The sequence below is a fragment of the Diorhabda sublineata genome, chromosome 6, assembly GCF_026230105.1.
Source record: "Diorhabda sublineata isolate icDioSubl1.1 chromosome 6, icDioSubl1.1, whole genome shotgun sequence".
Taxonomy (NCBI): domain Eukaryota; kingdom Metazoa; phylum Arthropoda; class Insecta; order Coleoptera; family Chrysomelidae; genus Diorhabda; species Diorhabda sublineata.
This window is the reverse complement of record NC_079479.1, coordinates 13,451,614-13,523,702: the sequence shown is the minus strand read 5'-3', so window position 1 is coordinate 13,523,702 and position 72,089 is coordinate 13,451,614. Positions and strand designations below refer to the sequence as shown.

The following is a 72,089-nucleotide window of genomic DNA, read 5'->3' as shown; positions in this document are numbered from 1 at the left end:
ACAATCTAGAACAGTCGAGGGTAGAACATTCTAAAATGATGTTTCATCTCTTGTTTCCTAATTTTACCAAGGTGGTGTACTTGTAAAGATATAAAGGCTGAAAATTTGGTTACTGCGCCCTCTAAGAATTTCTAGAGCGATATACCGATCTATAAACATATAAGATCTGTAAATTCTGTCATGCCACCATCTAGAACCTCATAGAACCAACCAGAGCATTAAAACTGCCATTCCAGATCATTTTGGATGTGATTTTGAAGATATAAGTTCTAGAAGTTTCCCCATATAGTAACTTCTAGAATAATATTGATCACTCGATATCAGAACATTTTAGAGTACTGCTCGATTTCCTGTTTCATCAAAAGTTTTCTGTGTTTACCATGACTGTGTACTGGTGAAGATATGAAGAGTGGATATTCAACCATTGCGTCCTCTAGGAATTTCTGGATTTTTCCACCAATCCATGAAGATATAAGATCTGGAAATTTTGCCATTCCACCATCTAGAAATTTATAGAACAATCCAGGGTAATTGAGAGTGTCTCAAAGGGCGTGCTTTTAAATATATAAGATCTAGAAGTGTCGCCATCTGAAATTTTCTACATTAAACTAGAATATTCGAGAGCAGAACATTCTGGAATACTGTTTCCCTTTACTATCCTGGGAAAAGTTCCCTGCTTTTACATGATGATGTACTTGTGATAGAGTATACTTTTGGAGATATAATCTCTAGAAGTTTCGCCGTCTAGAAATTTCTAGAACAATCTATTCCATTGGAAAACAGAACGACCTAGAATTTAGTCTTTTATATCATTAAAAGATTTTTGAACACTAGTTTTACATTCTAGAAATTCCAGATCATCCAGCCTAAAACATTTTGCAAAACTTTTTTATTTCCTTTTTAAGAAAAAGTCCTCTATCGATATACAGGTTGTGATTTTAAATTGTAGATTTCCGAAGCTGTTTTTGTATGGACAAAAGTTCCTATGAATCGACATTCTTCATGTGTTCAAACCTTCAAGAACATCCCAGAACAATCTGGTATATTATGAACATAAAGCAAAACTCTTCATGGATTCGAATTCTAGTGTTAAACGGAGATTCATTCAGATGCCACTTACTGTATGTATAATGTGCATTCGTTTGGAAAACATCACCGCAGTCTTACCGGAAATAGTGCGGGAATGGTAAGGGTAAGAGGTATTAATGTTGTCTACCGGATTTCCAGAATGGCGAGCCATCGCTGGCGGTTCAACACCGCCATATTTCACACGGCGCCAGTCCATCGGACCCAAAAGCCACTACTCGCAATGGGATAGGTGTGAGTTAGTACGAGAATCTCTTGTTTTATGGTCCACCACACCCACCGCGCTCTTAATTTTATGGAAACATGTCGCGTTTATTGAGCAAATAGCTGGGAAAAATTATATTTCTACAGGGGTTTTCAATGAAATCAAAGAAAGGTTGTAGAATCATTCAAAAATTGAAATTTGTAGTATATTTGTCTAAATATTGAAGGTGCGGGGCCCCAATCCGTGGGAATTTCTAACAAACCGTATTTTTTATCGTCTTAAATTGCACGTTTTTGATTGATCATAGTGTCAAGTAATCAATTTTCCGACAATTTTCTGTTTCAACAGTCAAAACTTGAAAAATTCTTATTTTACTCTAAGCATGTCGCGTTTATTGAGCAAATAGTTGAAAAAAATTATATTTCTACAGGGAGTTTGACTAAAATCAAAGAAAGGTATCCAAACTTAAGTTTTCATATATATAAGGATCAAAGATTAATGAAATTCCCTTGGAAGAAAAGACGTAGAGCTTTCGTCTTGTACAAACAAGTTGTTTTAACCACATCATCATCCTGAACCTACTCCTTAGACGATTTACCTCCCATTTCGCTCAGCCAACTTACAAAATTTGGCTGTAGAATTATCAAAAAATTGGAATTCGTAGTATCTACGAGTAAATATTGAGGGTACGGACCCGCCAATCCGTGAGAATTTCTAACAAAACGTGTTTTTTATCGTCTTAAATTACATGTTTTTGATTGATTATGGTTCATAAGTAATTAATTTTCCAACAATTTTCTGGTTCAACAGTTAAAACTTTATTGAGCAAATAGCTCCTGCTGTATTAATATTTTTCTTGAACTTCCGTAGGTTGTAGTTGAATAAATTGACGTTCTGGGTATCTGCAGGCAAACTAAGTGTTCATGAGTTATGTCTGCATATCGAGTGTATCTTGCTCTAGGTGGAAATCAGCGACTTTTCTCCTATACTCTAAGCCAAAACTCTGGATCACCTGTGACTTAACTTGGTCTCTTATGTATTAAGTTGAGTATCCTTTGCAGGACAAAATGCATCCCTGAGAACCACCAGCGTTGACCTCAAACCCTTCTAAATGGTTGGTGACCTGGATGTATGAATCTTCCAGAAAGCTACTGAGCGAGTAAATAAGAAAGAAACCAAAACCTGTCAAAAGCTTTAGTTATTCGTCATATTTATCTATAGCTTCTGACCATAATTTGATATTCTTGGGACCTTTTGAAAGATACATTTTCTGAGTTTGTGAGGTGGGGTTCGGTGATGGCAATAACTTCTTCATTCGTCTCAAATTTACTCCCGAGGAGTAGCTTTTATGGAAGAAAATATTGGTCGCTGTGAATTTTCACAGTTATCGCAAGGCCTTGATGAAGATAATCAGACATACGTTCAACATTTGATTTCCCTCATTATGATTTTATAATCAGATCTGAAGATATCCTGTCGATGGATGTACCACCATGGATCATAGATCCATTTGATGAAATGGTAGTGGAGAATGTGATATCACAAGAGGAGCTACTTAAGCCTATTACTGGAAATAACATTTAGAAGGGTATATCAAAAATCGTCCTCCTCGGTGAAGCTATACATCAAGTTGAGAAAGATAAAATGGATCCCTAGGAGCATCACCGCTGAGTCTTTCAGAAAGAAAGAAAAGGTATTCTGTCGATGGAGATACCATCATGGATCATAGATCCATTTGATGAAATGGAAATGGAGAATGTGACATGACACGTGAAGCTATTGAAGCCTAGTACTAATATGGAACTGGAAGTAACATTTAGAAGATGGTATCAAAAATTTTGTTCGAATTGATTAGTCTAAGAAATAAAAAAAAAATTGAGAACCAATGTTCTAAAGTTGAATTTTGTATAATAAAACATATACGGTGCATATACATTGCGGACAGGAAATAAGAAACGATATATTGCATCGCGAAAAGGAAATAAAAAATACCATCCTCTTAAGGGTTGAAACTTTAATTGAAATGCCCTTGGCGCTGCTATGTCTTTGACTGCGACTTCTGACTCGATGGCAGTTTACTAGGGTTGCAGCATCCCCTTTGTTTCCAAGTTACACACGTGCGAGTTTCAATTCCCTGTCGGGGAAGTTGCAAAAGGTAAGTTTTACAACACGGAAGGAGTTAGGAAGTTCGTAATTAGTCCGCCCTTTATAGTTGATGCGAGTGGGGCTTCCTTATTAAATCCAACGATTTTTGTCTAAGACTCCAACCGCAGACAATTAAATCTAATTAACAACAGGATTTAACTATTCAGTCGAAAGGAGCTTCGTCGACGAAAGTTGAATAAGTTCGGACATCTCACCAGAAGTATATAATTGAATTAAATGGATTGGATAGGGAATTATGATGATCAAAAGGATGATTTTCTTTATTTTATTGTATATTTTTCACAAAATCCATAATTTTCTTCGCGCGCGATCATAGACGAACGCACGCAAACCAGGAGAGTGCATTAGTTTTGTCGACGGATATTTTTCATCAAGAGCTTCGTTTATGATATTATCAACTTGCTATCACGTAAAATCTATTGGCTATTTCCTTTTATTAATGTTGATCGTGCTTTTTACCTTGGAGGACAGACTCTAAAAAGACGCTGCTTTATATTAAAAGCTAAGTTCGCTAGCTTAGACGAGCACGTGGAACTAGAATCCTAGAAACTAAATTTTTATGGAATAAATAGAAAAAGATGGTAATCAGTAATGCTCCAATAAGAATTGGATATGTAACCCAAAATACCTGCAGGAAATTTAAACAGTGATAGTGGAACTGATCTGCACGTACCAGTTATCCAGGAATAAATCTAAATTTGAGGTTGAGACAACTCTCTAGAGAAGCTTCTACTTTTTCTCAATCGTGGGTTGACTCACGACATAGACCGTAAAGCCGGTCCTGTACAGTTATGATAGAAAAGTCAAAAATTTGGCGAATGCGACCTTTTTTATCACAATGGCGATTTATTTATATAATCTTTCGAATCAGTTTCTAAAAAGACCTTTTCATTTATTTGCTTGTTCGTTCACTTTCTTAACTACCTTCTGGTATTAATTCGTGCTTGTTCAGCAGCTAAAGTCATTTTATAATTCTAAGTCATAGTGAATTTAAATTATAAAAATAGTGATTATTATATAAGTAGTGATTAATTATTTAAAGGCAGTTGAACAATTAAGACATGAATCAATAAGAGTGAATAAAGTATCTTTTTCATTGATAGAATTATTTATTCACCTTATATCTTTGTTATTTAGGCACGTAAGCTCTAAACGATTTTCGATTGAGATGAAATTTTAGTATCAATCTGGAAAAAATGTTGTAAGTGAAGGTAGCGAATCACGTATCGGTCATTTTGAACAAAAACGCAGTAGGCCTAGCTTATTGTGTTAACCGTATTTCCAACATTTATCGCATAGAGTTCCTTTTATATCACGTCCGACCTGCACATTATCATGAATGACTGCGAAATGTTTTTTTTTCCTATCAAGTATAATCAACGGGCTCAATTGATTACGGAACTAGATAAAGAGATATACAGAATGTTTTAAGACAACGTAACCCATCTACAGAATAGATAGAAAACTGGTATCTAATGTTTAACTAGTGCCCTCTATACCTATGGTAAAATTCGTATATTTTTCACCCTTTTTTGTAACACCCTGTAGATAGCTTTGATCACTATTACGGGGGATGTAACCAAACTAGAATTTATGAAATCGTTAGTAATATTCAAACGTCTGAAGGATGTAACTTGGTTATCGAAATGTGCGTAATTTCCTGTTCAATTCGTACCATCAAATCGCCTTTTCGGATGTCGTGACGGAAAAAATCAAAGGGGTAAGATCTGGTGATCAATTTGAGCTTGTCTGTCCACGATTTTCTATACACCTTCCTTCTAAATGGTTATTCAAAAACCTTCCAAAATCAAGACTATAATTTGGTGGTGCATCATGTTGTTGGAACTAAACGTTTTTTTGTAACACCCTGTAGATAGCTTTGATCACTAATATAGAGGGGTGTAGCCAAGCTGGAATGGAATAATTTGGTGTTGCATCATCTTGTTCAGAGGGGACATCATTTAAATCAAACCTCGTCTAAAAATACTGCACTAATCAGAAAATTTGGATTTTGATCCCAATGCCTCGTAAAGATGTCATAAAATTCGAAAAGTGTTCTCCTAAGATTCAGTTGAGCTTTGTCTAAATGCAATTTTTCTTTGTAACAAAACTTCATTAATTAACTTCACCACAAACCACTAATCACTAATTTATTATAAGGCAATTTCTATGGATGAGTTCTTGGTCTCGAGTATGAGAAAAAATTTTCAATTTCAATATAAATATGAGACATAACTTCATCCGTGTAAGTTTCTGTCTTTCGTTTATTCTCGTTCTTTTTCTTTCAGTAAAGATGATCTATATCGAAAGTTTTTTATATATTTCTCGAAAACTGCTGTTGGCGTCTGGCTCGCGATTCGGAAAGGTGCAGGAAGAATCTTTACGACATTTCTCAGACCATTTGGTCCATTTATTCAGCCAGTATTTCAGTCGAATTTCCATAACTACTGCTACGCACGACAAATAATTCAGAAGTTCTTTAATGTCTCAATGACTTCACAACGGCGGATATTGGGGACTTTTTAAAGAAAAATGCATTTCAGTTTTCAAATTATCGAAGGGGAAATATTCGAATTTAATATATACCACAGAATATGTATATTCAGCTCTGTTATTGATATTACCAAAGCTTTTAACACGCTATAGAATTATCAAAAAAAAATAGAGGAATTCCGTAAGGATCTAGCTTTTGTTGATTGCTAGCAATAATGTCTTAAACGATAACTTCCGGTAATAGCATAGCAAAGCTACAAGAGTAACTGCAGAATTCACCACAAGTGAACAAAGTATTTCCAGCAATTCATCGTAGAGGACAGGATAAAATCCTGCTACATTTGATCTACCTCAGTAGAAATTACCTGTAAAGCATAATTAATCAAGAACGTGTAATTTTGGTCAATTAAACAACAATTTCCGTTAGAAACGAGATTCAGCGAGTCGCCTACATATTGAAAGTAGTAAGTACTCACGACAGACAACACTAAACGTTGAACAATTATGTGAAAAAGTTATGAAACTTATGAAAATATTACACCCAGAATGATCATATAGTATTTCCATTAGTTCAGAATGAGGATACTCGATACTTTATACGTGGATTGTGCCAAAACGAGAAAGAACGGTGGCCTAAAATAAGCAAAAAAGTATGATTTGGGGTTCTTAGGATGTTTCTTCCTGGTTTAACACTAAATACCACCAGAGTATTTACTTTATCTGGTGATTTATCGCTCTAATCACCTTCTAATGTTAATCATCTCCTTGGTCGTGTCGTGGTTTGTATGAAACAGATCTCGATTACTCCTCAGTTGGAGTAAGTTTCAAGCGTGACTTCTAGGAGGTTCTCGCTCTTTTTTTTCTATAGCCGCTATCCAGAAAGGGTTTCGACCACAGTTTTTACCACACTATATATAAATTTTCGTTATTATCACGCACGGAATGTCTGAGGGTCAAATTTTCCCCTGAGGACTTTTTGTGGTGTCATCTAACCTTCTACAAGACAGACGTTTGTTCATTTTTCATGAGCTCAAAAACTTAAAAATAAATGATTCAGCACAGTAAAGTACAAACTTTCTCCGCTAGATGTATTTATGTGTAAGTAGGTAGTTTAGGCCCGTTGGGAATCGAACAAAACACTGCGTAACGCATCTCATGGTTTTGTATACTCTGTATAAAATAATTCCTTGGAGAATTTAACGACAGCGTCGTAGGGGAATCCAGAAATAAAGAGAAAAATATGAAAAAATAATTAATATTCCAGTCAGAATTTTATTTTTCGTGTTATATTGTAAGTTTTGGGAGTTAAGCTGATTTAACATTTCAAAAGAACAAACCAATTTTGTAGCGTTATTTCCATTGTATAGGCGTTGGTGGTAGTGAAATCTGAACTGGTTTCAACATATTATAGACTTCCACTTCAATGTAGTTACTATACAGGTTGGTTTAGAAAAAAGGTTACCACGTTTCTAAGATAGGTGCTAAGTTCAAAAATAATCGAAGAAAAAAATTCAGTAACTTATAGGGATCGTATTTTTAGACTTTAACCCTAACTAGTGGTATTCAAAGTATAAGTATTCAAAACAGTTGGGATCGTGTATTTAACGTAAAATATGTGATTCACTATTTAATAATTAAAATGAAAATATGTTGAATTTTTTTAAATAATGCAGGCTTTGAAATTTTTGGAAATTAACTGTATTTAAATTCGACGAATGTCAAAATTGATCATTTAGTTACGAAATTTCGTAGCATCTATCTTAAAATTATGACTTAACCTTTCAATTTATTATGTAAATAATCAAAAATCGAGAAATCCTTTACTTCCTTCGACTTTTCCTGAACGTGGAAATAAAAAGAGAAATGTTCAATCCAAAAACAAACTTAACGTCATAACTATCAATAAATGACAGTTTTCCATGGGCTTCCAAGCCTCATAGCTCAATACTCATACTTCTCTAACTTCAATAAACAAGATCCTATGCTGATTAGACCGGATTTCCGTGAAACATTACAAGAAACGAAAGATCACATCTCAACTGATTATTCGGCTCAACCTTTCCGACCAACTTTTAGTTCTTTCTTTTTTTATATGTTTCATTTGTCTTTCGATTGATCCTCGGTGTGGCAAAGTTATATTAAAAAAGTTTCGTCATAAATGGCTCTTAATTAAGTTGATTAAACGGAAAGGGAATCCTTTTTACGTAGCGTTGAAACCTATCCGAAGTTGTTAAGCTTTGGATACGATAACTACGGGTCGTAGAAATATTCTAATAAATATGTGTGTGAGATTTATTTTCAAAAATAATTCAATATATATACAAATAGCATTTTAAATTGAGAATAAAACGAGGAGGTATCGCGGGGGAAAATATTGTGCACAGCCAGACGGAAAATTACGAAACTACGACCTCGACTAGTAGGAATCAAGTATGATCCTCGAAGGATATACAAAGTATCCCTGGCGAGTTCCTCCATCAGTCAAAAGCTGTGTTATGTGTATACTATTTTATACGATGAAATTGGAAAATTAGTTGATAGACAGTATCCCTAATCAACCAAATATTAGACAAAAAATGCAGTAGCACCTTCTATGTTTCGGATTACGAACTAACCACCTAAAAAACGAGAACATTCATAAAATTAAACAATGTAAAAATATTTGGATAATAGAGATAATTAAGAAACTAGCAATAAATCAAAAAACTCCAATTTAATCTATTTTCTAATAAAAACAACCGCGCAATAAAAAAGAGAAATCTAATTTGGAAAATAGATGACTAACAAAGACAATTCCATCGGTGTAATGACTGTTTTTCTCATATGTGTGGCATTAATGTAGTTTCCTTCAAGAAAGAAAAATCTGTATCATTCTCCCCCGTGCTTTCTTCTAGTTTATTTACTTCACCTAAACGCCCTACGATTTTTCATCGGTGCATTCGTTATGACAGAAAGATTTAGGTTCGAGAATGAAAATTTATTATTCTCCTTCGGTTTACGAGAAGAATTGTTGTTCTCTTTTTTTGTTTTCAAAAAGGAGCCGAAATCCTTGTAAGGTGTTTATCGATCTCGGAAATAATATACGAGGATGATCTCAGAAGTAACTAGCTAATAGAGTGGCTAAGGTATATAGCAGATGTGTGAACTGGTACATTATCTTGATGAAACTTAGCTTAGTTCTTTCTTTTTCAAGGTAATCATTGGAAATTATCCCACGCGCATCTTAAAAAACCAACGCCATAACCTTGCCTGCAGATGAAACGCTCTTTCCCTTGATTGGAGACGGTTCTTGGAAAGCTTGGTCGACCCCTGCGATGATGGTTTTCGCATCACAATGATCAGCCTAATCTAGAGTAGAATCTAGTTCTTCCAGCTTCTTCATTGGTTGTAATAACGCCTTTCAAATAAAAATATTGAATCTTATAACGATGACTAAATTGTTTCCATGTCCACAAATTCACTATAAATGGCTGCTAAACAAATACCAAACAACTCGGGTCTCAAATTTGTGTATTTTCTAATACAGTGGTATTTTTGCAGCAAATACCACCATCTCTAGGCAAGCCAGGTATTTCTGGGATCATATGATACTTAGTTTGGTGAGATAATCGGAATATCGTCATCGTTATATAACTCCCAGTGGAGCAAATGACGTCTATCGATGTTGCAGCAGCTGTGGTAAAACGACGAAGTCGGTTTCATCCAATTGCTTCTGTTTTTGGCTATTGCTGTAGCCTCTTCACATGTTAACTCTATCTCGATAGTTCTTCTCCACGTTCCCACAAGTTTAGCTATTCTCTTTCTCCATCTTCATTTTCTTCTTTTTCCGTTATGTTCCAAAAGTCGTGTAGGTGTAGAAAAACGTTGACCTCGCAATTTATGATTGTTCTGCGGGGATAAAAAGAAATCATTGGGTGCCAAATAAGGAGTGTACGGTGGATGATGTATCAATTCGTTGTTTTAAACTGTTCAATAACGTTTTTGTATATTTTTCCACCATACTATTACGAACGATTCGAAGTTCCAATTTTCGTTTCAAATTAGACAACATAATTATATTCATGTATCTTGGGATAGCAAACAAAATTTCTTGTTGCATGATTTCTTAGAAGCCAATTTTGTTGGTAAATTGTTTCCATGTTAACTGCTCACGCATGTGATGGTTTTTCCACCATGTAAATGACTAGGGAATAATCATGAAACTGAGTGACACGACAAAGAATTTGTATCAAGAATATTCTAATATAGAAAATAAAATTGGGCTCCATAAACCATTTTTTCATCAATTTACGATGATTTCACTATATTTGATTTCAAGAACAACTTTTGTACCTACTACTAAAATCATTCCATACCCGTCTTGTCCAGAAGTTGATTCTTCATAACATAACAGATTTTCCAGGAAACTCTGTACTAATTTAACGAATTATCAATCTAATGATGAGGGAGGTTATTTAAAGTGAATCATCCTACAAATAAGAAAGTTTTTGTAGAAATGAGGAAAACGATTAAGGGATGATTGATTGATATAAAGATTGATTGTATGCTCTAGTTAGACGAGTCCTTTTTTTTGTTAAAAGAGGAAACATTTAATCTGAATATGTCCATCGAAGCGGACGATTTTTTTTAAATTTACTCAATTGAACGATTGTGTATATTGGAGCCAAAATCAGTCCATTAAAAATAAGGGTAAATGATGTTGGAAGATTTCCTAACCAACAAACTTGACTAATGGAAATGAAGATAAGACGTATTTTTAATTAATGTATTTTCTCTTCTCCTAATACTTTGTAAAAAACTTAATGTGTTACTAGGAGAGATAAGCACGAGGGTTTTCCATAAAATAAAATCCCCAACGAACTGTGGACGTTTGGGAAGCTGTTAGTTGACATTCAGCTAAACTGGTACATCCCTTGAGTCATTTGATTTTGAGTTTAGATTTTGAATCATTTGATTTTGAGGCGAGATTTTGAGTCATTTTATGTTGAGTGTAGATTTTGAGTCATTAGAATTTGAGATGAGATTTAGAGTCATTATATTTTGAGGCGAGATTTTGAATCATTTGATTCTGAAACTAGATTTTAAAGCGAGATTTTGAAACTAGATTTTAAGTCATTTGATTTTGAGTTTAGATTTTGAGTCATTTGATTTTGACTTTAATTCTTCATGTAGAACATCGAGACATAATTTCCTCATTTTTTCAATAGAGTAAGTCGAATAGTCAGACGTCGCTTTATCCGGTCTGTATGGTGGATTTTTATTTAAATAACACATCAGTGAATAAGTCGTATTGTAACTAATAAAAACACATTTTTTGCCAAAAATCAATTTTTTTCAGCAATGGAATCTCTTTCGAGAGAAATATAATCATTATAACGCTTCTCTAACTTCTAGATGCCGTGCTTGTAGAACGATTGCCATTGACTTGTGAATTGTCTTGGTGAAACAGTGGTTGTTGTTTGGCGTTACATTAACCAATTCATGTTGCTTCTTTTGAATTTCCTCCTATACTTGTTGACTTTATAATCCTTCTTATCACGTTCCGATACTATTCAACGTTCAACGCGCTTTTCGTTATTCTTGTTTTTTGTTTAGATTCGATGCTACAAAAAAAAATTTCCTCAGGCTAAAAAACCAATTGAGTCAAAAGAAAACGGCTTCTTATCTATCCATTTGAATAAGTTATTTGAATATTCACTTGGCCGATAGTCCAACGTTTACCTACCAATAAATATAAATGTAGTTTCCTTAGTTTCATCCAAGAAAAATCGTTCTCATTCTACCTCGAAGGCCGTTAACTAGCCACAGAACGGATATTGCACAATTCCGGGTGTCCCAAAGGATGATAGAATTTTAATAATTGATTTTTCAACCGCAAAAATTCAACCCAGTTTCCCGCTTAATCTCATTTCGGTCTCTCTAGCTCTGGCTGTGTCACGTAAAGGGTTATATTACAGATATTTATATGTAATGAGCTGAGTGGTACAGGGACGGAACCAGTATCGATGTATTTCATAAATTAATATCTCTCTTCGAACGAATTCCACGTTCATTATGCCAAAAAGGATCCAATGGACGGTAGATACGAGAATTAGACAAAGGGTATCCACTTTCCCAACAATACATCCAGGCACTGTGATCTCTGATGATGGAGAAGAGCAAAAGGAGGATGAATTCAAAAATACCAATAAAGATTGATTGGAGAACGAATTCCATGTTCATTTTGCCAAAAAGGATCCAATGAACAGTAGATATGTCAAAGAGACAAAGAGTATCAACTTTACCAACAACACATCCAGGTACTTTGGTCTCTGATGATGGAGAAGAGCAAAAAGAAGGAGGATAAGTTCAAAAATACCAATTACGATGATTGGAGAACGAATTGCACGTTCATTATGCCAAAAAGGATCAGATGTACTGTGAAAATTATCTAGAATCCCTAGTCCAGGGGGTTTTTCTATTCTACGTGAAAAACGCGGAGAAATCCTTGAAAGAAATAACTGCGCATCTACAAATCTTGCGCGCCATAAACCACGTTCCAAAAGTAGTGGCAAAAACCAAATTTTGTCTGATATGCCGAGCTAATCCAAAACCCAAAAGGCTACGTTTGATAAACAGAGTCCAAAACACAACCAGAAGTACAGACAACTTTTTATATTGATAATTTTTTATCTCTATCTGCTACAACGGCCAACAAGCTTGTGTGGGTCTCAAAATATGCTTGTAGCCAAAAAAATAAAGGGCAGTCTTTTAGCGAAAATTGTTCAAGAAACTAGACTATCGATCTTCCTATTATCATACTAAATGGTTAATCAAATGAAAGAGAAACGCTAGAAACACCTTTCCGATCAGAAAACTGGGAACCACAACCAAAACCCTCGTCATATTCAGAGTGGATCAATTTTAACAAACTCTAAGGTTGTTCTGTATCTGAAGATAGATAAATTTACGAATTTCGAATAGTTAGTCCGATTCCGCCCCTGTTAAGAAGCTGCGGGATGTAATTTCCAGTTATAATATGCACGTAGAGGGGCACCTTTTAATATAGCAGAAAATAACAGTGTCAAATATTATTAAACGCGCTCGCTTTTAGGAAGACACAAGTTTTTGGACAAAGATATATATATATATATATATATATATATATATATATATATATATATATATATATAAGGATATACTTTTCGCAAACAATGGAGAATATGCACAGGAAATTGTCGTCGAGCTCTTTTAGAAAAAGTCTTCCATTGCACATCATATACTGAATAAAGTTGAAATAACTTAATCAGACTTTGAAATATAAAAATAGAAGACAATATTTGCGTTACCTATAGAATATCCTAGCCCCTAACTTTAAATCGATTTAGATATATCAAAAAATAAAGCAGAGCTTGTAAATTCTTGCTTTGAACAATAAAACTTGCTTATTAATGTGAATCGGAGGACTAGGTATGAAATATTTCCAAAGTTTTGCACAAAAAATTAAAGTGAAAATATATATGTTAATAGCGAAGGATTTTTATCGCTTGACAAAAATCTTGTAAGCTGTTTTGGTTCAATATGACGATTGGAGGTAATTAACCTCCATAACTTCCATAGCAATTATAGAACCTCAAAGTAAGACTCAATAATATTGACTGTCAGACAGAGTGTTAAATAACAATTATCTGTACACCGATTATTTTCGTCAAGATATTCACTTCCAGAAAAAAATTCTTTTTACTGATGAGGTTTTTCTCACTCGTAAGGATATTAGAAATATGCATAAAGATTCCGTTCCTTCCCTACTTTTCGCTTTCGTTTTCCAGTACCGAACTCCCATCCCTATTAGATCTTCCATTACCTCTGCTTACCATCTTTTCCTTGGTCTTCGTTTTTACCTTTTTCTACGTCAAACATTTTTTCTGTTGCTCTAAAATCTGGCATTTCCTTCCTTTTTATTCCTGTCTTTCCGGAGATTTTTGGGGATCTTATAATCGCAGTCAATGCTTCCAACTGTTAACTCCCCCTCGTCATCCTCACAATTTAGTACACAAATAAATTACCCCCAATCGACATTTTTTAAGGCTCCCCTACACGCTTCTGTTGTGTGAAAATTTTTTGTTAACCAGTGTAATTTTTGTTCACACAACGTTTTAATTTCGTGGTATGATTTTTTAATAAGACTAACCCTCGTAACCATATTGACGCAGTCACAATGGCGGACGCGAGCAGGAAGTTCTGAAAAGGAGTCCCCTGGAGGATTTACCGGAGTAGAAGATATCGTCGTTAATGATGCCGGATCAAATATGTTTTGTTGAGTGAGAGAGTGAAGTACGAGGGAGTTATATCTGCCCGTTGTAGAGATGGAAATAGAACGAGTGTTGCAGAATAATTGGAGAGTGCTCGACTTTATTTTTCGAGTTAATTTTTTTCAGTCACGAATATGAATTCTGACCACGGAATCAGAATATGCAATTCTGAGATTTTTAAAATGATATTCGTCCGAATTTTTGAACGTTTCCAGCTCCACGGATAATACCTTGGTATGCAGCATTAATAAAATTATTAAAGAACAATTATTCTCCATGCAAAGTACGTTTTATACGATGTATTTTCAAAAATATAAATTATAGTAGAACTTTTGGATCCATTCCGATTGAGGTACCTCCAAAAACAAGGACTGTTTGGAGGATTTCCTTTTTTGTTTGATCTGATGAGTGAAAGCTCGCTTTGTGGTGGTGGAGAATGATTCATCTTCCACGATTGGTTTCCCTGATCTTTTCTGACAAACAAACCATTCAATATTGACCTTTCCACGTTCCTCTAGTGGATTGGTGACTACATGTCCAGTTATTCCAAAGAATCAGACTACCATTTGCTTCGAAGTGCTTTATGCTGTATTTGGTTCATCTTTTAGAGCGAAGCAAAGCGAGCAAATATTTGGACAAAGCCAAAGGTTCATGCAATATTGAATGTATGCAATATCAATTTACGTACAGCCAATTTTGGACAACCATAACGAAATTCATCTTGATCTTCATGATTAAATCGAAATCTCCTTTATTTTGGATACTACTGCACGAAAACGTTCTATTTTTGGACCAAGAGGAATGTTTCAAGTTTCTACAAACTAGCATTCGTATGACACCAAGCTCTAAGTACGTTTTGACGTATTCACATCGTTGCCATATCTCAAAACTTGTAGCAGCACTCGTACCTTTGCACAAAGGAGGAGATAAAGATCAAACACCTAATTCCTTTCCACGTTATCTAGAAAGATTGGTCAAAAAGAGTTGTTTATCATTTCTGTTCAAATTTAAAGTAACCACCTATTAAATTGGGTTTTTAAGCAACAAATGCAAAAATGATGCTCTATTCTTCTTCCTTAATAATTTCTACTCTAGCCTCAACATCCACCACTTCACTACAACAAATTTTAGTTTTATGGTTCCAGTGGAACACCTCTTGAATGGTTCAAGTCATACCTTACCAATAAAACGATGTCTTTTTGCAACCGAATAGAATGTGGAGCAAGTAGAATCCATACTACTAGTTCCAGCGCTTTGATGAACTTTGAAATACAATAATTCCACCTGGAGAAAGTGGAGCATACTACGGGACCTGAACGTCAATTGAAAGACATTTTATTAAATCCAATAAATCAAGCAACTATAGATTATCGATTAATTGCTATAAATCCACCACTCAGGTATCCATTAAACATCACTTAGACTTAGACTGAGATAGGAAAAATTTTCCTGTGCAGAATTAGAATTGCATTAGAATATTGGTGAGGTGAGGATTCAAATGAAAAAAACAAAATAAAAAGCGGCGCCTGTGATAATTTTTTTATTTAAATAACCGGGTATAGTTTCGGCTGTATTATTTCCAGTTGTCGGCCATTTTGTTGATGAATGGGTTCACCAGGTTACAGGAAACCCACGAAAAATGCGGGCAATCAACAATATGGGATTTGAGAGAGGTTTTTACCTAAAGGCAATGGGCAAAATGGTCAAGGAAAGCTAAGAGATCTTCGTAGACCGGAGCTAGCAGCCGAAGAGGGGATAGGTAAGTTTTCTCTTATGCTTCTAGGAAAGGTACCATCGAGAAGATTCTTTTGGCGTAGGAATTGTTTTATTCGACGTTTTGAATCACGTTTGGAGGCATTTAGAAGGCTCGGAATGGAGGTTACGTCAATGGTTGAGACTAGCAATTTTGACACTAATGGATCGATCCATAAGATATAAATACATCACTTTGATTATCAGATCTGGTAGTCGGATAGTCAGGAGCTTCTTAACGAGTCCAGCTTGCCAAACCTTCTGGATTAATTTACCAACGATCAATTAGCAATAGTCAACGACGTTTCAATAGCACAAGATCCAACGGACGGAATTTGTACCAAAATTTATTAGCGCTCTGTATATAAAATAGAAACAAAGTCTCTGCTTCAATATCTTGTCTCATTTCGTGGCTCACTAACTGTACTGTGTAGTTTCCATGAAAATTATTTGCATACATTAAAGCAATTAAACCAAGTGGAAGTGAAGAAAACAACGACACCCTCGAGATTCCATTATAAGTTTACTGAAGGAAACATTTGCATTACGATTTATTAAAGGTTGAAATTTAGTATCTTGGATAGCAAGATAAAAATATATGAAACAGAAAAAGATACGATTCTACGTAAAATATTCTTCTTTAAAATCATAGAGTTGATATTAAAAAAGCGGGATATAGACTGCTGAAAGCGTCAGAGTCGAATGGTGGTAGAGACAAAGATGAAGATCAACAAGTTTTGATTCTAAGGGCTACTAGAGAGAGATGAAAATGGTAAACCATTAACTTGTTGAAGCTTAAGGATAGGCCCAAACGATTTTAAAACGACGCCACCGCAGTCTTAAAGAGAAACACAAAATGAATGGAGCTAAAAAAAGCAAAACAATAAATTTATCATTTTTACAAGTAATTTATTTGATTTTGTCGTCGATATGTGAAAATAGATGAAACATGGATCCATCACTTCACTCTGGAATCAAAACGATCATCATCTGAGTGGACTACAGACGTTGAAGGCACAACAGTCAGCTGGCAAGGTTATGGCTTCAGTATTTCGGGATTTATATGGAATAATGTACATCGACTATCTCCAAAAGGAAGAGGCAATCAATAATGAATACTACTTGACAATGCACAAGTCGATGGAAACGATGGTTAAATTGAAATGACACTGAATTGCTTCCTCCCCGTAGTTCGGATTTAGTCGCCAGTGATCGCTGTCATCAAAAAAATGTTCCCCGATAAGAAATGAATCTCAAATGACAAAACTATTACCTATTTTGAGGCTAAAGACAAATTCTTCTACAACAACGACATCGAGAAGTTAAAGAAGCGTTTGAAGGAGATTAGATTGATGAATAAACTTGATTTTTGGTAAAAAAAATGTTTTTGTCTTAGTTAGTCACATGATTTATTCAGTGACGTTTTCTTGGAATTGAAATTCTCGAAAGAAAATACGATAAACAACAATGAGTTGTCTCGATACAATACTAAAAGACTTCGGTGGTAATATTCGAATGAAAACCAAAATAATGTTCGAATGAATGGAAAAACAAACCTCCTAATTGAATTTTCTCTTACCCTCACTTTCACTCCACTTTTCAGCAAATATTTATTCTACTTCAAGCCTTATTGATATTAAAAATTCATTTATACGATTCTGCTGTTCAATTTCTGTACTCCGTCCTCTCTTTTTTGAACTGCAGCCTCCAACATTTTCTCCTATTATTATTTTAGTCAGTTGGGATTCCACAAGTCGAACCATTGAAGTACAGTCGCGGTTTCTTTGAAGGATTTTTCAATTATGTAAGAATTCAAACATTCATAAACGGTTTTTATTATTTCATTGCCTTATTTAGATAAAACTAACAAAGAAACCAGTTTTCCAATAAACTCTTTGTAATTTCGGATATTTAAATTTAACTTTTACACTCAAAGATCAGCTCTGCGCATTCATATGTTGCAGAATATTATTCCACAAATAAAACATCGAGTCGATTCGCTTTGACCTTCTCCAATAATTGCTCTACATCCAACTTACAACCGCTCCATCTGTGACGATTTCCAGTATCTTTCCAGGAAAAAATTCGGCATCATAAATCTCCACATCTGCTTCAGAACAATGTAGAGAGCTGGAAGACTCAGGATCTTGTTGAGAAAAACTGGTTTTTCTGACGAAGAATCAGAGTCTGCCATTTCACTTCAAGTTGATTTTACGTCCAGGTGTTTTAGGGTTCAATTGACTCGAACAAACGTCCTTAAGATAGCTTCACCTAGGAAAACAAACGGCTCCTTCAGGATGATGGTTGAAGGATAGAGGCGAAGGGTTCTAATAACAAAAAATTTCAATTTCAAGTAATGAAGGGTCGACTTACATAGTTGAAGACCAGTTGAGGCACAAAAAGTAAAATTGTTAATAGTTACTTATGCCTCTAGGACCGTATCGGCAGATGTTGTCCAGGTGATAGCAGGATTTCCTTCCATAGATCTTCTGGTAGCCCAGAAATGCTTCGTATATAAAAGAGAAAGAACTCATAGAAAGTGGCAGGAGATGTATAGACCTAGTGGACTAAGCCATTAGAAGGTATGTAAACTATAAGCACAGAACCGCCTCTTACTACATTATACAGGTTCTTAAAGGACGTGGATCTTTTGGTACCGTAACAAAAAGGATCTAGTAAAAAACGGATGATCTATGGATCCATGTGTTGTACAAATGTGCACGGTGGAGTAGGGAGAAAACTGTTGTCCAGGTGATAGCAGGATTTCGTCCCATGTGATTTTTTTGAAAATTTCCAGTATCTTATCATGTTTTTCATTAATGAATAATTTTTTGAAAATATGAAGCATATATATAAACGTCCTGATCCATATCTCTACATCTTGGAACCAACTTTTTAACTCGATAAAATTTGTAATATACACCGGTCAAAGGTCTAAATTTGCAAAAAAAATACCCTGTATTAATAAGGAAATTCGATTCAGTTTGTTCGAGAAATTTTTTTGTTTCATTTCCCTTATTGTGACATTACAGAAAAGCAAACATCATAAAGTTTTCAAAGATAATTTTGTCGAATTCACATCTCCGGGGAAAACTTTTTTTTGTTATCGAACATAATAGAAAAGTTTTCCATATTTTTCCTAAGGGATAATTGTGTGAGTTTCTCCGGTTGAATATATCAAATATTTCTTTGTCTGACATAATATTTGTATATCTACAGGAAAAGTGAAAAAATAATAAGCTGTTCCATCGATTTTTCAGTCCAGTTCAGATTAGACAATCTGTACTGAGCAGGGCAATCAATATCCTCAAAAAATCACTATGGGAATGAAATTGGTTAAATATATGATAGATTGGAGCAAGAAGAATAAAATATAGGAAAAATAACAATTAATGTGGAGTAGAAAGGTAATGGATGACTAGGAAGACGATCCAAACTGGAACTGAAGAATGGGCTTTATCTCATCAGGTCTTATCCCCATCATTCTAGGAACGTGGGGAGACCCACAGACCCAGAAGACCCAGAAGACCCAGAGGCCCAGAGAGTTCCAGAGATCCAAGAGTTGGATCATGACTATCGGTGGAGGGATCTGATAATCGGGAAGATCTCTAGCAGTAACTGGATCCACACTAAGCCTTGGAATTGGTGACAGAAACAGAAAAAACTTACGATCCTATAAGAAGAGAAACGTTGGATGGATGGAAACTCGTTCTTTCAGGAGTTTGGCATAAGGACTAGACCTAAAACTCAGGAATACACTGTGATTAATCCTGAAGAGGCAATCAATAAACGACACATGGTAGTTAAGGACCCATCAAAGTTATACGAAAAAAAAAGAAGATTGAAGATATCTTGAGCAAATGGATCCTGTCGTTTTTGACTCTAATGAGTGAGTTAAGGATTCACCTCTTCTGGTTGTCGCGATAAACCCATACCCAACGCGAAGAATCGAAGAAATGGAATGAGTGAAATGCATGGAATCGCCCTAAAGAGAAAAATAGGCAGATATTTCCTAAACTCTTGGAAGTGAGAAAAAGAGCGAGTAGCGAAGAAACCTGATGATCTTCTTGAAAAAAATTGGTGTCATGGAGCATATCGTTCTAGTAGAGATATATTTTGGATCTTGGTCATTCCATTAACAAAGTTATCCATCTTAACAGCTCTATCTGATAACAACATTCCATTTCCTGTATAGATTCAACTGTAGCTCTTAAGGTTTCCTTCGTAGAATGTTCATAGTTATGGTTATTCTTCATTAAGCTGATTCGCATGTGGTAATGATGCCAAATCACGTGACGCGCTAAAAGAAAAGCACCTAAAGAAGCAAAGATCTCCTCTTGAATGTTAAACTAAAAAATTCTCTAATCCAAATTGTAGAATTGCATCTTCTACTTTGTTCTAATGATCCAAACTCTCACGAGGAGTCTCCTACGACTCTAGAGGCAAATATTCGAGAGCTGTGGTTGCAGGAGTGCTAGCCATACACACCTATTTTATATTGACGAAGCGGGGCAACAGACAAACGAGATTGGTGAAAGCGTTTCCTCAAGTAGCTTCGTGAAGATTTTAGATCCAGTTTGAGAATTCCGTAGGACACAAAAATATAATTTGCGCAGTCAGTAGGATTAAAAGTTTGTGAACGCAGCTTTTTTGGGGTGTACATGAGTTTGAAAAATGACTTATGATACAAAAATTATTCTAGAAGTAACCAAGTAATTAAATAGCTAAAAAAGTTATATTGGACAAGATGAAAGTCTCTCACGAAATGCACGCATTTGTAATTAACTCTTCACTAATTTTAGAAACTTTCTTGGTTACTATTTTCTCGGAAATTTGATAAATAACATTTTGCGACACTTTTATCGTGGTTTCCGCATTTTAAGCGCTCGCGAAATCATAAGCGGACGTGATTTTTCCGAATTCTATCAATTTACAATTAAAAACTATCCATAACACTATTAATCTTTATAATAAAACAATCAAAAAATGAAATTAACTAGCTACTTTTTTGAGAATAAAAGAAACAAGTAAGAAAACAACATTAATAGTATGCCATTAGATAGTTAAATTTTTGATCCAATATGGAAGCAATACAAACAACAAGACTAGTCAACAGTCTTGTTGTTACTTATATTGATGTTGTAGATCATGATAATAAAATTTCTTTTTCTTTTCTCCATCCCTAAAGTTATGCCGCTGATCATGTCTTTGTAGAAATGTTAAAGAAACCACGTAGCAAAGGTGTCTTAAAAGATAATGATTAATTTTCTGTCAAAAGTTGCGCGAGATATAAATCTCCGCAAAAGTTTGAGTGTGGTACGCTTTCTCTTTAGAATTATCTCTTCAAAATGGGCTGCTAGGTTGAATTTGTAAAAGGAAAATAGGAAAACTCTTGGTTTTGATCATTCATGTTTTAACAGGATAAAGTTAACTCTAATTAAAACATTTAATAACCTTAATATAACAAAATATTTGATAATGACGAAATTAGAGGCCGATTTGACTTTCCGTTTACCGTTACCGTTAACTTTTCCAAAAACAAAGACATTAAAACGCATAAGATCATTCATAGTTGCCGTTTGACATCGCCGTTTGCCGACATATAATAGAAAAGAGTCAATCACATCCGTTCGCGTTTGTCACGTGAGTTTGACGTATGACGCTAGAGCGTGATGTTGAGGTTATTTCTCTTTCTGTATACACACGTCAAAAAGATTTTTAGGTCAACGGCAGCCACGACAAACTTATAAATAGAGTGTAGAATTCGCTACAAACGTCGAACGGCAAACGTCACCCGCAAACGGCAACGGAAAATGGAAAGTTTATGATTTGGCCATTAGTACCGGGTGGGCTTGTTTGGTGGCCGAAATATGAACAAACAAGATTCAAAAGCCAATCTGTTTAGATATTAGAGGAGAAAGAGGCATTGAGCAACGCTTACAGGCTAATTCAGGCAGTAAAACTGAGGCTAGAAAATCTGATAGTTCTCCTAAGGATAACGACCGCCATTCATGGGTCAGCAAGCTCAAAATGAATCTCTCTGATACACAGACGTTTCGAAGCTAGCGCAAAGAACTGAACTGAGCAATTCTAAACCAAAATGCAAGCTCTCCATACCCTTAGGAATATTACACACCATTTTACAGGTAGAGTTGCTAGCAATAAACAAATGGGCTCAGACGTGTTTGGATAGAAACCTCTCAGATACCTAAGTAGCCTTGAAAGTCTTGCAAGCTATTGAGTGTACATCCAAACTAATGTGGGACTGTAAACAACCTCTAAAAGCACTAGCGAACAAAAACAAATTTCTGGAACCATTGGTGATATTTATAATGAACACACTGTTCTTCAATGGCGAAAGAATTAGATTGAGTGTTACTGGAGCATCTACTCTATGATAGTTCTGCCCATTTCGCTAAAAGGCTTGAGTATCTTGAAGGAGTTCCTAGGGAAGTAGGACAAGACCTTAATAATACATTTTCTACGCACTACTGCTTGAAGTATGTTTCTTCATGCACTCAGTGCGTAAAGTAAAGCTCGACGCACTCAAAAGTGGTGAAAAATATTATTTTCGAAGCAAAAATACTAGAAAATGTTTATTAATATTCAGATCTTCATGCTACGCCCAATCACACGAATTCTCAATCTCATTCCAAATTTATCCAAAGTATATCTATCCTACCCAACTTTTTCTTTAAAAAAAATCCTTCGACGTCATTTCCTCATTAAAACACAACAAACTTCAAGGAATAAATTCCTTGAATAGATTATGATTGAGGTTTTTAAACTCGGGTTATTTTCCAAATTGTGAGAAGTTTTCCAGATACGCCTTCTTGTTTATACAAGAACTGATCACTGATTAGGATTTTCATAAGGATAATTAAAAGTTTTCCTTTAGACGGTATCTTGGAAAGACAAAGATCTCATCAACCGACGGCGGTGAGGACCATAAGAACCAAAATAGCTGCTTAAACAAGGACGTAGATGAGATTTTTCGAAAAGTAATTTTTTCATTAGATATTAGATTCGACATCAAAGGAATTGATTAGAGAAGTGATTTTTGCCCTAGTGAAACTTGGTGTTTCAAAGCGAAGAGTTATATATAATAATTCTTAAAAGTTTCGCTTGATATATTTGAAAAAAAAAGAAACTACAAAAAAAGGTAAGAGCTAGGAATTTCGAAATAAGATCAAAAAATGGAAATTGCATGTATGTAGGAAAAGAATGCGTTTTGAAAAATGAGATCGAGATCAATGATTACGGTTATTATGACAGAAAAGGTCCATTAGGTACCTGGTGCTCAAGGTGGACAGCATCTACGTCGCCTATTGGAGTTCCGTGGAAATTCGTTGATTATATACATGATGGCCATGATGCTCAGTCGATTTATATAAACCTGATGTCCAGATACAATACAAAATATATAAATTCTAGCGTTTAAGCTAGAGGGCGTTGTTGTCATATATTTCAAATATAGTTAAATGGAAGCCTAAATGTTTTAGTAAGCCTGTTAAATTAAAATGAACGTCATATTTGAAATGTCAATATTTTTCATTCTTCATTTTTTGGTATTTCCCTCAGAAATAACATCTCCACATTCAATCTCTGAAGACTTGGTAATCGGAACGCGCGTCAAACAATGTAATTATGAGTGTTTTCATTGTTCTTTTTGACCATGATGAAAAATCAAAATTGGATCAACTTTTAATGATGTAATGACTACAAATTTTTTTTTGCTCAAGTTCATCTTGGGAATGAAGTTTGTACCATCCTCCTGGTTACGATTTCAGTTTAAATATCAGTTAAATAACGCAAAACGCGGTCTCTGCTCTTGAAACAATGCCCTTATTCCAGAAAGAGAGATAGTGAAACGTTATAAAGTGAAAATTACTTACTGAGTAATTTATTAAAACGTAATGACTTTCCTTAGAAGAGGGTCGTTAATCAAAAGAACAAGGACTCGAAAGACATCGCAGCCCTAGTGTCATATACAATGAATTAGATACAAGAAATATTTTAATGAATTGAACAAGAATAGAAAATGGTAAATTTAAATGGAATGTAAGGGAAAATAATCCAGTCAAGTTTGTCCCTAACACGATATAAGTTAAGCCACAATCTTCTCAAGATTTAGATTTCAGTGAATGCTTCAAGTGAACAAATACGAGGTTGTTTTGAAATAGATAAATACTTGAAATATTTTCTAGTGAAATCAATAAACTTTTACTTCAGAAACAAACATCGTAGCTTCCGTGAAAGCGATGATTAATTTACTTATCTGAGATATTATTTTAGGTGCTCACCCAGTATAATTGTGAGTTAAAAATTAGTTAACAGTAATTTTGAAGTCGAGGTACGTTTTTGAACATTTAATTGACTTGATTTGGTTTTGGTTTGATCTCACCATTTTTAAAAATAAATATTCGTTTATTATCTTGGTGGAATCGTCAGTTTTTTAACAGTCAAATGGTTATACGAGGGGTTTTATTCGTCTAAACACAGTCTAATTTGAAACAAACATTTACCCTCGTGAAATTTCAAAAAAAATTGCATTTTTTGAACTTCTAATTGACTTATAATTAATAAATGACTAATTACAAACTTGATTTGCGAGTGTTATGATCCAAATTACCAGTCGTTGGATAATATACTTTACAAGTATGCAAAAACATGTTTTTGAAAATTATAAAAATAGTCTACGATACGAAAAGTCCCATCAATAACATATAAGACAAAAGTAATTCCGTGGAGGACAAAAGGACATGACGTTGTCGTCCCAGGGTGTCGGAAGCAGGCCTGTTTCAACGGGATATCCGCTAAAAGTTGCCTTTCCGCTCGAGGAACTTCTTCTCTTCTTACAGAATTTTTTATTTTATTGATATATTTCTACTTTAAAAATTTATGAGCTTGTCGAAAAGCTGTTCGCCTTTTGTTGTTTATTTTCGTCGTCCTAGTTTCGGAAAGCTTCCCAGAATTAGAAACTTTCATATAATATACGTATCATATATGGAAAGAAGAAGAATCTCGACCCTACTCAAGATGGAAGCAGAGACGTCAAGATAGCAGATATGAAATTTGACTATCAATTCCTTACTTTCAACAACAAAAAAATGTCATATCAACATATACTAGAGATATACGAAAACTTCAATCAATCTCATTGAATTTTATAGTATGAATTATCATAATACGAGGGCGATGTGATAATAACTTTTCTATAAGGAGATTACTACTTTTTTTAACTCTTCATCTTCCACATTTTCAGGTGTAGGATGAGGATCCTTTTGAAATCGTCAATATTTTCTTACTATTTAAACTCGTATTTAAGTATTCTACCATTTCGCAATTCACGTCAAAGAAACTTTAATTGAACTGTCCTCTGAAGTACGTTTAATCTGTTCATAAACGTTATGAGAGTAGTTTGTGCTAGACGACCGAGTTATTTCAAAACCAGACATTCTTAAAGACAGAAAAATGTCCTATGGAAAGTTAAAAAAGTCATAAAAGGAGAAAATTATATAAAATAGCATCTGAAACCGATATTTAAGAAACAACTTTCAGAAGAGACAAACAACATTAAGCTTATCAGGAAAGAAAACTGCTTACGGTACTGAAAATTGGAATAACGTCCGCAAAATTAATTTTCGTCTTAAAAGAGATGAAGTTAATTAAAGTTCTGGAAGATCTTTTCGATGGGAGAACGTTTTGGGTTTGAAAGTTTTTGATCTCTCAGTGCTGTACGAAACTCCTAGGAAATATATCGAGAAGTAGTTATCATAGAATGATAATTTCAAATAATTTCTTCAACAATTTCATAAATAAATTGAAATTTCAAATTTACAAGTATTAGAATTTATACTGACGAAGAACTCATAAAACTATGGATAAAGATAAAAGAGAAGCTAAAGAATCAAATGAAGTTCAAGAAGTTTGGATTGGAGATTGAAGATCGATAACTGATAATTTTTTTACCACAAATGTGTCAAAATTTGAGTGAAAATCCAGCTTCTCAACATTAATACTTGTTGCTTACAAAAACCTACTGTTAAATATTAAAAAAAAAGTAAAAAATCCAAGATATTGGCAAAATTTAGAAGAAAATTGAGTTTTCCAACATAAATACTAGAAAAATTTGAAAATACATTAGCTTTCTTTTGAATCTCATTAATCTCTCTTGCTTATTATCCTCGAAAAGTTATAAATCCGTGGTATTCAGTAAACTTTTCAGAAACACAAAATAGTAGTTTCAGTTTCAATTCAATGCGCGCTTCGACTCTTTTGAGGTTATCTTTGGTAAATCGCGTGACATATAACTGGCAGCTTTTGATTAGTCTCAAATTGGATTTGTTGCAAATAAAAAGGGTCTAGTTTATTAACCGACCCCTTTGGGCAAAAGCGCGTGCAGACGTCCACCCTTCTCGTCTATATCGATTTTAACCGACGCGAATATTCCGTAGACAATCTGGTGGTACTGAAATTTCATTTTTCCAATTCTTTACTTCAATCGATTTTTTAAATATGCAATTCATCGACAACTGTTATAATATAACCTTTAGTTACGAATACATCATCTCTAATTACCGTAAACAAATCGGTGTAGCCGTCGCCAGCAAATGTAAAATACCTATTTAATATAAACAATCGAACGCCGCTGTTTGACAGCTTCATTCCTATTACATTCAACTTAAGACTTTATGATTACGTCAAAATGTTTTACATGTAAGATTGTTAGATATCGGCTGCAACTTTAATTGAATTCGAAATCGCTCGTTATGAAGTCAGATATTAGAAATTTGCGTTTAATTAAGTTAGATCCTAAACGCAAATTCTAATTTAGAGAAACGACCATGTTAAAAGAAAAATCAGAACTTGATTTGAAAATCATGTAAATAATAAGTACTGGCGTTCGATTTCGAAGCCGCCCTAGATACATCAATAATTATCTCCATAACAAAGACTTTATAGTTCTGTAACAGCTCACGAGGACAGCCGCTATACATGATTTTTTTCATTGGTAAAGTCATTTACGGATTCGAAGTGATTCATAGAAACATAGAAAAAGAAGTTTCCAAGTTTGCAATATTGGTTTCTGAAGAAATCATAGAAAAAGCAAATGCAGCAACATTAAATTTATTGCCGGGAAAATCCAAAGAAAGCTATCTAAAAGAATATAACCAAAATAATATCCGCAGCTTCACAGAAAGTCTAAAAATTTCCTCTGCGATCCATTATGGTCCAGATATTCTTAATTAACAAACCTAGATCTAAAATAGACCAGGAAAACTAGACAAAAAGTTCTCGATCCACTAGAACAGCTCGGATCGAGATTCAATTTTTCGCATTGTCTTCAGAAACGGATTAGAAACAATTTGAGTCAACAAACATCGTTGACACGGATAAAAATGTCATTTGGGATAAATGAAATGCTTGTTTCGAATACAACACTTGGAAATCTCGCCGAGAACCTGGGCGGTCACTAAGGGCAGAGGGGGAAGCCTCAAAGGCTAAAATCACAAACTTATGGAATGATCAGAAAAAAAAGACACTCGGGGGTTTCCGAAGGCGTTCCTTCTGAATTTCAACAACCGATTATCTCGTCGAGAACCTAGGCGGTCACTAAGGGCAGAGACGGAAGCCTCAAAGGGTTAAATTACAAATTTACGGAATGACCAGGAAAAATCGACACTCGGGGGTTTCCGGAGGCGTTCCTTCCGAATTTCATCAACTGATATTCTCGCCGAGGGCCCTGGCGGCACCTAAGAGCAGAGGTGGAAGCCCTAAAGAGTAAAATTAAAAATTTACGGAATGACCAGGAAAAATCGGCACTCGGGGGTTTCCGGAGGCGTTCCTTCCGAATTTCAACAACTAATAATCTCGCCGAGGGCCCTGGCGGCACCTAAGAGCAGAGGTGGAAGCCCTAAAGAGTAAAATTACAAATTTACGGAATGACCAGGAAAAATCGGCACTCGGGGGTTTCCGGAGGCGTTCCTTCCGAATTTCAACAACTAATAATCTCGCCGAGAACCTGGGCGATCACTAAGGTAGAACCCGGATGGCCCCTGAGAGCAGAGGGGCAAGCCTCAAAGAGCAAAAGTGAAAGCCCCTAAAGGGTAAAATTACAAACTTACGGAATTACCGGGAAAATTCGGCACTCGGGGGCTTCCGAGGGGGCTCATTCTAAAATCAAAAATCTCCCCGTGAAAATTGTTTCTTGGAGTTTCCAATACATCACTAGGAGGCATATTTGAAAATATAAGATTGAAAAAACAATTTTTTTTTAATTTACGTAATTAAGCAGCACTTTATGTACGGTAATCGAATCTACCAACAAATTTTGCATTCCGCAAAGTGTAAACTATCTTTCAAAAAGTGGGGGAAAGTGGGGACCTTGTTATGAAGAAATGCCTATACCAGGGTGGTCCCAGAAGTACTAGAGACGCCACGTTGTTTAGTTTTTGTTTGGCAACCATCAATAGTGAACTCTGGGTGAGACTACACTTAACAGTAAAAAACGAGGCCGTGTGACCTGCGAAGACCAGCATCTCAGAGGTCGACCAAATGAGGTGACGCCTCCAGAAATGTTGGAAAAAATCAACAAAACGGTACCGGATGACCGTCGACTGGAAGTGCGCGAGCTAGTAGACATATTAACCGGAAATTTCGACATGAAAAAGCTGTGCGCAAGATGGATGCCGCGTTTGTTCACAATGCAACAAAAACAGCGTCGAGAAGATGAACGAACCGGTTCCAAAGAAGGTAAAGACCGTTCCATCTGCAGGTAAGATCACGATGTCGGTTCTATCTAATAAGTACTAACTCATATAATTATCTACGTGATTACTGGCGCTTCAAGTGTTCAAAATGTTTTCATTGATTCGTTCCGGTACTAACAAAAAACTGAGTTAACTATTAACAAAAACCGTCAAAAGTTTCTCTATTATATCATAATTTCTTTTTCGGTATCAGTACGCGACCAGACAGACACATTTTACGCTATAGCAATTTCTCTAGGTGTCAGTTTAATATTCATTTCGGAAAGAGAAATTTGCATGGAGTATGTGCATTGCAGCAACTATGACCGTAACAAGGTGTCAGGGATGTTTGGTAGCACGCGAGCCTCATGTCACTCAATTATCATGACAACGTCACTTGATTTGTTTTTGTTTTTAGATACGTTGCTTTTGTATTCATTTGAAATGAGTCACGAGCTGGAATGATAGCAAAAACTCGTTAAAAATTATTATACTTTATTGTATATAATTAAAAAATTATTATTTTTAATATATCTTTAACGACTTTTTAACCCCGATTTCATCGAGCCATTATTTCCCCAATTTTTAGAACACGCTGTATATACTCCAACTTTACAAAATAACACCGCAACCATTTCACTAGAGACTCAACTCCCTCGTCGTATAAGAAACACGCAAATGACCCTATAGAGCATCGGTACATCGTCCGCGTCCAATTTGACACCTCATTGACAGTACGCTCACGTGATGACTCTCCGCAAGCGACGACATCTAAGTTAGCTGTGTATACTCTGCGGAGTAGCCAACTAGATATGACATGATTCTCGTAGCGATAAGAAATCTCTAGTAATGAACGATGCATATGGAATGAAGAAGACAATCTCATAGCATTTCGAATTTATTGAAATTACTTTACGCGAAAAACAGTAGTTGTAACAAAATTTTTAATCTCCTTCAAAAATAATAATATACAAGACGGAATTTCAATTTTAAAAATTGTATAACGATATCTATATCGATATCTAAGAAAATTTTATTTGAAACTGTTATGAAAAAACTATTACTTGAACAGAAACTTGAATTTAATGTTTCATAATCATTAGAATTGTTTTATGCGATTTTGAATATATATGGAATCAACTATTTATCAAAATCTGACAATTTTTACTTCTCTTGTACTTTAAAAATTTGTTTTTCATAAAACCACAAGTGAAGTTCATATTACGCAATTATTTGATTACTTTCAAAATTTGTTTTATGAAAATAAAAACGCTTCAAAACATGAAATTCGATACATATCTCAACTAAATGAAATATTCATACTAATTACACGTTAATTAATAATTATTATAAAATATTTGTATATAAAGTGCAATTGGAAATATATATAATGCAAATTTACCAAACAATATAATTTCGTGTTAAATAATAATTGAGAAGTGTCACTTACCAATTTTAGCACAAAATAATTAACTGCATCAATATTCACTATTGACGATTAATTTTAAAACATTTTTATAAGAATGTCCACCCTTTAATCACTAACAACCACTGAAACATTCAACGCGTTCTAAATTTTAAAAATGGCTTCCCCCGCTGTCAATTAATGCGTTATTCAATTGTTGGTTTGGTGACTGACCACCCTGTAGAGCCCACGAAATTTGATTACTAATTAATCATTGATAATTAATTGGTTAGAAATATATTATATATCTCGATTAAGATTTTTAAAAATTTTTCATTATCATTTACTTGTTAATTAATTTTTTATCCAACGATATACCATCTCAAGTCTCCCTTATTTTCCAGTTAAGAAATAGACTTTTTTTTGAATTATTGGAAACTATTTTAGAATTGAGTAGAAAACTGTAAGGGAATTAAATTTCCTAGTTTTCTGTATTGCCGATAGGTGGCTTCAAAATAAACGTAAGAGGAAAATAGTTATTTCATTATAATTGATTTCAAATTATTCTTTTTTGTGGGAACAACGTATATTTAATTATAATTCAAATATATTTCTTATTGATTCGTAAATATTGTTTCCATCTCATATGTATATATTACGAGTTTAGATATCTCGAGAAAGATGGCGCTGGTTTCGATATAGATATTTTGAAATTTTTCATAATCATTTACTTATTAACTAATTTTTTATCCAACGATATTCCATCTCAAATTTTTCTTATTTTCCATTTGAGAAATATACTTTTTCTTAATTATTGGAAACTATTTTAGAATTGAGTAGGAAACTGTAAAAGAATTGAATTTACTAGTTTGCTACATTTACCACAGATGGCTTAAGGTAGAAGGAAATTAATTATTTCATAATAAATTTGAATTTATTCTTTTTTGTGAGAACAACGTATATCTAATTATGATTCAAATATATTTCTTATTGATTCGTAAATATTTTTTCCATCTTATATGTACATATTATCAGTTTAGTTATCTCGAGAAAGATGGCGGCTTCGATATAGATCTTTTAAAATTTTTCATAATCCTATCAAATTTCAAGTTCTCTTTATTTTCAAGTTAAAAAATTTTTATACGGGGTATTTCAAAAGTATATGAGTTCGTCCTCTATTAATAGAAAAGTGTATTTGAAAAAAATAGTTATTGCAACTATTATTTTTTAATCAGAATATATGATTTTATAAATTTTTGTTAGATCTAATACAGGGTGATTCAAAGAAGGAAACTTTTTCATAGAATTGTTACAAATTATTTCAGATTTGGGAAATTATTTGGGAAAGAAAAAAAAATAATGACACACAATGTATTTAAATACGATTTATTGGACCACACAAACAATCGTGATAAATTTGAGTCTTTATTTATATCTACACTGAGAAAAAAAAATTATTTTACATGTGTATAAATAAACGTTTATAAACAGACGTTTATTTTAGTGAAAATTACTGTACGTGGAGCAACATTCGAGGATATTACCGCTCTTCAAGCTCTAAAAATTGAGCGGCTCAATATATCCATTCGAAGAACGAACATTCGATAAATGAAAAATAGAAAAAATATTATACCGTCTCTTATTCGTCAACTTTTAGATAAATATTTTACAAAATATACCATCTAGAAAGACTAGGTGGCGCACCTTTCGTTTTTTATACATTTCGGGAGATAAGAGCACTTTCATAGGACAGATTTTAACGAAAATTATATCGAGAATGATAATAAAAAGAAAAAACACGTTAAAAAACAACGAAAAACATCGTTGATCTTTACCTATATGAATAAGCAGTTATTGAAGACTCATGATGTTCTACAATGTTCTAGACCGTTCTGGATTTGAAGAAACTGCAAGAATACTCAATAAAGAATGGAATTATGAATGAATATGCGAAGAAAAGATAGAGGAGTCAAATTTGACGTTATATATTAACGTGTTTTCAATATTATCATTTTCGCATAATTTCTACAACGGCGACTTCAAATCTATATAAAAACAGAAATTTATAGATATAGACGAAATAGTTTGTAACAAAAATCTAATTGGAACATGACTGTATAACAAGAACTTTGAGAAATTGTTGAAATTACTGCAATAAATTTGAAAATAATTGAATTGCAAGGTATAAAACTTTTATTGTTTGTAATCGTAAAGATGCATAACCGTGTTTTAGATTCAAATAAATGAAATTTTTATGTTTTCAATCTAAATCCAATCGTATGAAAATCAATTTTTATTTCATTTGAAATTCCGTTTATTTTATTTCACTATTATGACTAAAAAGGTCCCTCATTTTTCACCTTGCGTTAGTACTAAAAATTCGAACAAAAACAATATTCTTGGTAATTAGTACGAAAAGTATGTTTCATCCAACAAAAATAATCTCAACGTACAACCAATCGTATCAAAACAAATTTTTTTAAGAATTTATTTCGTTTTGTTTCACTGTTATGGTACAAACGACTAAAAGTGTCGTACATTAATGACTTGGAATTGGGAATTAAAAAAAAACAAAACTCCTGACACGTTAAAAGGAAAATTTTGGAAAAAAACATTTTCAATTCATGTTTTGTTAGTATGAGAGCTTCCAAAAAAAATTAAGCTCGTGCTATTTTTATATTAATACGGAAGCTTTAAAGAAAAATAAAATACTGTTACTGTTAGTACAGGAGCTTTTGGAATAAAACAGCTCAAGTCAGGTCATTAGTACGGAAGCTTAGGTTAGATCGAGTGATAATACGGAGGAATTCACAAAAATTAGAAAAACGGGTTATTAGCAGAGGAATATCAAATAAAAACGAAGACTTGAACTAAGTTATTACTTATTAGTATGGAAAATTTAGAGAAAAATCAAATTCAGACACTTGTCATTAGTACAGAAGGTTCGGAGAAAAATATATGTCAAATCACGTGCCATTTGGGAGCGAGAAATAAAAAACAAGTTTTGATTCGATCATTATTAGTACAAGAAAATTACGTCCCAATCAAGAGTAATTCAAGCTTCAGGGAAAAACACAGTCAAATCAAATGTTATTAGTTAGGGAGCTTATGAGATAAATTAAATCGAATAATTTGTTTTTAGTATGGAAAATTTGAAGAAAAATAAAATTCATACATTTGTCGTTAGTACGGGAGGTTCAGAGAAAAATATATATATCAAATAACGTGCCATTTAGTACTGAAAACTCAAGGAAAAAACACAAATTTGTATTCGATTAACGTAAACACGAGTTATCAAGCTGAATCACTAATTATTAGTCCGGAAGCTTCGTAAAAAATAACGTTCGAACAAACGCTGTTAATACGGGAGCTTCCGATATAAAAATCGTTTTTTTTTTTCCTGAAACAAACGAGTTTTAAATGTCAAAGTTAGATACCCTGCAATCAAATCACTTTTTTCGAGTATAAATGTTTTAGGAACAAACTTCGAGCAACAATTTATATCCTAGAATTTCTCAAATCATTCGCTAATCTACAATAGACTGTACCAGAAGCCGAAATTGCGCTCAAACTATTTTTTTTTTTTTAGGAAAATATCGAAGTATTCTAAGCAAGCGAGGTGCAATTGAATCTCTTAAGCAGGCTAATATCATTGACTTCATCGAACATCTACCGGATTTACTTCAGTGCAAAGTGTTTTTGACGGTTTTTCGAATAAACCGGTCACTGCATGTTATGCTTATCATATCATCAGTATTAATTTGAAAAATTCGTTTTTTTAATTACTCGATGATGATAATTGATATTCGATTATATCTAATTTACGTGGGTGGGTGATAAATTATTTTTAAAAAAATAAGAAATTTCATACTATAATAGAAAATAGTGTCGACAGTTGAAAATGGAGAAAAATTAGAATAAAACGGATAAAAGTACGGAAATCGAAAAGAAAAAATAAATTTTTAACACGAAAAAAATTCTGATATTCAAAAAACGATGAAAAGATGAGAAAATTGAAAACTTTCGAAAATTTTCAATAAAAAAATCAGGTACCCGGAATTGTACGTCGTTTTTTTATATATAAATAGCGAAAGATAAAAGAAAAACTGAAAGAGTATCAAAAAGTGCACGGAAAAACTGAAGAAACTGAAAAAATAGCGAAGAGTGAAAAGAACAGCTGAACAGACTGAAATAATATCAAAAAGTGCATGGAAAAACTGAAAGAGTATCAAAAAGTGCACGGAAAAACTAAAGGGACTGAAAAAATACCGAAATTTTAATGGAAAAACAAAAAGGGCTGAAAAATAGCGGAAACTGTAAAACGGAAAGGGCTGAAAAAATAGCCAAAAAAGTGCGTAAAAATAATGAAAGGACTGAAAAATACCGAAAATTTAATGGAAAAAGGGGTAAAGGCTGGAAAAATAGCGAAAAGTGCGTGGAACAAACTGAATGAAAAATCTAAATAACCCAATTATAATTTTGAAAACTAAAAAATTAAAATTTCTTGTTTTTTAACCATATTTTCAGGCAGTTCCTCATTTTTTTAACAATTTTGGAACGAAAAACTTCTTTCCTCGTAGTTTTACCAGGTTCGTACCGTAATTTTACGCCATTTTCAAGTTTTCAACTATTGTGACTCATATAATGATAATTATCAAGAATTTTTTTAAAAAATGCAAATATAAAAACGAATCTAATACCATGATAAATGAGATACTAAGTTTTCGAAAAAAAATTCGAGATGGTTTATTTTTACATTGAATAATCCCTATAATATCGGATCGTTAAGATCATCGTGTATTTTTTTTAATAAAATATGAATTTAAAAAGAAAAAATGGAAATATTCTTAACATATATCACATAAAAGAAAGTTTAAATCATACAAATGGTATATAATGAAGAAAATCAAGTCGTGAAAGTGGTGAAAATTGGTCTGTATTTATATAAAAGAAAAAATAATTAAAATTTTCAAAATTAGAAAAACTTTACGAATATTTTTGGATGTATATCTAACTACCAATGCTAGAAAAAGAAAAAAAGAAAATTTAAAATCTTGAAATAACTTTTTTGTCAAAAATTACGGCATTTGAGATATTTTTAACAATGATTTGTTAATTTTTTAATTTTTTTTAATGTCTGCCATTAAATTGACCAGAAAACGTCAAACGACTGGGTTAATCCAATAAATTTTCACAAGTTCCTTAAAAAAAATGAAAATGTACGCCACTAAAATTATTAGAAGACATCTAAAAAACGACATTCGGCAATAACTTGTAAAATTCAAGAAATCTTCACATTATCCTTAAAAATTTGAAAATGACTGCCACTACATTGACCGGGAAACGTCAAAAAATTACATTCAGCACTATTTCTTTTAAAATAATTCTAATCAATTTCCCATTTTCCTCAAAAATACAGCCAATAAATTAATTTAACGACATTACAGAATTAATTAGTTAAAGGGCACAAAGAGAAAAAAAAGTCAGAGTGAAATATTCAAATTTTCAGTGGTTAATAAAAAATTTTTCCAATTTCCTTGTAAACATTTCCAATAAATATCAATTTAAGGATGTAAAAGAATGAGTTTGTTCAGATCTATAATGTCTGCCAGTAAATCAATCTCAGGACGTTAGAAAAAGAAACGATACAGATTTTTAGTGTATGCGAAGAAAATCTAACGAATTTTCTTGCTGGCTTTGAAAAAAATGCCAAAATATCAATTAAGTGAGGTTAAGAAATGATTTTGTTCAGATTTAAAGTATGTATCAAGAAAATCCTCTCAATTTCCCCAGTTTCCATATGCTAATAAATCAATTTAAAGACGATAGAAAATACAACCATATAGATTTTCAGTTGATACTGAGGAAAACCACGGAATTTTCGGACTTTTTTTTCTTTAAAAGACTGCCAATATATTAATCAAGCGAGGTGAAAAAATGATTTTGTTCGGATCTACAGTATGCGTCAAGAAAATTCTCTTGAATTTTCCACTTTTCTTGCAAAGTCTGCCAATAAATCAATATAAACATATCAGAAAATGAGACGTCATAAATTTTCAGTGGAATATCAAGAAAATCCAAGAGTTTTACTACTTTTTTCGAAAAGACTGCCAATAAATTAATTCGCGAACATCAAAGAATTAGTCAACATACATGTTGAGATCAACAGTATATATCATTAAAATTCTAATAATTTTCATACTTTGACCAAGTCAATACGCCACACCTCGTAATACATTGAATAATTCTCGACATAAACTTGAATAACAACAGATAAAGTTTATTTACTCGAGACAGCAGCTGCACAATTTAAAAAAATATTATCAACAAACCAACGATTTCCTTTGGATATAAACTCGTTTCTCCAAACTGGAAATCTAATATCAACAAAAAAATATATTAAAAGATTTTAAAAAATCGATAAATTCGATCAAACCTAAAGATAATTCATCAAAAATATTGGTAAGTATAGACCAGTTTTCAACACATTCACAATAACATATTAAACATTTTAAATATTAAGAGTTAAACTGTCATGGGGTTATAGAGTATGATAATTAACTTCGATGCGAGCCTTATAGAATTTGAAGGCTACGAAACCTATGGCGACCAATCCTAATGCCAATACTATACCTCCAATGAAACTCGGTCCATCAAAACTGAAAGAAAAAAATATCAAGTGTATACATATTTCTACTTATACCTCGAGATTATGAACGTGCAATAAGTTTTCGATGTAAGAGCCTCATCAGCACACACTTATTTCTACAGAAAATGATATAAAAAGCTTCGAAGTGTTTACAAAAAATTCTCAATAAATTTTTTACTACCACCTGTATATATTTCAAAGTAATAACAAATTAACAAATTCTTACTTTTTTAATGAAAATAAAGCTACTGTAAAAATATTTACTATCTTATACACCCCTGAAAGAACAAAATTACAAATTTTTGGTTCATGTTTTTGATATTTGACTCTCATCAGCACATACTTTTTTGTTTGAGGTACAGAAAATGACATAATAAGCTTCAAACAGTTTTTTAATAAAAAGTAAGCTACTGTAGAAATATTTACAGTCTGATACACTCCTGAAGGAACAAAATTACAAATTTTTGGTTCATATTTTTGATATTTGAGTCTTATCAGCACATGTTTTTTTGTTCGTGGTATAAAAAATAACATAATAAACTTCGAGGTATTTCCAAGCAATGTTTAGTGAATTAATTTTACTACCACCTGTATATATTTAAAAGTAATAATAAATAAACAAAGACTAACAGTTTTTTTAATAAAACTTGATTTACTGTAGAAATATTTACAGTCTGATACACTTCTGAAGGAACCAAATTACAAATTTTTGGTTCATATTTTTGATATTCGTCTCATCAGCACATGTTTTTAAGTTTGTGGTAAAGAAAACGACATAATGAGCTTCGAGGCGTTTCCAATTATAATGATAAAAAAATCTCATTGGCCAACTGCTTCCGCTATTTCATATTCACATTTAGAACCCCCAAACCTTCGCCATCTTACATATTAAACCCCACTACCATCCGTTACCGGTTATTTTTGAGTTTCCCCTTGTAAATTCTAAATTTTTGATAGTTTAGTTATTTAATAACCTCACTGACTCAACTGACGAGTCTATAATTATTTTTAAACAAATAATTTTTTGTTTGCCTTTTTTCTTGTTGATAAGTGAAACATGATTTTAAAGTATAAACAAAGACTATCTTTTTCCTGTTTATTGAACTATTTATTTATTATCACCTTGGAATTAACGGCTTTGTTAGTAATTCAAATAACAGTAAAAAACATTAGATTGATATTTCCAACTTTTGCATCTTAACCTTGAACTTAGGATAGTTCATCAATTTATGACTAAAATTGATGAAATGCAATTATGGGAGGTATTAGTTGAATTGAATTGTCAATTTAAAAAATATATATACATGGTACATCACTAAAATACATACATATATAAAAATTTAAATAAATAATATCAAACTTGAAACTACAGCATATTTACTAACCTTCGATGATGTCCAGGTTCTGGACTTGCTGTAGACGTCGAAACAGGTGCCTTAGTTGGAGAACTGGGTGTCACAGTTGAAGTAGAAGGCTTAGTAGGTACCAAGGTTGTAGTGGTGGAAGAAGCAGTAGTAGATGTTGAATTAGGTGACACAGTTGAAGTTTTGGGTGGAACAGTTGTAGTTTTGGGTGAAACAGTTGTAGCATTGGGTGAAACAGTTGTAGTTTTGGGTGGAACAGTTGTAGTGTTGGGTGATTTAGTAGTGGTAACAGCGGTAGTTGTAATATTGGTTCCATTGGATGTGGTAGTAATAATAGGAGAACTTGTAGTGCTATTTTGTTGATCAGGTTCCGCTAAAACCCAATTTGGTAATAAATGTGAAACTCAACCTCAAATATCACTATTTTGATTCTGCATAATGGATAATGTTTAATTTTATACTATTGAGGTCCCCTCGTTTTTCAACTAGGGAAAATAGAGAAATCAACATTTTTCAGTTATTATTGAAGACGTACCGGGTGGTCAACTAAATACGGCCGTCGATCATATCTCATAGAATTACTCTGAACCTATAATCGATGATGAACTTCACAAAAGACTGAAAAGTCTGAAGAGTCTGTTGTTGACGATTTTTTAGCTTTAAATGATAAGAAAATTCCTCATTGACAATTTATATCAGCACCAAATACTTATTTGAACTGGGCTGACTGAAATGAACTGTCTATAATTGATTAGATGATGCTGCATAACTTGAGGGACAAAGCCTTTTCTTGATCAATTAATATAATCCTCCCGATCGAACATTTTAATGTCCTTCTGGTAAAAAAAACTCAAAAGAGATTATGATGAAGCTATGCCTTAATAAAACCTCGGAAGAATTAAAAAATATAAAAGAAAAAGCACTGCACCACCACTGACAATCAAATTCTTCGAAAATCATACCCAAACACAGTGGGAAAGCATCCTGTACCAAATATCGTCATATTACTATTCAAACTTCATGATTCATTATTCAAATATCCTGAATTTTCAACTAGTGGCATTTAAAATTCACAATACTTTTCACTAAGGAGCTTTTGTGAGAAATAAATCGTTATGATAAGAGATACAACACCAAAAGTGATCGAATTAATGATAAACTAATATTTCCCATGGAGAAAAAAGTAATTTATAAAATGTTAATAAAAGGAATGTAGATTATATTTTCAAGTATTAAAAAACATAATAATTTGTAAATAAGCATGTTACACCCCTTTTTGACCATATATACCCACATATTAATCAATAGTTCAAATATAAAAACATTTAATGTTAATTTAAGGCCAAAATATTTTCAACAAGAGTCAATATAAATCTGAATTTTTACAATATACTTACGTTGGACATCTATGGTATGAGGAATTTTTTCAGTATGGTCATTGATTGTAATGGTATCATTAGATCCGGCGATAGATTTATCTAAAACTATAATTTTTAAAAAAATTGGAATACTTACCCAATTTACCTTACCTTGATTAGAAAAAGTTAAACTTAATAAAACTAACAAGACTGGTAACACACAATTCATATTTAAAAATAGATTCTATTTAATTTTCCTCAGACTAGAAATATACTAAATGATTATTTTTCTTTGGAATATATTCAGTTATCTAATTAGTATTGATAAGGTAATATAAAATCACAGCACAAGTTGTTAATTATAAATTACAACAGACAATGAACGAAATCACCAAAAATTATGACGCTTCTCAAATCTTTTTATCTACAGTATTTTACAGAACCAAAGTATACGTACTGCCATAACTGTCAATTAAATATACAAATTCCTGTCACTAATGTCAATACATAGAAGTGCGTTCGAGAAATATTTGAGTAGGAATTTCTGGAACCGTTGGTAATATTTATGATGAAATCAGTGATCATCCTCAGTCATTGAAGACGATAATTTATCGAAACGCGTACCACAGAGTGTAATTGTTAGTGTCGGTCTAGTGTAAGCAGTTCGGTATCAAAAACGAGAATGTATTATTCTATGAGTGTAGATACCGAACACACTTCCTCATTGACGTTGACATTGACAATCTAACTTTATAAACTGGTGCATAAAAACCTCGGGTTTGTTTTGTTTTAGTTTAAAAGTAATTTTTAAATGGCACACTTGAGTACTGCTGATGAACACGCTATATACGCAAAGCTAGAAGCACTTAAAGAAATAAGGTTGAATTTGATACATTCTTCTACGCTTAAGAAAAAATTATAAAAAAATCAATATTTTCAGAGGCAAAACTATTCACCTGGAAAAATTGAAAGCTAGATTCATTTGCGAAATTGAAGCTCAAGACCAAGAAGAAAAATGTTTATCAGAATACAAACAAGAAATGGAATTATTACTTCAAGAAAAAATGTCACACGTAGAAGAATTAAGACAAATTCACGCTGATATCAATGCTGTAAGTTTTTAATCCAATTATTTAATCATGTTGCTTTTTACTTAAATTCATAAAAATTACGCATATAATGTTTTAATAAGTTTTAAAAATTATTATATAATATTAAATAATTATTAAACTAGATTTTTTTAATATAGCATGTAAATAATCAAATAATAATCAAATAAATAATCAATTACAAATTCTTCACGTCATTTGTTAATTAACAATATTGAATTAAACAACATTAGATGATTATTTAATTACAGATATATCTGTGTGCTCTAGCGTTGCATCAGAATACAGATAAAAAAATTAATTAATAAATAACAAGATGAAATACCAAACAAATATATTAATTTCATTTTAGCAAAAACATAAAGTATTGAATTACAATTTTTATGAAGAATTATTATTTTATAAAACATACGAGGGTTGTTCATAAAATAAGGTTCACAATGAATTTTTAGAACAAAAAACATGTTTATTGGTTTTTAATAAAACAGAGAAACAGTCTAGAAATTTTAGACTTCTCTCTATTTTTCGATATAATCGACGTTTAAATCAAGGGGTGTACCATTCTTCATGCCTGAGTCGTAGAAGTCTGCCGCCGCGTCGGGAAAACCTCTTCTTCAGTTTTCCTTAGGTGGTGAAATTACTAGATTCTTTGTATTGGTACTGGTACTTGGTAGTGGTAAGCTGTCCCAAGCAGCACAGTGTCGTTACTATGACGTCAATTATAGGCCATTGGCGACCAATGGGAACGTCTAAAAAGACGTCTAAAATGACGTGATTATGACGGGTTAATGTCACATCCTACAGACGTCAACTAATGACGTACCTAGTCCGGCTGGTGAGACGTCAAAATGACGTACTTACTTTTGACAAATGACGTATAAGTAGGATTAAAAATATAAAAAAATGCGTTCAAATTAATACCAGTTTATTACAAAATCTTAAAAAACTACATACTATTACCCTTATAGAACATAAAAGTTGAAATAAGGAATTACTAATGATGCAATAATGAAAATGACAACCATTCCTGCTTGAAAGGAAAAACAATACATTTCGAAAAAACTTTGTGGCAGTGCAATAACTCGATATACTCTGATAAATTTTGGATGCGATAAACATAGAATTCTTTTGAGTCGACAGGGTATTTGTAAAATGAACGGTAATCCTGAAACCTCCTACCTAATATAAAAACTGCTCCATTATTATCCACTACTATATTTTCTATTTTGAAAACCAGTCCTTCTAAGGTAAGACAAAAACAATTTGCTTCTGAATATGATGCAATAGAAAAAATAAAATCTTTATAATGAAGCTTTTTATACTGCTTGCAAGAGAAATTTGGCGTTGGTCCTAAGAAATGGGACATCACATTTACAGAAGTGTTCATCATCAGGTGAAGTAGAGTCATGTTTTTCGTACACTGTCATTTCAATTTCTTTTAAGCGTCTATTAATCTGTTGTAACGGTTTATTCGGAGACTGAACTAACGATTTTAAATGGTGGAGATAATTTTCAAATGGAAATGCTGACGAATTGTCTAGTGGCCCGAAATTTTCAACGTCATCTGCCAAATGTAATAAGGAATGTACATTGTAAACTAAGAACTCTAATCCGTAGATCTTTTCACTGTGCGTTACGAATAAATGCAAAAGTTGGCGCGCAAATGGAACTCCGAATTTTTCAATATGGCGTTTAGAAATAAGTATCATAATTGAACAATGAAATAGCAAAAAATGCTCATTGCCAAATCGACATTCCCATACAAAGCAACTGGCCCAATATACAGTAAAAATGTTCGAAATTCCGTTGCTTTCCAATCTGCCAACTGAGACAAACTGCGCCCTTTCCGATTGAATTCTACTGGAATACATTTACTGAGAAAAACAATTTTTTCAGATACATTTTGAAATGCAGTAGAGCTCATTTTGGCTCGGCTTGCGCGTCCTGTCCAAATACGCAAAAGTGTTTTCATTACACCTAGACAAACTAGGTGCATATAGTCTAAAGAAAAGACATAGATCAAATCTATAGGAAGAGCTATTAGAGGAGATTCTCCATGATGATGAGATACATCAATTTTAGTCCGAAAAGATTCGTTGTCTCTCTTGTTAAAAGGTAAATTTTTGAAAATGACACGTCCCAGGTGTTCTCCAGAGTTGTCGCACCTTTCACAGAAACTATACCCTGAATGGGTCTTCACACATTTCAGATATGCGCGCGCAGGAGCATCGCAAACAAAGCTGTGAACTTTTACTTCATGGATATTATTATTAATTTCAATGCCCGTGGTAAGTAAGTTCGATAACTCAATTAAAAAATCTTCTAGAAACGCTGACAATAAATTTGGTTTGCCACTTCCTAAAAAAGAACCAACAACAAACGGCTCACTCTTAAAATTTTTTACAAGTGCTAAAATGGGCCAGAGATCATGTTTCTGACCATTTCTATAAATGGGCAGTCCATCTACATTAAATGAAATGTTGATAATGCTGTACTGAGAAATATTAGGCACTGACAATAACTTTAATTTTAAAGCGTTAACAAGTCCAAAATGACAATATTCGCCATTTAACAACGATTTTGTTTTCGTTTCTCTGGGCGTTTTCAGCAGCGTTCGACTGTCTAACGGTAACTCATTATGGTATGGATGCAAGATATGCAAGAGATGAGTAACTACTGTACGTCGAACGTACCTTGAAGCTGCCCAGTTTGACAATTTCGAATCCAAATCGCTAGGCGGCGGTTCATTAGAAAATAAATCGTTAGGGGGCACGTTACTGGAATAGGAAGTCAAATGGTTGTATAACGTCGCATCATTGAAGAGCAAATTTTCATTAGGCGAGTTTACATTAAAATCTAAATCTCTTGAGGAATAGGTGTCATTTTCACTTTCACACATTGAATCAGCAAAAAAAACGGAATTTGATGATTCATTGGAATCATTATTAACTATTAAAGATGTATTATAACAATTCTGACTCACAGGTGCTAAATTTGCTTCTGCCACCCTTCTGTAGAGTTGTCTTTGACTAACAACACTTTTTTTCTTACGGGTTGCCATGCTGCTGCTTTTTCAATTTCTCTGGTGCATGTTTCAACCACACCTTGATGGTATCTTCTATTTCTTTCTGACTGACTAGAGGGGAGCTTTTTCTTACAGCACCTAAAAATGTTGTTTCAGATTAATAATAAGTATGCACCTACAAGTGAAAACACTTACCAATAATCACATCCTTTACGTTTAAGTTTTTAAAAGCCTTTTTCTCACCTCGTTTGCCACAAAAATTCCAATTAGTTGCAAGAGAATAAGTGAACAAAAAATTTAAAATGCGGTTTGTATGTCCAGTAAAATCTCTCCCTCCAAAAGTCGATAGATATGCCGACTGGAATCACATAATTTAAATTGTAAAATACATATTAAGTGGTACAGAACACCCACCAAAGCCAGGCAATTATTTTTTTCACTCAGGTATGTTTCCAATTTGGTAATATCCTCTTGAGAATTCAAAGGAAACTGTACGCCTATATCATCTGGTAAATCTGTATTACTGGCGTGATTGCCACTGCGATCTTGTTTTCGGATCCACTGCAAAATTTGATTGTTCTGTTCTCTAATGGTCTTCAATAAAGTGATTACATCATCTTGAGTGTTTGCTGGCATGGACAAAATATACCTTAGTACCAAAACAGTTTTTACATTATTTTTTGGTTTTTACCTCCATTACTTTCCACTACAGCTCTGATGTTGCTCCGTACATCAGTTGCTTTACTAGTTGACGGATTATATGGTGACGAGTTCGAAACAGCAGCCTGGCAAAATGACTGATTTGACGCAGAACCTGTAAAATAGAGAATTAACAAATTCTCCTAGGAAATAATGGACATAAATAATAACTCACAGTTTAAAGTATACATTTTAAACAATTCATGCAAATGGACAATTATATTTTTTACCTCTAATAATTTGTCCTGAAGATTTAGTCAATTGAGTATCTTTTGCTGAATGTTGAGGTGGCAAATAATAAAGTTGATTTGTAGAATCACTATCCTCAAACGACCTTTGCGATTGTCCAGCTGAAGCTAATGGAAAAGTTTGAATTGGGCCAGAATAATCTAAAACAGTAGACAGTTAATAATTTATATGTGCCAGATATCTTTAAGTATAAATCTCATTACCAGATAATATGTTTGTAATAGACTTCCGTATTATTGGTTTTGGTCTAGGTAGAGGTTTCTTGTTTTTTGGAAAATCATCTTCTGATGATGACAGCACTTCTTCCTGCTCATCATCAGTGGAAAATTTCTTTGGACGTATTTTCCTTCGAGGTGAAATAATTGCTGATTCCTCAGCATCTGTAGTTAAATCTGAGGTAATTTCAGCCTTTTTAATTTTTTTCTCCGCAATCTTATAGTCGTCTAAAAACAAGTAATAAATACGAGTTTTTTGAAAAAAATTACAGATATTTAATAGAAAGTGATAAAGCAGTTTAGGTTTAGGCAGCAAAACTAACCAGTCTGGAAAAAAATTCGCTTAATTTGGTGAAGTTTCCAGCTGTTATCCTGGGGAGGCTCTTGTCCAGATTTTAATAATTTTATAAAATTTCCGGTTGTCTGTTTTGGCGGCCAAAAGACTTCTCGTTTAAGCGGTGTTAACCAGGCAGAGTGAACAAGAGAAATTCCACCATTGTTCTGGAATTCAACGCCAACGTAACAATTCATCTAAATAATAAAGACAGTTCCCAACACCAAAATTGTAATAAAATAATGCAGATTTATACTCACTTTGAAAAATTTGTTGCCACGGCCGAAATTAACAAGAATCACCCCGGAAATGCTAGACTTACTTTTTGCTGCCGTCCGCCATTACGCGCACACGCGTTCACACCAGCAGTCCAGCACGCATGCGCCTGCACGTCTCGTATCGTATCGTGGCATTTCGATTAAAAACGCGCCAAAATTAAATCTTGGTCGACAGCCTCGACAGGAATCGATGCTAAAAATAATTGTTTCCTACTAATAAAATAGTTAAATAATTGTTAATTACAACATTCTCACTTCATCTTTAAATTCAAATTGCATTTCCACTTAAAACGTCAGTTTAGTATTTTCATTGCTAATTAATGAATTTATATTTATATCCATATTTTAGGTAAACAACAATTTAAAATGTACAATTTTTTATAAAGCACGTATAGGGCTTAGTTTTTGTAATAAACTTTCGTTCTAATTTTTTTTATAGTTGATTAAAAAGCACTTAAAACGACCGAAAACAAACGTACGAAAGACGTCTCTAGACGACGTCAAAATGACATCTGAAATGTCACGTCATATGGACGTCGCTTATTGGTCTACGACGTCGCCGACTAATAATGTCCAATAATTGACGTCATTATAACGACACTGTGCTGCTTGGGGTGTAATCATTGCTAAACAAATTTTTCGATATTTGCTAAAATAATACAGAGAGCGGCATAAATCTTGGCTATTTTATAACTTGTATACCGCCGGGGCTCGTCTCTTTAAATTTGAGTCCCAATAAATCGCTTCACGGGAGACCAAAAAAACAGTATATAAAAAGATATCCATCCAAATATATTCCGCTGGATATCGTGAGTCATGGTAAGAGCGCGTAGAATAAATAATAAATCAGCGTGTATCAGAAAGTAGGTGGATGATTCAACTGGACGACTGTATTGAGTTGTTTATTAACTTTAATTTACTGATTTACATCACTCAATAAGTCGTGTGACTAAGAAAAACACATTTTTTGCTGAAAATCGATTTTATTCATCAATTTAATCGAGCAATTCAATCATTCTAACGCTTCTCTAACTTCTCGATGCCGTGCTTGTTGAAGGATTTGTCTTTTGCCGCAAAATAAGCTTCAGTTTCAGCATTTTTTTTTTCATTTGAGCTGAATTTCGTTATAGTGGAGTGGATAACACTTTTGAAGCCATTGCTGAGCTTTTATAGTATTTTTTTCCATCAAGAAGTTTTGTAAATATCAAAAGTAGTTTTACTTAAATGGCTGACACTTATTGCTGACCAATCGAAATGTCATGACATTTGACACAGTCTTTTGACAGTTGGTACTTCATAAATGTCATATGAATTTGACAGTAGTAGTGCCATCTGTGTGTGAGTCACACGTTTTATTGAGTTATTTGTTATATGAAAATTAACCAGGCAATTACGACAGATTATGTATTATTAATATCCATCATATTCGGATTTACTATCGATCAATCTACTATAATGAATTTATTCCACGTATCTTTAATCAGATGGTTAGTAAAACGGTTGTCAGATTATTGTGTTTACATCGAAAGACATTTGTGGGGGAGATAAAACATTTCACTGATTGATATATAAAAAAATTGATCATTTAAAAAATTATACGCAAATAACATTTTGTTATACATGAATAAAGAAAATCCACGTCGATGCCCAATTCTTCAGTCATATAACACAGATAATCAATTGAAATTACTTCTTTTATGTTCAAAACCACGGTACATTACACCTTCTCCGTAACCTTCGCTTCAACTCGGCAGTTTTCATCATTAATCTCTGCTGGAGACGCGTGTGAATTAACCGAGATGTTCATGAATTATTTCCTCAATAGGCTAATGCCCAATTCTTCAGCCGTTCTTGTGGTAAGTTTGCCATCGATTATCAACCTTTCGGGAAAGCGGAACATCATTCATTCACTTGGGTCTTGGAGAGACGCTCATCCTTTAATTATTTGGGTAATTTTGCGCGGATTTTACCTTATCTTCTTTCTTCTTTAACCGGCGCTACGATCCTTCGTGAAACAGGACCTTCTTAACAATTGACCACCAATCCTTTCTATACTGAGCGTCCAACGTCGAACCTCTAGCTGGATCAAGTCCGCCTCAACGTCCTCCAACCAGCGAATGCGCGGTCTTCCTCTCAGTCGCCGTCCTCCACTAAATCTGGCTCGCCATACATCTGTCTCAGCTCTTTTTACTCCGGATCCACCTGGCAAAAAATTTTACGTTCCCAGCACTTCTTCTGGACTGTCCAGAACCATCTGTTCCTCTCTGTTCAGTTATCAAAGCCCCAAGTTATTTGAATTGGTGGTACACATGGAAACGATGTTCTTTGACTTGAAAAGTGGGAGTTCTCCTTGAGGTTCTCATGTACATGGTTTTCTGTTCATTGATTCTGAGTCCTCTTACTTCAGCTGCTCGCTCAAAATCCTCAATCGTTCCTGAAAGAGCCGAACTGGCTCGTGCCGTGATGTCAACATCATCCACATAGGCGAGTTGCTGTGCGAGCCTATTGCAAATAATTCCTCCGAGATTCGTTGAGATGCACCTTCAAGTGAGAAATTGAACAGTGTTTAGATACCTTCACTTTGCTAGAGTCGTTCTTCCTTGACAATTCTAACCATACGCACCAGCTTCTTTGGGACGCCAAACATCACCAGGTCCTCATACAGCTGATCTCTGAGGAAACGTCTAGGAACCTTGAATACCGTGGAAAAGCCGGGAAAAACCAGGGAATCAACGGGAATTCTCAGTAATTTTGAGTGATCTCGAAAATCGCGTCATCCAATCAAAACAACATGTTAAATATTCCTCGTAACTGGTATTTGTGGTTACCTAACATGAGAGCATGTTGAAATTTGTTCAATGACACTATTTCCAGACGAGGAATATATAGTGCAAAACACGAATCAGAAGCCATCATGTTAAAGATTCAAAACCGTGGAAAAGTCTTTGATTAATTAACTACTATTGACTGAACTAGAACTCTTTCAGTCCTCATTCGAAGAACTAGAGTCAATCTTTGAAAATTTTCAAAGTGATTGGCCCCTAACTCCCTTTATTTTATGGAGACCTGCTTTCGAAATATACCCAATGGTTTCGGCTTCACGGATAATCCAGACTGCCGCTGGTACTGCAGACCACGTTATCTGATCTTTCGCAAGGATTTTAGAAACTGTTTGATGTATACAGTTTCCAAATTTTTGGACAAATGCCCCTCAGCATTGAAATTAACAAAAACGTTTCCTTAATTCTAATAAGACTAACAACTAACAAAAAATCACAAGATTTGCTGAAAACTGAACAACGGAAACTAAAAAAACAACAATCCTTGAAGACTCTGAAAAACATCTTGCAGCTGTAGAGCAATTTGATTTTAAACGTTTACTATACCAAATTTTTCGCACGTATATTCAAATATTTTGATCATCCCTCGTGTTATATCCGATGCAATAAACAAAGACTTTGTTTCCAATGAACGAATCGTATCAGTTAATTTATAAAATACGTTCTAAAAATAAAATTTTATACAAAATAATAATCAAGACAATATGGAGATCCGTTATGTATGAAGTGAACTTATAAATAGTAATTTTGAAACAATATAAAACAGGTGTGTCCATATGGTGTTGTTTCACAATTCAAAAATTTAATTCCCCGAAAACAGTTGGTTAAATCTACTTCATTCCTATAAATATACAGTTTGCTAGATAGCTCGGAAAATATAAACACGATAAATTTTATGTTCGCGTTTCTTAATTTACAAAATCTTCAACGAACATCCGTCTTGTTAGATAATCGGATAATCTAAGCCCCTTTTTGCCGTTCTGAAACATCCTATTTTCCAGTTGGTTTTTACGGATTAGGCAACGAAAATTATTGGTTGTTCAACACACAGAATGAAAAGTCACTAACTTGAACATACACCCAATCAACGAAATAATATATTCTACAAAACCCATAAAAGGAATTCCACTGATTTTAACGTTCACAGTGGTAATGATTTTATGTCTTGGTCTTGAGTTTTTGTGGATAACAATAAAAAGATTTGTAGCTCGTTATAACAACAATAAGTCGTGTAAGTGACACACAGATGGCGCTGCCATTTTGTCAAATCCATATGACGTTTATGAAGTACCAACTGTCAAAAGACTATGTGTCAAATGTCATGACATTTCGATAAGTCAAAAAATTTAAGTGAAGATAGTTTTGTTTCAAAACAACAATTTCCTGTGTTAATTTATGAAAAAAAAAATACTGTACAAGCTCAGCATTGTCTTCAAAAGTGTTATTCGGACTCTGTCCTATCGGAAAGAACCTGAATTTAAACGTGGTCGTACCGACAGCGACCATAAGAAAAATATTTTCAAAATGGGTGTCGCGTTTATTCACAACAACTATTTGATGATTCAGAGCAATGTTTGGCCATGTTTACACGGGATTAATCAGATTTTTGGCGTCGATATGTGACAATAAATGAAACATGGATCCATCTCTTTACTCCGGATTCAAATCGATCATCATCTGAGTGGACTGCAGCCGGTGAACCATCTCTAAAGGCACAATCGCCAGCGGGGCAGGGGCAGGTTATGGTTTCAGTATTTTGAAATACTCATGGAATATTTTTCTTCTACTAACTTCAAAAGGGAGAAACAATCAATAGCAAATACTGCTTTGAGCTATTGGATCGTTTGAACGCAAAAATCAATAATAAACGGCCTGATATGTCGAAGAAAAAACTACTGTTTCACCAAGACAGTACACCGATTCACAAGTCGATGGCAACGATGGTTAAATTGATCAAATTGCTTCCATATCCACTATATACTCCAGATCTAGACCCCAGTGACTACTGGCTATTCGTTGATCTCAAAAAAAGCTCAAACTGAGAAGCATTTGCTGAAACTGAAACCAAAAGTCGAAGAGATTTGATCCACACACTGCTGTTGGTTTAATCCAGTCGAAAATCATCGCACGTGATTTAATTACATTTTTTTATCAAGTATTTCTAAAGAACTCAACGGCACTTGTATGACAATACGTTTTGAGTACGTTTACTATTAAAAATGTCAATTTATGAGGTCAAATTTGACATATTCACATCGGTGTTACCATATCTAATAAATTGAGTAGCAATCCTAGGAAAATAGCCAAAAGTAGTAATGATATCAAATTTAATGCAACAAATCAATTTCCAATACGAACTTTCCTGTTATTTATATATTGTCGTCGTCGTTTTAGATGGAAGGAATCATAAAACAAGCAGAAGAGAGTAAAACTCGTTCGATGACATCGGCAGTTCGTATACACGAAGAATACGTACCTTTAAAGCACGAAGTCGACAGATTACGAAGGGATTGTTTAGGATTAGGTCGACTTCCCGAATTACACGAAGAAGAAGGATCCGGTATCACTCCCGAGTAATAATTATTATTTTTTTTTTTTATTATTTTCGTTCTACTCTTCCCGAAGTTTCCTTGAAATATCAAATTATTTCCTTACAGAAAAGTAACGCAACTTTACAACCAAACGAAACCGCACACTTCTTCTGTGTTTGCGAAAACTATCGATTGGAATAGGCCTTTGGGTCACGCTAATAATATAATAGGATCGATGGGACCGCCTCCGATACCTCCGACGTTTCTACCGCCGCCGAATCCCCTCAGGTTGGTGTCGAATAAACCTGATCATCATCGAGTTGGAGGATTGGCGGCGTCGCCGCATCCTGGTCCACCGACTCCTACCTTCAGGTACACTACACAAATTTATATTAAAATAGTCGGTTTATTGAAATTTTTGAAAACCTACACAATTTTTTTTGCATAATTTTGTAAATATTTTCAGAAATATTACAGTTGATTATTTGAGGTTATGTTTCGTATACTACTTGCTATAAATGCATGAGTATTTTGATTTTTATTTCGTTTAATAATTTGAACTCGAATTTTTTGAAAATTCGAGTTCCACGTGACGATCTACAAACAATTACCCCTTTCATTTACATACATAAAGCTGAAATTAAAAAAAAATCAATTAGTGCGATTTACCCCGTTTTATCCGCTAGGTAGGACAAATTGGGGTACTGGATGTCAAAACAACGACATGTAATAAAAAAATTGAAAACTAATAGTCCCTGGGTCATCACTGAAGTCGATTCATTCAGCACTTAATTGAGAAATCGGACCCAGGAGCTAAGGAAACGCGAGGAGTGGTTGTGACAGTCAAAAAAAGTCTCGAGGCAGCTAATTTTGATCCCAAATTAACGCATCTAGTCTACAATTAAACCGACCAACAATGGGAATCCGTTTTCTTCGAAAACGAAAACAGAATGTGCTTGAATGGTAGCTATGGAAGAGGACTAGTCTACAAAAGACCTGGAGAAATATCCGCGGAGATTTACATAAAAGAAAACGACTTTTGGAGGAGGTTCCTGGCGGTGGAACTTTGGTATTAACGGGAATCGATACATAGAAGAAATTTTATGGGATCTCGACGTTCCTTACGCTGAAAACTTCATCATAATACAGGACAAGGCCCGTCCATATACTGCAGGTTCCGCGCGGCAGTATTTACATCGAAATAGCCACTGGACTTGAATCCTGTCGAGGTTTTATGGTATGAACTTAAGAGAAAAATTCGGGCTAGAATCCTGCACTAATCACGAAATAAAACCTGAAAACTGCGTTTAGTGAAGAAAGAATTTTTCAGCCGCGCTTGTCACAGATTCTCGACCTTTTGGGAAAGCGTTCATCTACTTGAGACTCGGAAAGGCAACAGACCTTCTCGCTCATGGCTATAAAGGTCGGTTTATAAATGTTTGCGTCGCGAACGAGGGCGTCAGCGCGGGCGCTAGCGAAACGTTCAACGAATTGAGTTAAGAAACAATGAAATACCCTCCTTATAATCCCGATTTATAGCCAAGCGACTATTATTTATTTGGTATTTGGCAAAATCTGATTAGAAAAGAATGAGTAGGTGGAATGTTTCGTGCGCGAATTGTTACAAGAGGTTTTTATGACGAGAAGAAGGCTTCCGGAGAAGTGACGAAAGTATATATAGGGCGACGGGGACTATCTAGAAAAAACTTCAGCTATGTAACTTGATAACCAAATTTTTTATAGCAAATTTCGGGTTCATGTTCGAACTACCCTCGTAATTGTTTTTTTTTTCTGTAGACAGCAACCGCCGCCGATGAAATCGTGTCTAAGTTGCCATCAACAGATACACAGGAATGCGCCGATATGTCCGTTATGTAAAGCGAAATCTAGATCTCGCAATCCAAAAAAACCGAAAAAGAAAGATTTGCGTTAGACTTTTTCAATTTTTGACTAATCTAGTAATTTATTTTGAAAATTCAATTATTTGAAAAAAAAGTTTAGGAACCTTTTTTCCAACATTAAAAGTTCAATAAATACATCAAAATTTACGTGGTTCATGCCGAACTTACACTATTTCTTCTTCTTTTTTTTATTTATTCTGAATAGACACATTCAAAATTTTATAACTCCAAATTTGAGAAAAGAAAATGTTGGAAAAAATATCTCTACTTTCCACTACGGAATTGTAAATTTATTATTTAAAATTGTGTGAGTCGTGTTAGGTATTTTTATAAACCCTTGAAAAAAAACCGAATATTTCATATTACAAACTGTATAAATTAATGTTATGCACTTCAAATTCCCCCTACTATCGAAATTTTCTAGCAATTTTGATTATTTCAATCAAATTGTCAAATTCTACGCCTTCTCGTAGATTCTAATTAATTTCGAAGACATATACGGTTCATTATCCGTATCCGGTTTATCCGCTACGTGTGTAACAGTCCTTAGTATTAGAGGATCGGTTCATTAACTCGCCAATTGTGTAACGGTCTTTAATATTGAAAAAATTGGTAATTATCCTCTGCCGAACGACTCAATATGTGTGTAACGAGCCTTAATATCATATATATTTCGTTAAACGTCTGTAACGGTCATTAATATTGAAATATATTTGCTGGGCCACTTAATACGTGTGTATCGAGCCTTAATATCATATATATTTCGATATTTCGTGTATAATGGCCTATAACTTGAAACAAAATACTTTTAATAACTCTCAAAATGTGTAACGGTCCTTAATAATGAAATAATTGGTAACTTTCCTCTGCCGAACGACTCAATACGTGTGTAACGAGCCTTAATATCATATATATTTCGTTAATCGTATGTAACGGTCATTAATATTGGAATATATTTCAATTAATTTTTGCTGGGACACTTAATACGTGTGTAAAGGCCATTAATATTGAAAAAATTGGTAATATACTCAGCCGGACGACTTAATACGTATGTAATGAGCCTTAGTATCATATATATTTCATGTATGACGGCCTTTAACTTCAAACAAAACTCGCAAAGTGTGTAACGGTCCTTAATGTTGAAATAATTGGTAACTATCCTCTGCCGGACGACTTAATACGTGTGTAATGAGTTTTAATTTCATATATATTTCGATATTTCGTGTATAATGACCCTTAACTTCAAACAAAATAAGTTTAACAACTCGCAAAGTGTGTAAAGGCTATTAATATTGAAAAAATTGGTAATATACTCAGCCGGACGACTTAATACGTGTGTAATGAGCCTTAGTATCATATATATTTCATGTATGACGGCCTTTAACTTCAAACAAAATACGTTTAATAACTCGCAAAGTGTGTAACGGTCCTTAATATTGAAATAATTGGTAACTATCCTCTGCCGGACGACTTAATACGTGTGTAATGAGTTTCAATATCATATATATTCCGATATTTCGTCTAAAATGGCCCTTAACTTCAAACAAAATACGTTTAATAACTCGCAAAGTGTGTGACGGCCCTTAATATTGAAAAAATTGGTAACTTTCCTCTGCCGAACGACTCAATACGTGTGTAACGAGCCTTAATATCATATATATTTCGTTAATCATATGTAACGGTCATTAATATTGAAATATATTTCAATTAATTTTTGTTAATTGAGGTGGACAAGGTATTCATGTATACAATAGCAGTAATATTTATACTTAGTATTTATTTCCGGTACATAACATAAAATCAAAATTCTAAAAAAAAACATCAAATCAATTAACAACCCCGCCACGTTCTTCTCTCACACTGTCTGTGACAAGTCACGTCATCCGTCATGTATTGAGTCAGTTTTTAGCGTAACTCAACACCCCCCTTCGCTAAAAACTTTAACACCTAAACGTGATTTAAACTTACTGAAAATATCAGAATTAAGACCTTTAGTTAAGATATCTGCTTGTTGGCGTTTAGAATCTACGTATTTAATATCTATTTTGCCTTCCTCTAAATTTTCACAAATGAAGTGGTATTTAAGATCAATATGCTTTACCCTTCTGTTATTTCCTGGATTTTTGATAATGGATATACAACCCTGATTATCTTCAAAAAGTATTATTTTCTCTAAGTCTATATTAAAATCAAACAGAAGCTTTCTTAACCACAGACCTTCAGAAACAGAAGTGCATAATGCTACTAACTCAGCTTCTGTTGCGGAAAGTGTGACGCATTTCTGCTTTTTCGTTACCCAACTAATAGTATTATCAAATAATTTGAAAAAGAAACCAGAAACTGATCTTCTGTCACTTAAATCATTTGCCCAATCGACACTTAATACGTGTGTAAAGGCCATTAATATTGAAAAAATTGGTAATATACTCAGCCGGACGACTTAATACGTGTGTAATGAGCCTTAGTATCATATATATTTCATGTATGACGGCCTTTAACTTCAAACAAAATACGTTTAATAACTCGCAAAGTGTGTAACGGTCCTTAATATTGAAATAATTGGTAACTATCCTCTGCCGGACGACTTAATACGTATGTAATGAGTTTTAATATCATATATATTCCGATATTTCGTCTAAAATGGCCCTTAACTTCAAACAAAATACGTTTAATAACTCGCAAAGTGTGTGTCGGCCCTTAATATTGAAAAAAATTGGTAACTTTCTTCTGCCGAACGACTTAATACGTGTGTAACGAGCCTTAATATCATATATATTTCGTTAATCGTATGTAACGGTCATTAATATTGAAATATATTTCAATTAATTTTTGCTGGTCCACTTAATACGTGTGTAAAGGCCATTAATATTGAAGAGATTGGTAATATACTCAGCCGGACGACTTAATACGTGTGTAATGAGCCTTAGTATCATATATATTTCATGTATGACGGCCTTTAACTTCAAACAAAATACGTTTAATAACTCGCAAAGTGTGTAACGGTCCTTAATATTGAAATAATTGGTAACTATCCTCTGCCGGACGACTTAATACGTATGTAATGAGTTTTAATATCATATATATTCCGATATTTCGTCTAAAATGGCCCTTAACTTCAAACAAAATACGTTTAATAACTCGCAAAGTGTGTGTCGGCCCTTAATATTGAAAAAAATTGGTAACTTTCTTCTGCCGAACGACTTAATACGTGTGTAACGAGCCTTAATATCATATATATTTCGTTAATCGTATGTAACGGTCATTAATATTGAAATATATTTCAATTAATTTTTGCTGGTCCACTTAATACGTGTGTAAAGGCCATTAATATTGAAGAGATTGGTAATATACTCAGCCGGACGACTTAATACGTGTGTAATGAGTATTAGTATCATATATATTTCATGTATAACGGCCTTTAACTTCAAACAAAACTCGCAAAGTGTGTAACGGTCCTTAATATTGAAATAATTGGTAACTATCCTCTGCCGGACGACTTAATACGTGTGTAATGAGTTTTAATTTCATATATATTTCGATATTTCGTGTATAATGACCCTTAACTTCAAACAAAATAAGTTTAACAACTCGCAAAGTGTGTAAAGGCCATTAATATTGAAGAAATTGGTAATATACTCAGCCGGACGACTTAATACGTGTGTAATGAGCCTTAGTATCATATATATTTCATGTATAACGGCCTTTAACTTCAAACAAAATACGTTTAATAACTCGCAAAGTGTGTAACGGTCCTTAATATTGAAATAATTGGTAACTATCCTCTGCCGGACGACTTAATACGTGTGTAATGAGTTTCAATATCATATATATTCCGATATTTCGTCTAAAATGGCCCTTAACTTCAAACAAAATACGTTTAATAACTCGCAAAGTGTGTGACGGCCCTTAACATTGAAAAAATTGGTAACTTTCCTCTGCCGAACGACTCAATACGTGTGTAACGAGCCTTAATATCATATATATTTCGTTAATCGTATGTAACGGTCATTAATATTGGAATATATTTCAATTAATTTTTGCTGGGACACTTAATACGTGTGTAAAGGCCATTAATATTGAAGAAATTGGTAATATACTCAGCCGGACGACTTAATACGTGTGTAATGAGCCTTAGTATCATATATATTTCATGTATAACGGCCTTTAACTTCAAACAAAATACGTTTAATAACTCGCAAAGTGTGTAACGGTCCTTAATATTGAAATAATTGGTAACTATCCTCTGCCGGACGACTTAATACGTGTGTAATGAGTTTCAATATCATATATATTCCGATATTTCGTCTAAAATGGCCCTTAACTTCAAACAAAATACGTTTAATAACTCGCAAAGTGTGTGACGGCCCTTAACATTGAAAAAATTGGTAACTTTCCTCTGCCGAACGACTCAATACGTGTGTAACGAGCCTTAATATCATATATATTTCGTTAATCGTATGTAACGGTCATTAATATTGGAATATATTTCAATTAATTTTTGCTGGGACACTTAATACGTGTGTAAAGGCCATTAATATTGAAGAAATTGGTAATATACTCAGCCGGACGACTTAATACGTGTGTAATGAGCCTTAGTATCATATATATTTCATGTATAACGGCCTTTAACTTCAAACAAAATACGTTTAATAACTCGCAAAGTGTGTAACGGTCCTTAATATTGAAATAATTGGTAACTATCCTCTGCCGGACGACTTAATACGTGTGTAATGAGTTTTAATATTATATATATTCCGATATTTCGTCTAAAATGGCCCTTAACTTCAAACAAAATACGTTTAATAACTCGCAAAGTGTGTGACGGCCCTTAATATTGAAAAAATTGGTAACTTTCCTCTGCCGAACGACTCAATACGTGTGTAACGAGCCTTAATATCATATATATTTCGTTAATCGTATGTAACGGTCATTAATATTGAAATATATTTCAATTAATTTTTGTTAATTGAGGTGGACAAGGTATTCATGTATACAATAGCAGTAATATTTATACTTAGTATTTATTTCCGGTACATAACATAAAATCAAAATTCTAAAAAAAAACATCAAATCAATTAACAACCCCGCCACGTTCTTCTCTCACACTGTCTGTGACAAGTCACGTCATCCGTCATGTATTGAGTCAGTTTTTAGCGTAACTCAACACCCCCCTTCGCTAAAAACTTTAACACCTAAACGTGATTTAAACTTACTGAAAATATCAGAATTAAGACCTTTAGTTAAGATATCTGCTTGTTGGCGTTTAGAATCTACGTATTTAATATCTATTTTGCCTTCCTCTAAATTTTCACAAATGAAGTGGTATTTAAGATCAATATGCTTTACCCTTCTGTTATTTCCTGGATTTTTGATAATGGATATACAACCCTGATTATCTTCAAAAAGTATTATTTTCTCTAAGTCTATATTAAAATCAAACAGAAGCTTTCTTAACCACAGACCTTCAGAAACAGAAGTGCATAATGCTACTAACTCAGCTTCTGTTGCGGAAAGTGTGACGCATTTCTGCTTTTTCGTTACCCAACTAATAGTATTATCAAATAATTTGAAAAAGAAACCAGAAACTGATCTTCTGTCACTTAAATCATTTGCCCAATCGACACTTAATACGTGTGTAAAGGCCATTAATATTGAAAAAATTGGTAATATACTCAACCGGACGACTTAATACGTGTGTAATGAGCCTTAGTATCATATATATTTCATGTATGACGGCCTTTAACTTCAAACAAAATACGTTTAATAACTCGCAAAGTGTGTAACGGTCCTTAATATTGAAATAATTGGTAACTATCCTCTGCCGGACGACTTAATACGTATGTAATGAGTTTTAATATCATATATATTCCGATATTTCGTCTAAAATGGCCCTTAACTTCAAACAAAATACGTTTAATAACTCGCAAAGTGTGTGTCGGCCCTTAATATTGAAAAAAATTGGTAACTTTCTTCTGCCGAACGACTTAATACGTGTGTAACGAGCCTTAATATCATATATATTTCGTTAATCGTATGTAACGGTCATTAATATTGAAATATATTTCAATTAATTTTTGCTGGTCCACTTAATACGTGTGTAAAGGCCATTAATATTGAAGAGATTGGTAATATACTCAGCCGGACGACTTAATACGTGTGTAATGAGTATTAATATCATATATATTTCATGTATAACGGCCTTTAACTTCAAACAAAACTCGCAAAGTGTGTAACGGTCCTTAATATTGAAATAATTGGTAACTATCCTCTGCCGGACGACTTAATACGTGTGTAATGAGTTTTAATTTCATATATATTTCGATATTTCGTGTATAATGACCCTTAACTTCAAACAAAATAAGTTTAACAACTCGCAAAGTGTGTAAAGGCCATTAATATTGAAGAAATTGGTAATATACTCAGCCGGACGACTTAATACGTGTGTAATGAGCCTTAGTATCATATATATTTCATGTATAACGGCCTTTAACTTCAAACAAAATACGTTTAATAACTCGCAAAGTGTGTGACGGCCCTTAATATTGAAAAAATTGGTAACTTTCCTCTGCCGAACGACTCAATACGTGTGTAACGAGCCTTAATATCATATATATTTCGTTAATCGTATGTAACGGTCATTAATATTGGAATATATTTCAATTAATTTTTGCTGGGACACTTAATACGTGTGTAAAGGCCATTAATATTGAAGAAATTGGTAATATACTCAGCCGGACGACTTAATACGTGTGTAATGAGCCTTAGTATCATATATATTTCATATATAACGGCCTTTAACTTCAAACAAAATACGTTTAATAACTCGCAAAGTGTGTAACGGTCCTTAATATTGAAATAATTGGTAACTATCCTCTGCCGGACGACTTAATACGTGTGTAATGAGTTTTAATATTATATATATTCCGATATTTCGTCTAAAATGGCCCTTAACTTCAAACAAAATACGTTTAATAACTCGCAAAGTGTGTGACGGCCCTTAATATTGAAAAAATTGGTAACTTTCCTCTGCCGAACGACTCAATACGTGTGTAACGAGCCTTAATATCATATATATTTCGTTAATCGTATGTAACGGTCATTAATATTGAAATATATTTCAATTAATTTTTGTTAATTGAGGTGGACAAGGTATTCATGTATACAATAGCAGTAATATTTATACTTAGTATTTATTTCCGGTACATAACATAAAATCAAAATTCTAAAAAAAAAACATCAAATCAATTAACAACCCCGCCACGTTCTTCTCTCACACTGTCTGTGACAAGTCACGTCATCCGTCATGTATTGAGTCAGTTTTTAGCGTAACTCAACACCCCCCTTCGCTAAAAACTTTAACACCTAAACGTGATTTAAACTTACTGAAAATATCAGAATTAAGACCTTTAGTTAAGATATCTGCTTGTTGGCGTTTAGAATCTACGTATTTAATATCTATTTTGCCTTCCTCTAAATTTTCACAAATGAAGTGGTATTTAAGATCAATATGCTTTACCCTTCTGTTATTTCCTGGATTTTTGATAATGGATATACAACCCTGATTATCTTCAAAAAGTATTATTTTCTCTAAGTCTATATTAAAATCAAACAGAAGCTTTCTTAACCACAGACCTTCAGAAACAGAAGTGCATAATGCTACTAACTCAGCTTCTGTTGCGGAAAGTGTGACGCATTTCTGCTTTTTCGTTACCCAACTAATAGTATTATCAAATAATTTGAAAAAGAAACCAGAAACTGATCTTCTGTCACTTAAATCATTTGCCCAATCGACACTTAATACGTGTGTAAAGGCCATTAATATTGAAAAAATTGGTAATATACTCAGCCGGACGACTTAATACGTGTGTAATGAGCCTTAGTATCATATATATTTCATGTATGACGGCCTTTAACTTCAAAAAAAATAGGTTTAATAACTCGCAAAGTGTGTAACGGTCCTTAATATTGAAATAATTGGTAACTATCCTCTGCCGGACGACTTAATACGTATGTAATGAGTTTTAATATCATATATATTCCGATATTTCGTCTAAAATGGCCCTTAACTTCAAACAAAATACGTTTAATAACTCGCAAAGTGTGTGTCGGCCCTTAATATTGAAAAAAATTGGTAACTTTCTTCTGCCGAACGACTTAATACGTGTGTAACGAGCCTTAATATCATATATATTTCGTTAATCGTATGTAACGGTCATTAATATTGAAATATATTTCAATTAATTTTTGCTGGTCCACTTAATACGTGTGTAAAGGCCATTAATATTGAAGAGATTGGTAATATACTCAGCCGGACGACTTAATACGTGTGTAATGAGTATTAGTATCATATATATTTCATGTATAACGGCCTTTAACTTCAAACAAAATACGTTTAATAACTCGCAAAGTGTGTAACGGTCCTTAATATTGAAATAATTGGTAACTATCCTCTGCCGGACGACTTAATACGTATGTAATGAGTTTTAATATCATATATATTCCGATATTTCGTCTAAAATGGCCCTTAACTTCAAACAAAATACGTTTAATAACTCGCAAAGTGTGTGTCGGCCCTTAATATTGAAAAAAATTGGTAACTTTCTTCTGCCGAACGACTTAATACGTGTGTAACGAGCCTTAATATCATATATATTTCGTTAATCGTATGTAACGGTCATTAATATTGAAATATATTTCAATTAATTTTTGCTGGTCCACTTAATACGTGTGTAAAGGCCATTAATATTGAAGAGATTGGTAATATACTCAGCCGGACGACTTAATACGTGTGTAATGAGTATTAGTATCATATATATTTCATGTATAACGGCCTTTAACTTCAAACAAAACTCGCAAAGTGTGTAACGGTCCTTAATATTGATAAAATCGGTAACTACCCTCTGCCGGACGACTCAATACGTGTGTAATATATATATTTCGATATTTCGTGTAAAATGGCCCTTAACTTCAAACAAAATACGTTTAATAACTCGCAAAGTGTATAACGATCCCGTGGTGCCCTTTAAGTCAATTTTGTCAGATAGGGCGTTTGGCAGCTCAGCTCTACTCCCGAAAACAAGTTCGAAGGGTGTATAGTCATGGTATATACTGAGGGTCGTATTGTAACAGAAACTATAAAATTTTATCCATTTGTCCCAGTCAGTGTGTGTATCGTTAACGTACATCCTAACATACTCGTTGAGTACCCGATGATTTCTTTCACAGCCACCTATACTCTGGGGATGGTACGCGGCGGAGAATTTTTGTTCGATATTAAGTAGTCTGCAAACTTGTTCTAACACTTCGTTTTTGTATTCCGTTCCCATATCAGTCCTTATCTCGCGCAAACGATCGTAAATTAAAATCAAGTTTTCAACTATGGCCCTTGCGATAGTTAAGGCATCTTTATTGGGTACCGGTGTTATGACAACATATTTTGTCAATTCGCATTGAGCTGTAACCGCGTAACAATTTCCGTCCGATGTCTTAGGAAATGGTCCTATGGTCTCTATACACGTAATATCGAATGGCCGTTGGGGCGTCGGTGTGAGTACCATCGGTTCCCTATGGCCAATTTTATTTTTATTCATGTGACACTTTTGTCATGATTTGACATAGTTGGCTACATCCTTAGACATATTTTTCCAACGAAACTTAGTCCTAATTTTCTTTAAGAGTCGCTTCTGCCCGCAATGGCCACCAAGGTGTGGATCATCATGGTACTCTGCGACAATTTTTTCTTATTCGGCTTTATTTGTGATAATTGTAGGTTCATCATATAGTACTATATTTACATTTTTTAACATAGTTTCGCCCTTTTATTTAAAATCATTAATTGTGCACATAGTAAATATAGAATCCTTAATTTGTATCTGGAGTACGTTTTGACATTGAACGAGTTATAGCGAAAATTTTTGTACATGTGGCAGAGATGTTTTTAAGATCTTCGACGTGAATACGAGATAAGGCATCTGCGCCTACGTTATCCTTACCTTTAATGTATTCTACCTCAAAGTCGTACTTTTCTAAGTCTAGACGCATACGTGTTAATTTGGAAGAGGGATCTTTCATAGTAAATAAATAAACGAGTGGTTTATGGTCCAATCTTATTAAAAATTATACTACGTATAGCAGCCAATTCTTTCTCAATTGTGGCCTTGTTAATTTCGCCTTTTGTAAAAGACTTCGATTCATAGGCGATTGGTAATTCGACTCCATTAAAATTTTGTGAAGAATTGCTCCACAGGCCTGTTTGGAGGCATCCGTGGTTAAGATAAATTGTTTTCCAAAGTCGGGGTATTGCAGAATTTGAGGTTCTAAAAGGTAACTTTTTAGCTTTAAAAAGGAGTTTAGGCACTCTTGGGTCCAAACAAATTTCGAATTCTTTTTTGTTAATTTGTTAAGTGGAACTACTAACTCGGCAAAATTTTTAATAAAGCGTCGATAATAATTTAAGAAGGCAATGAACCTTTTGACCTCATCGGCGTTTGTAGGTACTGGGTATTTGTTTATAATTTCGAATTTTGACTTGTCAGATAAAATTCCATCGCTTGTAATAGTATGACCTAGATAAGAAACATTATTTTGAAAGAATTTACATTTGTTTGGGTTTAGTTTAGCAAAAACATTTTTCAAGTTACTAGGATGATGACTTATAGAACAGCCAATTACAATGAGGTCATCCATGTAAAGGAAGGCTTTCTCTGGGGTTATTCCCGAAAATGCTATGCTCATCATACGAGCAAATGAGTTAGGAGACACCTTTAGACCGAAAGGTAACCTGGTAAATCTGAATGATCCCGCATTTGTACTAAATGAAGTGATGTCGCGAGAATTTTCTTGTATTGGAACTTGATGAAAACCGGCTTTTAAGTCTAAAGCGCTGAAATATTTTGCTCTTCCTAAACGATCTAGAATATCATCTATCCTTGGTAAAGGAAACTTATCAGTCACTAATTCTTTATTGAGCAACCTGTAGTCCACAACTAGTCGCCATTTTTTATCTCCGTTATCAGATCTTTTGGGCACTAGTAAAATGGGACTATTTAATTGGAAATAGAGGGTTCGATAATCGAGTCTTTTAACATTTTTGATATTTGTTTATTTACCTCTGAAATTTGAGAGTGAGGCATTCTATAATTTTTAACATAAACTAGACTTTGGTCAGTTAATTTAAATTGCTGTGTGGGTCATTTGGGTTTCAATAACTACGAAATTAGAAAGTGAAAGGTCCACGTTAAATAAATTTACTGATTCCCCAAGGGACCCTGTTGGGGAAACTCTATGTTTTCCTGCTGAAACCTAGAGCCGTCAGGTTCTTCTTCATATGCTCTAATATATCTACCGCCTGTTCCTCTCGCTCTAGAATAACTACGGTTAAATCTATTACTATTACTGCTATATTGGTATTGGTTGTTGTTAGTATAAAATTGATCGTGAGATTGTCTATTTTGATTACCACGAAAACGACTATTATGCGAAACCCTTGAACTCCTACGATTATTGTTATAGTGTCCTGAAAACTGAAACTTTGCCGTTCCTTGTAGAGAACACTAGCGTTATCTTGAACATCTATTCCTACGAAAAGTGCCTGCTTCCATTATTAATTTAACTTTTTCGGACCTAGTATTAGATTTAATAGCTTTGACGACCGCATCAGTGCAATATATTTCTGCCGTATGAGCGGGTACTCCTTCACTTCTTCTTAAACTACCTATGAAGATTTCAATTTCTTCGGCGTATTTAACATTATCTTTATTTGTTTGTTCTAGGTTAAGAAGTTTAGAGTTAACTGATTTCGAGCTTTCGGTTTTTATATTGTCTTTAAGTTTTTGTATAACTTGGTTTAAGGTCGCGTCATTGTCGGTAATTAAGTCTCTAAATCTACCGCTAAGTTTTGTTTTGACGTAAGCCACTGCATTTGCCTCGTGACCTGTCGAATTTGCATTGAGCAGTGATAGCGTATCTAAAAATGTCTGTAGCTTGTTTGCACTTCCGTCAAATTAATTCGATACTAGTTTACTAGCTAAGTTAAAAAAATCGATAATTGAAGTAGACATTTTTAAGTCTTTTAAGTATCTGTCAGGCGTCAAGTCTTGACTCTCTTTTATTTCGGGGTTTATACATTCAAGGCAAGAGCTAGGGATTTTATAATTTATACGTAAAACTTGAAATGATCTAACTACCCTATCTCTAACGGTTGTAAATAGTTTCAATACTAACTGTTTTTGATTATCATCCAATGACGGGAATATTTTCTTTACTATCTCAATGAATGTATTATAGTTATAAATTAAATTTTGTAAAACTTCGTTTCTTACTCTACTTGATTTGGGGACTAATGTTTTTAAAATTCTCTTAGATTCATTAATTATGATTGTTTTTATATCGGATAACCTTGTAAAGACCGACTCCCAATCAGAAGGCATAAATTAAAATAATTATATAAATACTACTAAATCCCAATAAAATAACCTAGCACTACTAAAAAACGTAACTAATTTTTAAAAGATACCTAAATTTATTTTAAAACAGCGTTATTAAATATGTAGCTCAGGCACTAATATTATATCATAAATTTTAATTAATTATATATAGTTTATATTTGTTCAAAAAGAATTCTGAAATGTGATAAATTGTCCATCCGTCAACGTTCCATAAAAAATACTAGAATCATATACCAGCTCCAGCGTTGCGTTGTGTAGAATCTCTTTTTGTTTTGCCTGGGATTATTATCTAAGTATACTGCTACTCCTTGTACGATGTATTGCCACTCCGATTGCTACTGGTCCACACTCTCCATCTGACACTTCCGTTAAACATCAGCGGTAGTGGCCTGTGATCTTAAAACCATACTTCGCGAAATGTCTCGTTTTAAACCTCTGCGGTCCCTTTCTAAGCTGTAGTCCTACTATAACTAGCAAACTGAACGTAATAACGTACATAAGCACCCTTATGTCGGTTAGTTATGTAGTTAGAATTGACTACACCGCTGCTCGCAACTTCACTTTCTTTAGAATTTTTAGTACCCATTTCGAATTGGAAAAAAGTCACTTAAGTTCACTTTTAACATTCATCTGAGAACTTTCCCGAACGCGCGTACACTACGAGCATCTCAAACGCGTCCTTAATATTGACCAAATTGGTGACTACCCTCAGCCGAACTCAATACGCGTGTAACGAGCCTTAATATCATATATGAAGAGCTTAGTAGATGTTATAAGACAAATAAGTGGATTCGAGATAATCAGCTTTAAAGTTTTTAACTTGCTCTTTTTCTCTACATAACACAATCCGCAGTTTTTTTGCATGTTGTAGTTTTATTATTCAAAATATTTGTGCCTTATTGACTTAGTTGTAACTTTTCAAATAAAAGAGAATTTTCAAAATTTATAGCACATGACATCTACTTTCACCTACATATTTCCAAGACATGAATACGTATTAGTTGAAAAACTTGTTATGTCCATGTTCAATATCAACATTAAACTAAATAATTTACATTTAAGGAATAGGAATAGATTTATTGAAATCAAACAAATACAGGGTGCGGCAGCATAACTTCCTTTTTTCAAAAGTTAATAAAACTTATTGTATGAATCAGAAAATTTTTATTCGTTTTTTATAATACAGGCACATACATAAAGTTTTGTTTTACTGAGTTTTGAAGATCAAATCAGTTAGGTGACGTCCCCCATTCTCCATACACTGAGTAAACCGATTTCTGGCGTTTGTCATGACTCTTGCCAGCATAGCAGGCGTTATGTTGGCAATTTCTTCCTGGATGTTCGTCTTCAAATCTTGTAGGGTCCTTGGACGGTTCACATACACACGGGATTTCAAAAAACCCCATAGGAAATAATCACAAGGGGTCAAATCGGGAGAGCGGGCTGGCCACTCCAAATCGCCCCTAATTGAGATAAGGCGCTCTGGGAAGTGTTCCCTCAAAACAGCCATCGATGTTCTTGAAGTGTGTGCCGTTGCTCCGTCTTGTTGGAACCAAGTGTCCCCTAAGTCCAACTCATCTAGCCGTGGGAAAAAAAATTCCTGTAACATGTTTACATACCGGTGCGAATTCACTGTCACTGTGACTTCATTTTCCTCAAAGAACCAGGGACCAATAATTCCACGTGAGTAAATTGCACACCACACTGTGACTTTAGGTGAATGCAAAGGCCGTTGATGCAATTGTCGAGGATTGGTATCAGCCCAGTAGCGCATGTTTTGTTTGTTTACGGATCCACACAAATGAAAATGGGCTTCATCACTAAAAAAAAACAATAGCGTCCTCAGGAACGACTTCCAGAAAAACCTGCACAATTGTCATCTTGTATGGATGAAAATGAAGATCATCATGAAGTATTCTCCTCACAGAACGATCGGAAAGTCCAAGGGCAGACGCATGTTTGCGCGCAGAACGCCGTGGTGATCGCAACACTGAAGTTCTAACTAACTCAATGTTCTCCGGTGATCTAATGGGCCGAGGGACTCCAGTTCTTCGTCTTGTCACACTTGCAGTTTGTCTGAACGTAGTGACCCACGTAACAATTGATTTCCGGTCCGGGACAGGGGCCAAGGGGGCTAAATTAAAGCGATTCCGAAAGGCGCGCTGGGTTGCGATCACAGAACATCCGCTCGAAAAGTAAACCTCAACGGCAAACGAACGCTCCTCACTGTTCCAACGCATGATGGCGACTGAACTGTGCCGGGACAAAACTTTATAGTCCCCCCTCTCGAACGAGACCACTAGCACTCCGTTACGACATCTACCGACTAAATGGCGAACTTTTTAAAAAAGGAAGTTATGCTGCCGCACCCTGTATAAGAAAAATATTTATTGAACAGATCTGTAAAAACATGACAAAAAAATTAATGCAAAATTATAATCATGGTAAGAGATTTTTTTCATTTTCCTTATTGATCACCGATTCGTAAAATATTTATATTCATTTTTGATGTAAGGAAGTTGCTGTTGTAAGTTTTGAATTTTTTCTGAAATCAAGCTAGCTCCGGTTTCAGTGGTCCTTTCCAGGTCAACTTCTTCAACTTGGACGGGTTTCGTCGCACAACGATTCTGTTTCAACAAGTTGACTTTCTTGAAAGGAGTATACGGATCATAGCAATCCTTGTATAGGTATGAGCCAAATTCTTCAACTCTTATCCATTTTACCTCATCTCTGAAAGCTACTTTTTCGGTGAGAATGTTCTTTTTTCGATTGATGAGCTTCGGTTTTTTCGGGAGGTCTTTAAAATTTCTGAAGTGAGAAGTCATATCAGTAACATGGTTATTTCTTCCACTGTTCTGTATAATATCTCGATATTGGTCCGGAAGGAATATGATCTCATGTTTCCTCAAATTTTTTTCGATTCTTCCAAAATCTCGATCACTATCAAGATAAGAATGACCCAATTTAATTTGTTTGCACTTACCGCTTGAGTTCCTGTTGTCACAAGAATCACTTTTCAATCTTTTAAGAGCTTCTCTAACCATACGTTTTCCTCTTGATTCTATTGTAGTTATTAAAACTATTTTCCGAATATTATTTTTTGAGAAAGAAACTATCAAAAAACACGTTACACATTAGAGAAGATATTTATAAACTACCTAGAGGTTACCCATGCAACTAAGACCTCATGTTCGTTAGTGGAAGAACATGTCATGATACTCAAGGTCGTAACTTTTAAAGTGGAAGAAGATGTCTTGTACCCATAGCATGTTCTTTCATTACCAACTTGGCATCGACCTGTGCACATAACAACTTCATCCACTGAAAATAGCTTTAGTGGAAGGGTTAGCGAAAAGGGGAAACATGCTATGTTTAAAGGAGAGAATAACATGTTCATCCACTAAGCTCTTCATATATTTCGATATTTTCGTGTATAGTGGCCCTTAACTTCAAACAAAATACGTTTAATAACTCGCAAAGTGTGTATGGTCCTTAATATTGAATAAAATATATATTTCGTTAATCGTGTGTAACGGTCATTAATATTGAAATATATTTCAATTAATTTTTGCTGGGCTGTTAACTGTTAATTATCAAACACTGATTAACTCGTGTAAACTGTCCCTAATTTAATTACAACTCATAATTCAGCATCGTAATGAAGTTTAATGTTAAAGTAATGGCAAATCTCAAATTATGTAAGTGGTCCTAATAAAGACGCGGTTAAATATCCGTCGATCGCCGGCAACATGTGTGTCGACCTTTAGTATTGAATTTCCAAATTTTATTATACATATCATTTTTTATTTTAAAAGAAATTTAATGCATTAAACTGTTGTTATATATGAAATATTCAGGTTTATAATTATTTACTAATATACAGGTATATGTAAAATTATCCTATTATTTATTTTTTATTTTTATCATGTTAAATTGTGTATCAGTCTTTTGATTATTGAATTGATGTTGTATTTGTTTTTGTGGAATAAAAATGATTTTATCAAGACTATTCGTTTCTAAAGGTCAACTTTCCTTCAATTATAAACTTGAAATTTATTATAGTCCAGGAAAATTAGTTTAATTTCAGTATAATAAAACGTCGGGGATTCTTTCGAAAAATTTGGACTTGTTTAACTGAAATGGGTTGAAATAAGGGTAAAATCGAAAAAAATATTTCAACTTATATTTTATTTAGATAAAAATAAACACAAAAATCAGCGATAAAAAACATCGTAGTTATAAGGAGTAGTAGCTAAATAGGCATTTGAATAAATTATTTCCGCAGTGGTACAAAAAGAACGAAAATTCGAAAAATTAAAAATTGATCTGATTACAAAATGTATGTCTACAAAAGTTAAGGTGATTATAGTGCAGTGACAATTTTTCAAATGCTCAGATTAATTTAGAAGACATAAAACGAGATAGAAAAATACATATAATCATATTGTCAGAAAGTTAATGCCCAAATTATATCAAATTTAAAATAAAAAGTTTGATAAATTCAAAATTTCTCTATCAAAAATTGAAAATTATGAAGAAAAACTACAAAAATGACCATTAAGTGGAAAATTTACAAAAAATATTTTATCACCATAGAAAATTTTAAGTTGAATAAAGTTTTTCCCAAATTTATGGAGATAATCTACAAGAGTCGACCTAAAGCGCAAAATTTTTTGTTGTCATAGAAAATTGAAACTTGAATCCAGTTTTCCGCATATTTTCTCATAAAATATGGAAAATTATACGTGAAAACTGAAGAAAAACTACAAGAATCGCCCTAAAGTGGGAAATTACCGCATCATTTAGAACTTTTTACCCAGCGTTTCCCAAATTTTCTCATAAAATATGGAAAATCATATGTGAAAACTAAAAAAAAATACAAGAATCGCCCTAATGTGAAAAATTTCCACAATATTTTGTTACCATACGAAATTAAGTCTCAAATGTGGTCTTTTCTAAATTTCTCCATTAAAAATTATGAAGAAAACTAAAAAAATGGCCATTAAGTGAAAAATTCTCATAAATATTTTGTCACCTTGAAAAATGCAAGTCGAATCAAGTTTTCCCCAAATAATTTTGAAAATTGAAACTTTTATTCCAATTTATTCCACAAAACTATGAAAATTATAAAGAAAAACTACAAGAATCACCATAAAATTCTTCATAATATGTTGTCACCATTAAAATTGAACTTCTAATAAAGTTTTTCTCAAATTTGTCCACAAAACATTAAAAACTATAAAGAAAAACTACTATAATCGATCTAAAGTGGAAAATTTCCACCATATTTGGTCACCTTGAAAAAACTACCGTAAAATCTGAATGAAAAATCAAAAAATTCGTCCAAATATAAATTTTTCGCAAAATATATTGACACCGAAAATCAAACCAAAACTTTCGAGACATACATTATTCATAGACTACACAGTGTTTGAGAAAAACAAACAGAACAAACTAGAATTTTTCCAACAAGTCCCCCGTAACATATTATTCAAAAAACTTCCACAAAAATCAGTTAAATTTCACATCAAAACACGTTCCGTTCATTTTTCACTTCGCCACTTAGTATATAACTCAACACACTAAACCATTTTTTTTATTGTGCACTAATTTACGTAAAAAACGCACCGAAACCGAACGCCTGTTTCATACCGTCCCAATAGTACCTCTGCCAATTATCCTTGGTGACGCTCAATTCACCTGTTGGAACGCCTACTTGTTCCAATGTTATTTCTGTATGGTCACTCTGTAACAAAAAAAAATATGCATCCTCATTCGTCCAAAATTTGGTCATAAACTAGTTTTAGATCCTCAATTGTCCAAAATTTAGTCACAGTGGCTGTATATTTGTTTTTTTTTTGTTAAAATTGTTGGTGCACCCTGTAATTTTTTATAATATTCACCTTTTGGTCTATCGTAATGGTAACAGTGGAAAAATGTCCGCTGGCCCATTGTTTATACCTCCAAGATTGTACTATTTTCTTACACGGTATCAATTCTTCGAATTTTCCGACGATATTTCCGCCAAATAATTCGAATTTTCCACCTTTGACCGGTTCTAATTTTACGCTACCCCTCGTAAAAGCTGTCACCATTTCTATTCTAGTCATGGCGTCATAAAATTCCTGAAAATAAACTTAATTATGCCATAAATCGAAAAGGGGGGCTCGAATCTTGATTCGATTATTTTTAATTTAGAACAGATTGATAAAAATTACTAGAAATATATCGAATAAAGTAATAGAAATATTAAGAAAAAGGTAACACATAGAAATGATTGTTTTTTTAATTATCTAGAAATTTGAAAAATATTTCCAATTTTAGAGAAAAATGAGATGTTGAAAAGAAGAAAAATATTAAATTTGAAAAAATTGATGTTTTATTTAAAAAAAAATATCCAGAAATTAAATTCAGAAGAGTATATTCAATTTTAATTGAAAATTTATGTGAAAATTGAAAGAAAAATAAAATTTGAAAAATCTGAGATCAGAAGGAAAAATTTCAACATAAAATCAATATTAAATTGTATTCGAAAATTGGTAAAATTAAAATTACAGTCCTAAATGAATTAATAACGTTCAAATGTATGAATAAATTAATTTTTAATATACCATAAAATTAAATATTGAAAAAATAAAAATACCTGAGCAGTACATTGAAACTTCTGAGTTTGTTTAAACGACGTAGTGTCAATTTTCAATCCTATTTGTTTGTTGACGTCATTCGTCATTGGTTCCATATTAATTTTTTTATTAAATCCGCTCGTTAATGTCGTTACTGTTTCTACTTTTTCCGATCCCTTTTTGGGAAGAATCATACCTACATAAAATTAAAATCAATGCTATTTTCATAAAAACCAATAATATAATTATCAAGACTAGAGACTACGATAAATTAAAAAAATAATAAAAAACCCACCTTTGGAAAATTCTTCCTTCAAA

The 72,089-nt window shown here is 33.5% G+C and overlaps 4 protein-coding genes across 5 annotated transcripts in view; 1 reads left to right on the top strand and 3 right to left on the bottom strand.

Annotated features, from left to right (window-relative positions):
* Positions 1–31,520: 31,520 nt before the first annotated feature.
* LOC130445349 (sialomucin core protein 24-like) lies at positions 31,521–40,017 on the bottom strand. The gene is made up of 4 exons (XM_056780928.1): positions 39,693–40,017; positions 39,561–39,641; positions 38,185–38,536; positions 31,521–36,809 (listed from the first exon to the last, which is right to left on the bottom strand). The coding sequence occupies exons 1-4, from the start codon at positions 39,748–39,750 to the stop codon at positions 36,692–36,694; spliced, it is 609 nt and encodes a 202-aa protein (XP_056636906.1). The 5' UTR covers positions 39,751–40,017; the 3' UTR covers positions 31,521–36,691.
* Positions 40,018–40,253: 236 nt separating this feature from the next.
* On the top strand, positions 40,254–54,521 carry LOC130446014 (zinc finger C4H2 domain-containing protein). 2 transcript variants are annotated; one of them, XM_056781984.1, is made up of 5 exons: positions 40,254–40,400; positions 40,462–40,633; positions 50,665–50,843; positions 50,928–51,173; positions 52,599–54,521. In XM_056781984.1, exons 1-5 carry the CDS (start codon positions 40,333–40,335, stop codon positions 52,732–52,734), a joined length of 801 nt encoding a protein of 266 aa, XP_056637962.1. In that variant the 5' UTR covers positions 40,254–40,332; the 3' UTR covers positions 52,735–54,521. The 2 variants fall into 2 exon arrangements, with proteins under 2 accessions (XP_056637962.1, XP_056637963.1); XM_056781985.1 differs by having other exon boundaries at positions 40,268–40,400; positions 52,603–52,742.
* LOC130446015 (uncharacterized) lies at positions 43,515–45,819 on the bottom strand. Its single transcript, XM_056781986.1, has 6 exons — positions 45,413–45,819; positions 45,142–45,349; positions 44,585–45,046; positions 44,070–44,469; positions 43,851–44,013; positions 43,515–43,793 (listed from the first exon to the last, which is right to left on the bottom strand). Exons 4-6 carry the CDS (start codon positions 44,289–44,291, stop codon positions 43,678–43,680), a joined length of 501 nt encoding a protein of 166 aa, XP_056637964.1. The 5' UTR covers positions 44,292–44,469; positions 44,585–45,046; positions 45,142–45,349; positions 45,413–45,819; the 3' UTR covers positions 43,515–43,677.
* A 14,800-nt stretch (positions 54,522–69,321) lies between the features above and the next one.
* Positions 69,322–72,089, bottom strand: part of LOC130446013 (activator of 90 kDa heat shock protein ATPase homolog 1) — a 5,273-nt gene continuing 2,505 nt past the window's right edge. Inside the window, exons 4-7 of the mRNA XM_056781982.1 lie at positions 72,067–72,089; positions 71,792–71,967; positions 71,052–71,273; positions 69,322–70,894 (exon numbers count right to left, since the gene is read on the bottom strand). The exon at positions 72,067–72,089 is cut by the window's right edge and continues 110 nt beyond it. Coding sequence (XP_056637960.1) covers positions 70,760–70,894; positions 71,052–71,273; positions 71,792–71,967; positions 72,067–72,089 — 556 coding nt within the window. The 3' untranslated portion in view covers positions 69,322–70,759. The remainder of the gene's footprint in view (positions 70,895–71,051; positions 71,274–71,791; positions 71,968–72,066) is intronic.

What these genes read in the sequence shown, in the direction of transcription:
- LOC130445349 (XM_056780928.1), bottom strand. Translation starts at nt 39,750, where the DNA reads ATGAATTGTGTGTTACCAGTCTTGTTAGTTTTATTAAGTTTAACTTTT. An exon ending in TCATACCATAGATGTCCAAC is followed by an intron (nt 38,537 to 39,560) that starts GTAAGTATATTG and finishes ATTGGGTTTTAG; the next exon opens with CGGAACCTGATCAACAAAAT. An exon ending in GAACCTGGACATCATCGAAG is followed by an intron (nt 36,810 to 38,184) that starts GTTAGTAAATAT and finishes TTTTTCTTTCAG; the next exon opens with TTTTGATGGACCGAGTTTCA.
- LOC130446014 (XM_056781984.1), top strand. Translation starts at nt 40,333, where the DNA reads ATGGCACACTTGAGTACTGCTGATGAACACGCTATATACGCAAAGCTA. An exon ending in GAAGCACTTAAAGAAATAAG is followed by an intron (nt 40,401 to 40,461) that starts GTTGAATTTGAT and finishes CAATATTTTCAG; the next exon opens with AGGCAAAACTATTCACCTGG. An exon ending in GGATCCGGTATCACTCCCGA is followed by an intron (nt 50,844 to 50,927) that starts GTAATAATTATT and finishes ATTTCCTTACAG; the next exon opens with AAAAGTAACGCAACTTTACA.
- LOC130446015 (XM_056781986.1), bottom strand. Translation starts at nt 44,291, where the DNA reads ATGCCAGCAAACACTCAAGATGATGTAATCACTTTATTGAAGACCATT. An exon ending in AAAATAATTGCCTGGCTTTG is followed by an intron (nt 44,014 to 44,069) that starts GTGGGTGTTCTG and finishes ATGTGATTCCAG; the next exon opens with TCGGCATATCTATCGACTTT. An exon ending in CGTAAAGGATGTGATTATTG is followed by an intron (nt 43,794 to 43,850) that starts GTAAGTGTTTTC and finishes CAACATTTTTAG; the next exon opens with GTGCTGTAAGAAAAAGCTCC.